The 67667-nt window shown below is 45.8% G+C and overlaps 1 protein-coding gene and 2 long non-coding RNA genes across 10 annotated transcripts; 1 reads left to right on the plus strand and 2 right to left on the minus strand.

Moving 5' to 3' along the window:
* Positions 1–3911: 3911 nt before the first annotated feature.
* On the plus strand, positions 3912–48271 carry HELLS (helicase, lymphoid specific). 7 transcript variants are annotated; one of them, XM_043551078.1, is made up of 22 exons: positions 3912–3932; positions 4947–5068; positions 17287–17409; positions 18750–18809; positions 19399–19435; positions 19557–19621; positions 20159–20200; positions 22210–22434; positions 24774–24956; positions 25137–25280; positions 27455–27651; positions 28304–28400; positions 29514–29675; positions 37924–38066; positions 38320–38458; positions 39420–39503; positions 39617–39736; positions 39965–40081; positions 41042–41201; positions 46017–46113; positions 46336–46412; positions 47689–48271. In XM_043551078.1, the coding sequence occupies exons 2-22, from the start codon at positions 4964–4966 to the stop codon at positions 47784–47786; spliced, it is 2475 nt and encodes an 824-aa protein (XP_043407013.1). In that variant the 5' UTR covers positions 3912–3932; positions 4947–4963; the 3' UTR covers positions 47787–48271. The 7 variants fall into 7 exon arrangements, 5 of the variants coding, with proteins under 5 accessions (XP_043407013.1, XP_027677540.1, XP_043407012.1 ...); XM_027821739.3 differs by having other exon boundaries at positions 3921–4164; XM_043551077.1 differs by lacking the exon at positions 3912–3932 and adding an exon at positions 4012–4030.
* On the minus strand, positions 26793–54878 carry LOC122466552. The gene is made up of 3 exons (XR_006292166.1): positions 54081–54878; positions 53240–53322; positions 26793–26839 (listed from the first exon to the last, which is right to left on the minus strand). It is a non-coding gene; the product is annotated as an uncharacterized LOC122466552 (long non-coding RNA).
* LOC119566764 lies at positions 34166–39621 on the minus strand. Of its 2 annotated transcripts, XR_005226072.2 has the most exons (3): positions 39358–39621; positions 35373–36404; positions 34166–34497 (listed from the first exon to the last, which is right to left on the minus strand). It is a non-coding gene; the product is annotated as an uncharacterized LOC119566764 (long non-coding RNA). The 2 variants fall into 2 exon arrangements; XR_005226071.2 differs by having other exon boundaries at positions 34166–36404.
* Positions 54879–67667: the final 12789 nt, after the last annotated feature.

A 67667-nucleotide genomic window follows, 5' to 3' on the forward strand; every position in this document is an offset into this window, starting at 1 on the left:
GTTCTGCAAAGTTGTTATCATAGTTACCAGCCTTAGAGTTGCTCATGCCAAGCCACTGACCAGGTGGCCTGGACATGAGGAGGGAGCAGGGCCTTGTCAGATGCTCATCTGATGCTCCTGGAAGTTGGTTTGCAGAATCAGACTCCAAAGTTCTCACTTTTTAGAGTCTATTTTTAAAGGAATTTCTTCCTATGCCAGTCTATGGGAATTGCTGCATCATGCTGTTGCTGAATCAATCAGCAGATGGCACATTCCTGACGGCTCCAAGATGTTATCTTGTTCTTTGGTTCTCCCATTCTTGAGGCTGTTGGGTGGATTCCAGTCTGCCCTCTGGGGGTCCTCTGGTTATTTCCACTTGACGCCTTCTTCAGCCGATGGACACTGGATTCTTAGGCTGGCACCTCCCTGATCATTCAGTTATTATCCACACCAAGCATCCATCCACATACATCCTCTATCTCTATTTTAATCACAATTGTTAATACAACAAAAGGGCGGGGAGTCTCTGGGTGCTGTTTCTGTTGTTAGAGTATTGCTTTGAGTCTCTGTGAATTGCTTTGAGAACAGACTCTGTCTTAGAATGTACTAACACAATTAGCAGCTTGCAAGTTTCACACACAGAGGGAGAGAAACAGTACCAAAAACCAAGAGACCTCTTAATTAGTAATACCCTGGAATTTAAACTATGGGGAATCAAACTCATTTGTGATTTTAATACAGAACTTCTTTAATATGATCCAACAGCCCCATCACAAAAATATATATTGGAATTGGAAAATATACAGAAAAGGGCAACAAATATCTCTCCTTATATGGAATGGCTTTCATATGAAGAGAGATTAATAAGACTGGGACTTTTCAGCTTGGAAAAGATGGGACTTTTCAGTTTGGAAAAGAGATGACGAAGGGGGGATATGATAGAGGTCTATAAAATCTTGACTGGTGTGGAGAAAATAAATAAGGAAGTGTTATTTACTCCTTCTCATAATGCAAGAACTAGGGATCAGCAAATGAAATTAATAGGTAGCAGGTTTATAACAAACAAAAGGAAGTTATTTTTCATACAACGCATAATCAACCTGTGGAACTCCTTGCCAGAGGATGTTGTGAAGGCCAGGACTATAACAGGGTTCAAAAGAACTAGATAAATTCGTGGTGCATCAGTGGTTCATCAAGTTCATCAATGGCTATTAGCCAGGATAGATAGGGATGGTGGCCCTAGCCTCTGTTTGCCAGAGGCTGGGAATGGGTGACAGGGGATGGATCACTTGATGATTACCTGTTCATTCCCTCTGGGGCACCTGGCATTAGCCAATGTTGGAAAACAGGATACTGGAATAGATGGACATTTGGTCTGACCCAGTCTGGCCGTTCTTATGGTGGGCCCAGCAGGCAGTGGTGGTGTGGAAGGGATTAATGGGGCAATGCCCCCAGCTGGCAGTGAAGGGGGTGGGGAGGAAGATGTTGTAGAAGGGATTAATGGGGCACTGGTCCTAGCGGGCAGTGGCGGGGGGTAGTGCTAAAGGGGTCAATAGGGCATGGGCCCCGGTGGGCAGTGTGGGGAATGATGTCTTGGAAGTAGTTAATGGGGTGAAGGCCCCAACAGGTGGTGGTGTGGAAGGGGTTAATGGGGTGGTGGCCCTGAAAGGCAGGGTGTGTGTGTGGAGGGGGTTAATGGGACCCGGCAGGCGGTGGGGGTGACGGTGCGGAAGGGGTTAATGGGGCGGAGGTCCCGGCAGGCGGTGGAGGGTGATGGTGTGGAAGGGGTTAATGGGGTGGCGGACCCGGCAGGCAGTGGGGGTGACGGTGCAGAAGGGGTTAATGGGGCGAAGGACCCGGCAGGCGGTGGGGGTGACGGTGCGGAAGGGGTTAATGGGGCGGAGGACCGGGCAGGCGGTGGGGGTGACGGTGCGAAAGGGGTTAATGGGGGGGAGGACGAGGCAGGCGGTGGGGGTGACGGTGCGAAAGGGGTTAATGGGGCGGAGGTCCCGGCAGGCGGTGGGGCTGACGGTGCGGAAGGGGTTAATGGGGCGGAGGTCCCGGCAGGCGGTGGGGGTGACGGTGCGGAAGGGGTTAATCGGGCGGAGGACCCGGCAGGCGGTGGGGGAGACGGTGCGGAAGGGGTTAATGGGGCGGAGGACCCGGCAGGCGGTGGGGCTGACAGTGCGGAAGGGGTTAATGGGGCGGAGAACCCGGCAGGCAGTGACGGTGCGGAAGGGGTTAATGGGGGGGAGGACGAGGCAGGCGGTGGGGGTGACGGTGCGGAAGGGGTTAATGGGGGGGAGGACGAGGCAGGCGGTGGGGGTGACGGTGCAGGAGGGGTTAATGGGGCGGAGGACCTGGCAGGCGGTGGGGCTGACGGTGCGGAAGGGGTTAATGGGGCGGAGGACCCGGCAGGCAGTGGGGGTGACGGTGTGAAAGGGGTTAATGGGGGGGAGGACGAGGCAGGCAGTGGGGGTGACGGTGTGGAAGGGGTTAATGGGGCGGAGGTCCCGGCAGACGGTGGGGGTGACGGTGCGAAAGGGGTTAATGGGGGGGAGGTCCCGGCAGGCGATGGGGGTGACGGTGCGGAAGGGGTTAGTGGGGCGGAGGACAAGGCAGGCGGTGGGGGTGACGGTGCGGAAGGGGTTAATGGGGCGGAGGACCCGGCAGGCGGTGTGGCTGACGGTGCGGAAGGGGTTAATGGGGCGGAGGACCCGGCAGGCGGTGGGGGTGACGGTGCGGAAGGGGTTAATGGGGGGAGGACGAGGCAGGCGGTGGGGGTGACGGTGCGAAAGGGGTTAATGGGGCAGAGGTCCCGGCAGGCGATGGGGGTGACGGTGCGGAAGGGGTTAGTGGGGCGGAGGACCCGGCAGGCGATGGGGGTGACGGTGCGGAAGGGGTTAATGGGGGGGAGGTCCCGGCAGGCGGTGTGGCTGACGGTGCGGAAGGGGTTAATGGGGCGGAGGACCCGGCAGGCGGTGGGGGTGACGGTGCGGAAGGGGTTAATGGGGGGAGGACGAGGCAGGCGGTGGGGGTGACGGTGCGGAAGGGGTTAATGGGGCGGAGGTCCCGACAGGCGGTGGGGGTGACGGTGCGAAAGGGGTTAATGGGGCGGAGGTCCCGGCAGGCGATGGGGGTGACGGTGCGGAAGGGGTTAATGGGGCGGAGGTCCCGGCAGGCGGTGGGGGTGACGGTGCGGAAGGGGTTAATGGGGCGAAGGACCCGGCAGGCGGTGGGGGTGACGGTGCGGAAGGGGTTAATGGGGCGGAGGACCCGGCAGGCGGTGGGGCTGACGGTGCGGAAGGGGTTAATGGGGCGAAGGACCCGGCAGGCGGTGGGGGTGACGGTGCGGAAGGGGTTAATGGGGCGGAGGACCCGGCAGGCGGTGGGGCTGACGGTGCGGAAGGGGTTAATGGGGGGGAGGACAAGGCAGGCGGTGGGGGTGACGGTGCGGAAGGGGTTAATGGGGCGGAGGACCCGGCAGGCGGTGGGGCTGACGGTGCGGAAGGGGTTAATGGGGGGGAGGACAAGGCAGGCGGTGGGGCTGACGGTGCGGAAGGGGTTAATGGGGCGGAGGTCCCGACAGGCGGTGGGGGTGACGGTGCGAAAGGGGTTAATGGGGCAGAGGTCCCGGCAGGCGATGGGGGTGACGGTGCGGAAGGGGTTAATGGGGGGGAGGACAAGGCAGGCGGTGGGGGTGACGGTGCGGAAGGGGTTAATGGGGCAGAGGACCCGGCAGGCGGTGGGGGTGACGGTGCGGAAGGTGTTAATAGGGCGGAGGACCCGGCAGGCGGTGGGAATGATGTCACAGAAGGGGTTAATGGAGCGTTGGACCTGGCCGCCCCTGTGGGGTGATGACGGGAGAGGGGTTGGCGGGGGCGCCTGGGCAGAGCTACCCCTTCCGCGTTCAGTGCCTGGATGTTGAACCTCACTTGCTCGAAGACAGGCGGGTAATCGTGCGTGACTTGACTCCTTAGCGGGAACCAGGATGGTATCGCGATAACACCCGTCTCGCGGTCCTTGGGTAGCGCGCGGTTTTGGTGGCTGGGTGGGTCTCGCGACACTCATAGCTCTCGTGGCGCGCGGTAGGAAGCTTGGCGCGTGAGTTTGTGTGAGTGGAGCGGCCTCCGGAGCTTTCGCGCGAGCCAGCCATGCCGGCCCGCAACACCCCGAGCAGCGGCGGTGAGCGTCGGTCTCTTCCCAGGCGTGCTGGATTCGGAGTGGGAAGGGGACAGAGCGGCGGGGATGTGCCTGGGGCTGGAGGGGAGGTTTTACTGTGTGTGTTTAGGTCTGGAGGGAGCTGGGTGCCGGGGGCTGGAGGGAAGGGGAGAGGGCGGGGCGGGGGGAGTGCCGGGGGCAAGGGGGGAGTGCCGGGGGTTGGAGGGAAGGAGAGGGCGGGGTGGGGGGGAGTGCTGGGGGGAAGGGGAGAGGGCGGGGCGGGGGGGAGCGCCGGGGGCTGGAGGGGGGAAGGAAGGGAGGAGGGCGGGGCGCTGGAGGGGGCGCAGTGCCGGGGGCTGGAGGAGGAAAAGAGGGCACATGGGTTGAGGGAGTACGTGCGAAGCGTAGAGAGGAGGGAGGAGGCAGGCGGGTGTATGTGTCAAAGGGTTCGGAGGTGTGGGTATTGGGCTGAGAAGTGTGGATACAGGTGCAGGAGATTGGACAGTGAGGGAAGGGAACTGCTGCAAAGGGTCTGGATGGGGTTGATAGTGGTAATTGCAGTGGTTAGAGGGGAACCTTCTCCACAATGTATCTCAACATTTCATGTACAGGGTCAGAGAATTGCCACTGAGCTCCAATGAGAACAAGCCTGAGACTGTTGTGCCCATTTGTATGGCACATGCCACTTGATTGCTGAGCCAGTGATGCTTACTGCGGTATTGTGCAGAAAGGAGCATCTGCTACTGTCCTCACTGCAGCCAGGCTGGCGAACTTTGGGCTTATTTATGGTGTTCATGGTATTGTAGGGCACCTGGGGGCAGAGATGGGTGAACAAGCAGAAGCAGCCGTGATTACACCATCCATGCTGGAAGAGGAGGAGCAGCTGGAGGCAGCAGGGATGGAGAAGGAGAGGCAAATGCTGGAAAAGGTAAATTGAAGGGTGTAATCAAAGTTAAAATATTTCTGCCACCTCTACCTATCTGTCACCAGCAAAGCCAAAAATTATGTATTACTTTCTGCCTGTGGGTGCAGATTTTTTGTGTTCACTTAACTGAATCATTGCATACTTGGACCTGATTTGTTGGCACTTGTAAAGTTGGGATAGGCATGCGCTTAATTATCTACAGCTATGCTTTCCAGAGTGGAAATGGTTCAACAGAGTGCACTTCAAGCGAAATCTGTTTCTCAGAAGCTGTGAGAGTTAATATTTTGTTATGGTCAAAGGACAGCATTATTAACATTTTTTTACCTTATCAACAATGGATTTTTAAGGGACACTCAGCTTACAACTTTGTTAAATAAATTTGTTTTTTTTTAAACTATGTTACTAATAACACAAGCTTGATAAAAGCTTTAGAACTTAAAATCCAATATAGCTGTCACCATTTATCTGTGTCATTTCTTGGGCCTAAAAGTACTGAATGTTATACTTTAAAAAATAATTTGGAAAAGGGCAGTAGCTTTATAGTGAATTGGTAGGCAGTTCACAACAGTTTGAATCTCCCATTATGCTCAAATAAATTGGTTAGTCTCTAAGGTGCCACAAGTACTCCTTTTCTTTTTGCGAATACAGACTAACACGGCTGTTACTCTGAAACTAGTCATCTTCTATTATTTGTGTATGGGGTTTTTCTACAGCAGCAGGGAAGAATAAGCTTTTTTTTAAATGGAAACATGAATATAGCACCACAAAAATTGCCTGGACTAGTACCTGAAACTACTTTAAAATCATTTTTTCATTGACTGCATTTCAGTTTGACAGTATCCCTTTAAGCTTGAGTATTTTAAACTGCTATGGCTAGAAACTAGTATTTTATACATCATGTAATTATAGCCTCCAGTTAATAATAACCATAGCTAAAAATTAATACTTATGGTAAGCAGTAGTCATCTCTAAATTTAGCAGTTTCTGAGAATGTCTCCAAAAATTATGTTACACTTAAAGTGGGGGTGAAATGGGATGATCAGAATGTTACGATTTTTTTGAGAGACAAGATGGATGAAGTAATACTTTTTTGGGGACCAGTTTCTTTGGTGAGAGAGACAAGCTTTTGAGCTTACAACAGAGCTGTTCAGGTTCAGGAAACTACCTGGAGTGTCACGGTTAAATTCAAAATGGAACAGATGGTTTAGCATAAGTAGTTAATACATATTTCAAGGGACCATTCAAGGTGAAGTGGCCCGTTAACACTCCTTCAGTCCTAAAAGGATGGGAGGGAAAACAAGGCAGCTTGGTGGTGGTGGGGTCATTAGTGGGTTATAGATTGTTGTAATAAGCTATAAATCCAGTGTGTCTGTTCCAGTTGTTCTCAACCAGGGGTAGGCAGAAGTCTTCCAGAGGGTACTCAGCTCATCTAGATCAGTGTTTCTCAATCTGGGGCTTGCAGCCCCGAGGGTGGTCACGGGATTGGTTTAGGCGGGTTGCAAATGCATGGCTGCATTAGGAGGTGGCAAGCAGAGCAATTGCCTGGGGACCCATGCAAAGCTAACTTACATACTTCAAACCCAGACGGCAGGGCTTGGGCTTAAGACAAGGCTTACAAGTGAAAAACAGGCTCAGTATCACAGTGAAATGTAAGTACAATACTTCTATTCATAGAATCATGGAATAAAATCATAGAATATCAGAGTTGGAAGGGACCTCTGGAGGTCATCTAGTCCAACCCCCTGCTCAAAGCAGGACCAATCCCCAACTAAATCATCCCAGCCAGGGCTTTGTCAAGCCTGACCGTAAAAACTTCTAGGGAAGGAGATTCCACCACCTCCCTAGGTAACGCATTCCAGTGTTTCACCACCCTCCTAGTGAAAAAGTTTTTCCTAATATCCAACCTAAATCTCCCCCACTGCAACTTGAGACCATTACTCCTTGTCCTGTCATCTGCTATCACTGAGAATAGTCTAGATCCATCCTCTTTGGATCCATCTTTCAGGTAGTTAAAGGCAGCTATCAAATCCCCCCTCATTCTTCTCTTCCGTAGACTAAACAATCCCAGTTCCCTCAGCCTCTCCTCAGAAGTCATGTGTTCCAGACCCCTAATCATTTTTGTTGCCCTTCGCTGGACTCTCCAATTTCTCCACATCCTTCTTGTAGTGTGGGGCCCAAAACCGGACACAGTACTCCAGATGAGGCCTCACCAATGTCGAATAGAGAGGAACGATCACGTCCCTCGATCTACTGGCAATGCCCCTACTTATACACCCCAAAATGCCATTGGCCTTCTTGGCAACAAGGGCACACTGTTGACTCATATCCAGCTTCTCGTCCACTGTAACCCCTAGGTCCTTTTCTGCAGAACTGCTGCCAAGCCATTCGGTCCCTAGTCTATAACGGTGCATTGGATTCTTCCGTCCTAAGTGCAGGACTCTGCACTTGTCCTTGTTGAACCTCATCAGATTTCTTTTGGCCCAATCCTCCAATTTGTCTAGGTCCCTCTGTATCCTATCCCTACCCTCCAGCGTATCTACCACTCCTCCCAGTTTAGTGTCATCCGCAAACTTGCTGAGGGTGCAATCCACACCATCCTCCAGATCATTAATGAAGATATTGAACAAAACCGGCCCCAGGACCGACCCTTGGGGGACTCCGCTAGATACCGGCTGCCAACTAGACATGGAGCCATTGATCACTACCCGTTGAGCCCGACAATCTAGCCAGCTTTCTATCCACCTTATAGTGCATTCATCCAGCCCATACTTCTTTAACTTGCTGGCAAGAATACTGTGGGAGACCGTGTCAAAAGCTTTGCTAAAGTCAAGGAATAACACGTCCACTGCTGTCCCTTCATCCACAGAACCATTTATCTCATCATAGAAGGCAATTAGATTAGTCAGGCATGACTTGCCCTTGGTGAATCCATGCTGACTGTTCCTGATCACTTTCCTCTCCTCTAAGTGCTTCAGAATTGATTCCTTGAGGACCTGCTCCATGATTTTTCCAGGGACTGAGGTGAGGCTGACTGGCCTGTAGTTCCCCAGATCCTCCTTCTTCCCTTTTTTAAAGATTGGCACTACATTAGCCTTTTTCCAGTCTTCTGGGACTTTCCCCGATCGCCATGAGTTTTCAAAGATAATGGCCAATGGCTCTGCAATCACATCTGCCCGTTCCTTTAGCACTCTCGGATGCAACGCATCCGGCCCCGTGGACTTGTGCACGTCCAGTTTTTCTAAATAGTTCCGAACCACTTCATTCTCCACAGAGGGCTGGCCACCTCCTCCCCATGCTGTGCTGCCCAGTGCAGTAGTCTGGGAGCTGACCTTGTTTGTGAAGACAGAGGCAAAAAAAAGCATTGAGTAGATTAGCTTTTTCCACATCCTCTGTCACTAAGTTGCCTCCCTCATTCAGTAAGGGGCCCACACTTTCCTTGACTTTCTTCTTGTTGCCAACATACCTGAAGAAACCCTTCTTGTTACTCTTAACATCTCTCGCTAGCTGCAACTCTGGGTGTGATTTAGCCTTCCTGATTTCATTCCTGGGGGTACTCAAGACAAATCAGATTCCTGAAAGGGGTACCATTGTCTGGAAAGGTTGAGAACCACTGGTCTGTTCAGTCCCTGATTTTTAATGTCTAGCAAAGTTATGAATTTAAGCTCCCAGGCCTGTCTTTTGAAAGTGTTGTGCAGATTTCCTTGGAGAATGAGGACTGAGAGGTCAGATATGGAGTTAACATTTTGTGAAAAGCATTTGCCACCAGGTGATGTGGTGTTTTTGTCTTATCGTTTTGCTATGAGTGTTCATTTGAGAGCATAGTGATTATCTGGTTTCAGCCACATAGTTGTTGTTGGGGCATTTAGTGCACCGGATGAGGTACATTGTATGTTGTGATGGACGTGTAGGGCTTATGGATCTTGAAAGGTGTGTTGTGGGGGATGGGGTAGATCATTGTAGCAATAGAGATCTGTATACGGGTTTTGTCTGTTGTTCTGGCAGAGTCCGGTGCCTCTCTGAGTTGATTTGTCCTGATCTGAGGGGAGCTTGCTTCTGATGATGAGCTTGGAGAGGCTGGGGTTTGTTTGAAGGCCAGAAGAGAAGGTTCAGGAAAGATTTCTTTCAGGATGTGGTCCTCATCAAGTATGGATTGTAATTGTTTAATGATACCAGCCCACAATGGAACCCATATGGGGTAAGTGTCAACTAGGGGTGTGCGGTTGGAGGGAATTTTATTTCTGTATTGAAGTAGGTTCTCTAGGGGGTAAATCAGTGGCCCATTCCATGATGCAATCTACTTCTCTGCGGAGTGTCCTTGTTTGATGACAGTGGTTTTGAATGCGTTAAGGCAGTGGTTTTCAAGCTTTTGTACTTGTGACCCCTTTCACATAGGGGAGTGCGACACCCCCCAACCCCCTTATAAATTAAAAACACTTTTTTATATATTTAACACCATTATAAATGTTGGAGGCAAAGTGGGGTTTGGGGTGGAGGCTGACAGCTCGTGACCCCATCAGAGGCCCAACCCCCAGTTTGAGAACCCCTGCTGTAAGGTGTATATCCTGGACGTTCTCGTCAGAGCACATTATGTGGAATCTGAGTGCCTGGCTGTAAATAAGATTTTTTTTGGTGTGTTTGGGGTGGTTACTGCATCTGTGAAGGTAGGTGTGGTGATCTATGGGTTTCTTGTATATAGCTATCTGTAGGATTCCATTGTTGGAGCTGATCGTGGTATCCAGGAAGTTGATGCTACTGTGGCAGTGCTCTAGAGTTTAAATGGATGGATGATGGTAGGATGATGTGGTAGAAATCTATGAGGGAGTTTTGGTTGTCTGTCCAGAGAATGAAAATATTGATGTACCTCAGATATATAATTGGTTTTGTGGTGCATTTGTCCAGAAATTCTTTCTCTGGGTGGTCAGTGAAAAGGTTGGCATTCTGGGGAGCCATCCTAGTACCCATGGCTGTTCCCATGGTTTGGACAAAGTGTTTGAATATAAAATTGGTATGGATGAGTATGAAATGGATGAGTTTGGTGATGTTTGGGGTAGATATCTGGGTGTTGGTGATGTTTGGGGTATGTCTATACATCGCTGCCGGGGCGGAGCTGTACCAGTACGCTGCATCACTGTAATGCACCTGGTGAAGACGCTCTCTGCCGATGGGAGAGAGCTCTACCATCAGCATAAAAAAACCACCTCTGTGAGCTGCATAAGCCATGTGACGGTGTGCACATGAACACTTATGTTTGTGTAACTTACATTGCAGATGGGGGTGGAATATTCACATCCCTGAGCAATATAAGTTTTCCGACATAGGCTGCAGCGTAGATGTAGTCTTGTAGATGTTTGAGGCAGACAGTGATGCTGTCATTGGGTGGGATGTTGGTGTATGGGGAAGTGACATCCATGGTGGCAAGGATGGTGTTCTGAGGGAGGTTTTTAATGTTGCGGAGTTTCTGGAGGAAATGAGTTAAAGCAAAAATTAAAACTTTAACTATAGTCTTGTATTTCCTCATTTCTTACAATCTTCTGTACTGAATTCTCCCTTATTTTTCACATTGTGTTTGAATGTGATCTTATGTTCAGCTTCATGGAAATTTTTGTTTAATAATGCCCAATCAGTTCAAATTTAGTGAATACCAGAACTCTGTACCAATTTTTTACTGTATCTTACAGTTTATGTAAGCTTTGAAATTGGAAACATTCAGGGCCTAACACATCTGGCATCCTTTCTGATACCACTTTCAAGGCAAAGAAAGAATGAATTACCACAGTGGACATTAGGTGCAAAGACTTTGAGAGCATGCATATATTTACAGACTTTTTGGTAATGAGTCTGTGAAGAAAATAACAATATGCCAGTTTTGCTCATTAACTTTTTTTATTGCGTAAGCATTTTGCAAAAATTAGCAAAGCGCACACATTCGTTAACAAGGATTCCAGCTATGATGGGTTTGACATTTTAAATTCAAACCTGCTTTATCTGACCAGCGCTTCAGTATAAATCAAATTTCTTAACTTATAAAAACGGAGATCTCTTGCTCTGATAACTCAGATAACTGAATGGATTTTCTTCAAACTCTCACGTTAGAAGAGAGAAATTTCTGCTGTGGAGTAATAATGAGATTTCAATCCAAAGAGTAACAGTGAAAAAGGGGCTTATAGTTCAAGTGCCTTCCCAACCATTATTATAATATTGCTAGAATGTAATAAGACTGATTTATTTTTAGCAGCCCCCTACAGTTCTTCTCAATCTACAAAGTTCCTTTCTAGCATTGGCAACACTTTATTTTCTTGTATGCCTTCCTCCTTCTCCTACCATCTCCAGTATCTTTCAGGCAGGGGAGGACCATTAGCAGCATGGAGTCCTGCTAGAAACTGCATGTTGAAGAAGGCCTCATTTTTTCTTTTTGTCACTACTTTGCACCCCCTGCTAGGTGATTTGCACAGCAGTTCAACAGAGGAGCCACTTTTCTACTGTGTGTGCTGGAGGCAAAATGCTGCTTTGCAAAACTGCGAGAATACAAAGTCTGATGAAAAGATAGGGGAAACATTCTGTAATAAGGAACCTGATTGAAAAATCCTGCTGGGCAGAGGGAGACTGAATAGGTGGACAAAATGAGAGCCTATTCTGGACAAACTGAGTGAGTCAAAGGTTTTAAATGTTGCATGGCATTTAAAAGGCAGCTTTTGTTGACAAAACAGTGAATGCGTACACACTGCGATGCAACTTTTGGCAGCAAAAATGTCTTGCTTTGGTGACAAAATAATACCACCCCAACAAGAGACATAAGGCTTTTGGCACAAAATTTTTGCCGGCAAAGTGCCAGTGTAAACACCATGCTTGATTTTTATCACTTTAATTGAGCTCAGGAAGGTGTCCCACAATGCCCACCCTACCGCTCTGGTCAGCAGTTTGAACTCCACTGCCCTGCAGCTAGGTAAACAACCCCTCCCCCTTACAAGCCCCAGGAATTTTTGAAATTCCATTTCCCATTGGCTTGGCATGGAGGGGTTTCATCGCATCTTCTCAGGTGACCATGGCAGGTTATCACAGCAAACGCTCTCCCGCTTGGACCACTATGGAGCTGCTGGAACTGTATCAGTATATTGAAGAGGAGGTTGTGCAGTCCCAGCTGCGCTTGAGCTGTAGGAATTTTGATACCTACAGGCAGATTTCTCAAGGCTTATGCAAAAAGGGCTATGATCGGGACATGCCGCACTGCAGAGCGAAGATAAAGGATCTGAGGCAGGTGTACCATAAGGTGAGGGAAGCAAACCATCACTCCGGTGCTGCACCTAAGACCTGCCAGTTCTACAAGGAGCTGGACGGTATCCTCGGTTGTGACCCCACCACCAAGAGCCCCATGGATACTTTGGCGGGCCTGGAGGTGGTGGAAAGAGGACCTAACCCGGAGGACGAAGTCATTGATGAAGAGGTGGAGTTAGATGACGTTGTGGAGCTCCTGGTAGGGTGGGCATCCAGGAATTGTTCAGCACTCCAGAGATGTGTAGCCATTCTCAGCAGTTGCTCTCTGGTGAGCAAGAAGCAGAAGAGATGACGCCTGGTAAGTGGCTGTGGTTTGTGTAGTGTGGAGGTGGGTTCAGGGTATAGAAATGTACAAGGCTAGCTATGTTTCTGTGTGTTGGACGTTCCCCTGTGCAGCTAGTCAGTACAGCAGAACAGGGTATTGATGCATGCCGAGATCTCACAGGAATCCTTCAGAGAGATCTCCAAGAAAGTTTCCTGGAGGTAATTGGCAATCCTCGGCTGAAGGCTCCTTGGCAGAACTGCATCGTTCTTTCCCCCATTGTAGGAAACCTTCCCATGCCATTTGGCAATCACTTGTGCATGGACCAAAGCAGCACACAGGCAAGCAGCATAGGGACCAGGGCTGAAGCCACAAGTGTGTAGTAGATGTGCCTTTGCTTCCCTGCTTACACTCAGAAGTGAGATCAGTTACAATGAACCCCACCTGTGCAAAAGAGTGGGAGAATTTTAGAATTTTTTCTCTACTCGGCTGCAACGCAACCCTTGCAGAATGCTCTTTTCCCCGTGTAGAGCGCCTCCCCAGCCAACACTCACCATGCTTTGGTTGTTTGCCGAGATGCGTACTTTCCAAGGATCAGTGAGAAAGTGATTGTTACCAGAGGTGTATTTTACTGACATGTTTCAATGCTGCGTGTGAATTTTAACAATCATGCTTCTGTGCATTGTTCCTTGTGCTTCGGCAGATGTGGCCTTGTGGAACACCCCATGCACACCATCCAAGCGTCTCCGCCAGATAAGAAAGTGCCCAAGATGGAGCAAAGAAGACATGGTCCAGGAGGTACTACACTTCTCCAATGAGAGAAAAGGGAACACAAGGAGTGGAGGGAAGCCGAAAGGCAGGACAGAAAAGAAAATCGGGAGTTTAAGGATGCTACTGAGCAGATAATTAAAGTAATGGAGGCGCAAACACAGATACTGAAATCCTTAATAATGCTACAGACTGAGCAGATCCGTGCCTGCCTTCCCCTGCAGCACATGCAGAACTCTTTTCCGTGCCCTTCAGCTCGGCCCACAGGTTCCTTTCCACTTTCTGGGGCTTCTCAGTTTCCCCTTCACTCCACCCCTTTGGACAACTTTCAAAATGATAACTGGACCTACACACAGCTTTGAAAGTCTGCCCTTCCCTGGTACCTCCTTACCTACCAAGCATCTGTGTGTGTGGTGTTTCTTGTGCAATAAAAGCAAAGTTTTTGAGTGGTAACTCATCTTTATTTGTTTCCTACAAATTCAGATAGCAGGCACTACCAATACATACACAGGCAGTTTAATCATTTGCTTACTGGAATGTAAGGCCCCAGATTTCATCATTACTTCCTAGGAAAACTACATGTAATCACAAAGATACACATTACTGGTTCTCATTTTCAAAGTGTTGCCTCAAAGCCTCCCTGATTCGAATTGCCCCTGGTATCCGGCTGCTCAAAATCATCAGCCAAGAGATCTGCCTCCACACTTGACCCGTGAGCAAACCTTTCACCCTTAGCATCAAAGAGATTATGCAACGTACAACACACAGCTATGCCCATGGGAATATTATCCTCATTGAGATCTAACCTGCCCTAAAGGCATTGCTAGCACTCCTTTAATCTGTCAAAGGCACATTCAGCTGTCATCCAGCACCTACTCAGCCTATTGCTGAACCGCTCCTTACTGCTGTCGAGGTTTCCCGTGTAAGGTTTCATGAGCCATGGCTGTAAGGGATATGCCAGGTCTTTCAGGATCACTATGGGCATTTCAACTTCCCCACTGTAATCTTCTGGTCTGGAAAGAAAGTCCCTGCTTGTAGCTTTCTATACAGGCCGGTGTTCCTGAAGATGCATGCGTCATGTGCCTTCCCAGGCCTCCCCGTGTTGATGTCAGTGAAATGCCCACGGTGATCTACAAGCGCCTGTGGCACCATGGAGAAGTACCCCTTCCTACTGATGTACTGTGTCAAGGTGGTCCGGTGCCAAAGTTGAAATATGTGTGCCATCTATCAACCCTCCACGGTTAGGGAAACCATCCACTATTTCACGCACTATTTCTGCAAAGCCATCCACTATTTCACACACATTTCCCAGAGTTATGGTCCTTCGTAGCAGGATATGATTAATTGCCCTGCACACTTGCAGTAAAGCAGCCCCAGCGCTCAACTTCCCGACTGCAAATTGTTTCACGACCGACAGGTAGCAGTCTGGAGTCTCCAACTTCCACACAGAGATCGCCATGTGCTTCTCCACCAATAGGGCAGCTCTCATTCTGGTGTTGTTACGCCGCAATGCTGGGGCAAGCTCCGCATACAGTTCCAGGAAGGTGCCTTTCCACATCCGAAAGTTCTGTAGCCACTGCTCGTCATCCTAGACTCGTATGAGGATACGATCCCACCATTCAATGCTTGTTTCCGGAGCCTAAAAGCGACGGTTCACTGTCTGCAGCTGTTCTGTGAATGCCAAAAGCAATCTAAAGTTGTTCCTATCCATATCAGATGCATCTGAAGAACTGGGGTTTTTAACCCACGAAAGCTTATGCCCAAATAAATCTGTTAGCCTTTAAGGTGCCACCGGACTCCTCGTTGTTTTGTGGATACAGACTAACACAGCTACCTCTTTAATTTTTATTATAGCTCTTGTTCAGTGTCGACAAGCTCTGTAGTGTAGACAAGGCCTTGGTCTTTAGGCTTCTTCCCTTGTGTTAGCCTTCCCAGAGTTCATTGTGACACACCTTGATAGAAGGCCTCGCTGTCCATGCTCTGTTAAGAGACCCTCAATGGGGGATTGAGACTCAAAACTCCCTTATTCTTCTTTACCTCTCGTTAGAAGCTGAAAGGTTCTCATCTTTTTAGTTCAGTCTGTGTGAAATTATCCAGCCAATAGTCCACCAGTCAAATCTTGTTTAAAAACAAGATTTTATTAAAGGTGGAGAAAGAAAGGAGTACTTGTGGCACCTTAGAGACTAACAAATTTATTTTATGTAAAGGTGGAGAGAAAATTATAGTAGAATAGCAGAAACAGGGTTTTCGTAACATCTAGGCTTAAAGCTAAAAATAGATAAGGCATTCTCAGTTTAACAATAAAATTAAAAGAATACCGTACATCTCTTAATCGGTCCCCTCACCCTGGCACAGCTTCTCCCTCCTGTGCTTCAAACCCCCTTCTTCATGGATAGCCTGACTGTTGTGGCCTTTTTTTTTTTTTTTTTTTTTTTTGGTAAATCCATCCATCCAGTTCCTCTCCAAGGCTCATCCTATCAGGGCAAAGAGTACATCAGCATTTCCACAAAGTAATGGGTGGTCAGGTACACTGTCTGGAGGAAATGAATGAATCTGTTCCCATATAATGATTATTGCCCCATCATTCTACTAACATGCTTCCATTTAGTTCTGGAAGATTTCCCAGACCTTTCTTTCCCCTCTCCCTCCCCCACTAGAGAGCTTTTCAAAGGTAGTTGCAGAGTTATCCAGGTGAACATGGTTTTTAGATATGCTAATTCACCCTCCTGTCAAATGTTTAGTATTTTGACTGATTAGTGCTAAGCTTTATTCCACTTTTTTGTTTGGGTTTAGAAAAGTAATTCACAAATGTCATGTTTTTTTACTATAACTTTACTCTGTATCAAATGCACTAATGATGATAATTCCAGGTGCATGTGCGACTGACTTGCTCTGCTTGGTAAAGTTAATTTGGGCTCTGTCCACACTGTAAGTTAAGATTTTTTTGGCAAGTATAGAGCAGGCATCATTTAAAGGCTGTTTTGTTTACTGAGTATATGTCTAGAAACCTTATGTTGACAAGCTATTTGAAGGCATCATGTTAAAATCTAAGAAATTACACACTGAAAACTGTGTGGGAGGGTGTGGTCTGTCCAAACCCTCAAAGGATACATCTTTTGGTGATGTGTAGTGTTCATACCCACCTAGCTCACCTTGCATGGGTATAAATAGCAGTATAGCTAGTGAGACACGGCTTAGGTAAGTAAAAACACACCTGAATGCAGTGGGTATGTATGCAAGTATATACCATACATGCTCTCTACTCGGCCAAGCTGTCTTCCTTCTACATTGCTATTTTTAGCCATGTAGTGTCCTGCTGCTGGAGCCTTTCCCCTCTGAAAGAAAAGACTTCCCTAGCAGGGAAAGGCTTTGCTAGCAGGAGACAGCGGAGAAAGGGTTGGGCTGCTCCTCTCTGTGGAGCCTTTCCCTGCCACAGGTAAAGGCCTCCAGCAGTGCCCTGCTGCTGGAGCGCTCTCCCACCAAAAGGAGGGATAGTGGCAGGAGGGAAAGGCTCTGTCACACACCCCCAACCCCCCTTCCTGGCACATTTCCTCTCCACAGAGAAAGCTCTGGCAGGGGAGGCAGCTGGGAAAGGCCCTTGCAACTCTCTGATGCCAGAGCCCTTCTCTGCTGCCTCTCTTGTACCATAACCTTTCACTGAGGTGTAGCTACACGCCACAGTGGTTGCAGTCTGCTTTTCACTGCAGCATGTAGCTGCACATATATGGCATGCATGCATGCGTGGTGGCGGCGTGTAGTGTAGATGTAGCCCAAGTGTATGATGATTGGGAGGGAAGGATCTGTATATGTGTAATACAATTGTAGCCATCTTGTTCAAGATGTACGGAATGGTTTTATTCATTTCTAAAGAGTAAAAGTTGAAATGGCTAAAGATCTGCTTTCCTTCTTTGTTTGCAAGGCTCGCATGTCCTGGGACAGAGACTCCAGTGAAATGCGCTACAAGAGGCTTCAACACTTGCTTGAAAAAAGCAACATATATTCAAAATTCTTGCTGACCAAAATGGAACAGCAGCAACTGGAGGTAAATGTGTTCTAAGTTTAAATGACAGAATTTTGATTTTTTTTCTTTAATTATAGAGCACTGTAAATCCTAATCTGCACTAGGGAATCTTTTAAAAAAAAAAAAAAAAAAAAAAAATCCCTCAGTGGGAACTTCTGATGTCTGTCACCTTGTTAGTTAAACCCAGATAAAAATGCCAGAACTATTACAGCCCTATCTGTATTACAGCTCCTTCTCAAGTTGTTTTTTTTAAGTTCCTAATATAGTGTCAGCCTATGGGTGCCACAGTCCTTTGCATAACATTGATATCATTTTAAAAATAATCTGAAGCCACCCCCAAAGAGTTTATATCCTAACTAAGGTCTGTGATAACAATAAATCAGCAGAATTCTTATTAATGGCATCAGTCTGGGGGGATGTGGAAGAGGAGGAGAGGTCTCTTTACAACAAATTGAGAGGATATTTCAAATAAAAGACCACATTAAAGAAGGTGGGAAACCAGGCACGAGAGGATGATGATGGAGCAAAGATGTAAGGTAGAACAAGGAGCAAGAGGTGAAGTAAGAGTTTTGCAGAATATTGAAAGTTAAGAAATAAGCTTAAACTTGGTATAAAAGGAAAGAGGAAGACAGTGAAGAGATTCAAGGGGATAGATGTGGTCAGCAGTGAGACAGAGCATTGATTTTGGTAGACTACAAGGGCGTCTTTTCCCAAATAGTGGAGTCTTCAGTCTTTTTTTTTTTTTTTTTTTAATCTGATTAGAGCAATCTGCAGTTATTACACCTGTATAAATGCATACTCGGAAAGGGTATTTTGCTTAACATGTTCCTATTTTAAAACTCCATGCTTTTATTTATTGCTCCATGTTACATGTACCAAAGAGATCTGTGAGGTTTCTAAGAATTCCTGACTGAAAAGTGAGAATTTTAACAGTATTTAATTAGAAATCCTAATTTCTTCAACGTAATCAGAAGACTACTTCCTTTAAAGACACCGTAGTCCAGTTAAATTGTCACTTTTGCTGTATTAGGAACAATGCAATGTGTAAAACTGAAAGTGCAGCTGCATGTCATGCAAAAATAGATTGCAGGGAAGGCATTACATTTAAGCCATTGGTTTTATGTAAAATATACAGCAAAAAGCAGTACAAAATAATTCTACTTACCCACTGCCAAGCAATTTCAGCTACTTATCAGCTTTCATCTTGGCACCATTTTAAAATATATGACTACGAAAGCAAAACCAGTCCCCAGTTTCCATTGTTAATATGGAGCTGTGTGTACTTGGTGTATATTAGTATTTTTATAATGGGTAGATTTATTGCAGCTGTTCAATACAAGTAAGAACTTCGTGTTTTTTAGGAGCAGAAAAGGAAAGAGAAATTAGAAAAAAAGAAAGAAATGTTATTAAAAGCGGCAACGGTAAGATGTGTTGGCTGTTTTATACAAATTGCTTCTCTGGGATCAGCATGACAAATTCCCTAAAATCGATACAGCAATATGGGTTTCAGAGTAGGCTGTATGTAACCTTTCCTTGATTGGTAAAGGTTAAAAATAAGTTAGTAGAAAAAAAGTTTTTTTTTCCAGTCTTTGGCTTTACTTTTGCATGTACATACACTATCATAAAGCCTTTTCCATGTATGTCCATGTCACACAACTGTCCTCTTAAGCAAAGCCATACTTAAACCTTTTTTGAACAGTTGTATCTAGAAGGGCTTGATTCTCCAAGGTGGGCCTGACTTTTTGAAAAAACAGTTTTTAGCCCAAACTTTATTCACGACTACCTGATGGTATATTTTGAGCATGTTATGTTGAACCTTGTTCTAACATAGCTAGATGCTATTTTTAGAAACATATTTACAATGTTTGGGAGTAACAATTTTCAAAAATTATGTCAAACATAGTTACAACTATGTAAACATGTCAATGCTGATTATATCTTTCTCTTATCTATCCAAGAGATATTAGAGAATATTTAAGTTGATAACGCTTTTAAATATTCACTTTCTAGAGTCAGAATCTAACTGATGAAAAAGAGGAGAAATCTGGTAGGTTTATCTATCGTTAGGTTTTGCTTTTTGTCTATATTTTAGTACTCAGTTTTCTTAATTTTTGATGTGGCTTACCAGTATTTTGAGCTTTTAAGAGCTCTGTGATATTTTCTTGTAGTTGTGAAGAAAAAAAGAGGAAGAGAAGATGAAACCTATTACATTTCAGAAGTCATGTCCAAAGAGGTAAGAGTGCATTTTATGTAATTTGCAGCAAATAGAAAAGTATTTTCTACACATTAGCATTCACTTGTGATGTAGCTTCCAGATACTGCTGTCTTATGGTACTGTAGCATATTTTAAACATACGTAGAATTCATTGATGTGCCATTTCAGAGAGGTTATTGACTGAAATGTGATGGTATGTGATTTCTGCAGCTTATATTATCGTCTCTTGAGCATAATTACACACACCTTTGTTAACAAAATGAGGAATTTAAGCAGACTTCCAGAAGGTGTACCCATTTTTTCTCTCCCCAACGTGTGTGCGTGTAAAAATGTGAACTTTATTTTGTATTCCCATCTGTGTGACCTTGAGCAAGGTACTTAATTTATCTATGCATGTTTTCTTTATCAGCAAATGAGGATAATACTTTGTTGAGGTTCACTTAAAGCACTTTCAGATCCTGGGATTAAAGAGTTTACAAAAATAGATGTTGCTATACTAGTTTTTCAAGTTGCTATAAAGCATATTTTACGCTAGCATTTTCTTTTTATTTCTAGGAAATCTTGTCAGTGGCCAAAAAAAGCAAAGTAGAAAATCAGGTATGTCCTTTCATATTGTTCCGATTTAAGTGTACACTGTAAAACCAGTTTAAATGTCTGTAATTTCAAAATTCCTCATTGTATTTTAGATCGTCTTTACCTCATTTCCTGCCCCCATATTTTAATTGTTGTTTATTACTGAAAACCTACTTTTTTAACTATCTATATTTGTTAATCTAAGTTACACATACCAACATGGAATAAGTGATTTTAAAATCAAAGTATCTGAAAATAAAATTCTTTATCTTGAAATTTTTTTATTGGATTATGCCTCCAAACATCTTGCTAAAGAGAGAGGTATGAAATACAGTTTTGCTGCTGCTTGTTCTCTGTATTAAACGGGGAGGAAATGTCTAAGATATATTAGCTCAATTTCTCTCTTCATTCTAACTGATAAAAAACCAAATATGCATCTTTTACATTTATATAGAATAAATACAATTTTAGGAAAAATAAGCACTGGGAACCCTATATAAGATATATGATTTTTGTCTAACTTGATTTTATTCATGACAAAGTGGTGGTTTTACTTATACATTATGAATGACTTTATGTGGTATATTTTTAAACTTGTTCTGTAAATAAATGCCTAGCTGCTATAGCATTAGGTGCTCTACTAGAAGTTTTAAAAGTAAGGGGTTTAATTAGAGGTGGGCAAACTAGGGCCGGCAGGCCACATCCGGCCTACAGGGCCATCCTGCCAGCCCTTGAGCTCCTGGCTGGGGAGGCTAGCCCCCAGCTCCTCCCCTGCTGTCCCCCCTTCCACGCCGGCGCGCAGGCAGCGCAGCTGGCTCCATCCGGGCGGCAGGGCTGCGAGCTCCTGCTGCTCTGAGCGGCATGGTTGGGGGAGTTAGGGGACTGGGAGAAGGGGGTGGTTGGATGGGGTGGAGGTTCTGGGGGGGCAGTCAGGAGATGGGGAACGGGGGGGTTGGATAGGGCGTGGGAATCCCGGGGGGCTAGTCAGGGGGTGAGGGTGTGGATAGGGGTCGGGGCAGTCTGGGGACAGGGAGCAGGGGGGGTTGGATATGGGATGGGGTCCCGGGGGCGTGGTTAGGGACAGGAGACCCCAGGAGGGGGCGGTCAGGGGACAAGGAGCAGGGAGGGTTGGATGGGTCGGGGGTTCTGAGGGCTGCAGTCAGGAGGCGGGAAGTGGGAGGGGGTGGGGGACAGGCTGTTTGGGGAGGCACAGCCTTCTCTACCTGGCCTTCCATACAGTTTCGCACCCCAGTGTGGCCCTCGGGCCAAAAACTTTGCCCACCCCTGGGTTTAATGGTGCACTGATTTAGTATTAAGCTCAAGCCTCCAGAAGTTGGAGCCTAAATTTTGTCTTGTGTTAAATGTGAATTTTTTGATAGTGTAGTGTGGAGCACAAGGGAAACATCTTTGCCTCTCGAAGTATAAGTCATATGCTAAGGAAAAACCGAGTGCTGGAATATCAGATCAGGCTTGCAATGTACACATGATAAAGTGTTCTAGTTCTGAGAATTAATAAGGTGCGGGGGGAGGAGGCGGGTTGGCTGTTAGTTTTCTGCTCTGTTCGTCTAGGGAATTGAGTGTGAGGGGGGAGCCAACTTTTAGTGGTCACTAGAATTCCCTTAAAGGGAAACCGTTCCACGTGAAATATGCTGTCCTTTGTGTGTCAAGTTTTGAGATCGGTTCACTTTTATGGATAGCAACTTGGTGTTCAACATTATCATTTTATTTAGTAAATATTATTGCTTTTAAACTACAAAGAGTTGAAGGATACATTGCCATTTAGCAGTTGAATGTTTTAAATATTAATTGGCTAAGTGGCAATATCATCACTGGAAATTTTGTGCTTGAGTTATTGTGTGTGGTCAGCCACACTTTGATTAAATCTGCCTTTATCATTGCAGCTGGATGCTGTTTTTCCTAACTGTAGCAATAACATTGACTTGGAGATTTGCCAGAAGTCTCAGCAGCTTGCTCAGTATGTTAACTAAGCTTTGCAATGTTTGTGCTTAAATTCTCTGAACTTCCTTCTGTAGGATGAAAGCTCTTCTAACAAACTGTGTGCAGAAGACCTACAGAAAAATGGCGATTCTAATAGCGTCATTAAAGATAGGTTGTCACAAGCTGTACGACATAATGCCAAGCACTTCCTTGATCCAGTACGGAAATTTAACGGGCAGCCAATACCCTTTCAACAGCCAAAGCTTTTTTCAGGAGGTGTTATGAGGTGGTACCAAGTTGAAGGCATGGAATGGCTCAGGGTATGAATCTATATGTTAGCCTAAATCTTATGTTTCTACTTATTTCAACAGAAGATGATATTGCTCATGTTTCAAAGTCTTCCAGATTAAGTATATTGGGGGAACAGTGTTTCTTTTGGGTTTGGCACAAAAGCTGTGCAGAGCTGTATTTTTGTTTTAAGGAACTCTTGGTCCATGTTAGCTTTGGCCTTTCCAGCCCTGTGTGGTTGACTGAACAGCAGAAATTACATACACGTTCCTTTAAAAGAAGGGAATATGTATGGGGGCATTGCCACGTAATGTCCGGGTGGAAATTTTCAAGGAAGACAGCTTAAAGCCACTCTCCTAATAGGAGTAAAAAATGCATGTGGGAGACTGTACTCCATTTCCCCTGTTACAACATACTGATATTTCAGGCAGGATGTTCCTTACCTGACTTCGGATTAGCTCTATCCCAAGTGTCAAAATTCAGTGCTTCCATCTTTGTTTTGGAATTACAAGTGGCCTGTAAAGGATTTCTAAAACACAAAATTGGGCTCGTGCACCTATTGTTTCTTTATGATGTATAAAAGAGGCGTGGATATTTTAAAAAAATTTTCTTGATTTTTCACTTTAGAAATATCAGGAGCGTTAAGTCTAGTCTTCCCTGTTCAAACTAGAGAATGTCTTGGGGATCTGATGTGTGTTGTGAGCTCTTGCAACCTATTTGGAGAGTTGGTATTTTGAATTTTTAACAAAGACTTTATATTGGGCATTGGAGTCAAATGTATTAGAAGATTTAAATATTCTGACTAAAAGTCTTTCCTCTTTCAACTTCTCATGATTACAGGGCTAACTGCACCTGTTCCATGTCTGGTCTCTCTGAGTGCACCTCTTCAGGTGGTAGGCCTCTTGCCTGTACCCGTCCCAGGGTGGAATCTTGTGCCATTTTCCCACTCTTAGACAGGAACCTGAGTATACCAACAGCAGGTCCAACCCAGCTTCAGGCATGTGTTTCCTCCTTATGGGAATTTGTGACCAATGATATTGACCCAAGAGCCTTCTAAAAGGTGTTTTAAAATCCATTTCTCTCTTGAATCTTTGTTCCAATTGCTAAATAAAAGTAGCCTACATGCACATTCAGTTTCACCTAAATTGTACACTTCACTACATACTGAAAAGGAAAGCCTGACTTAGCAACAAGAACAGAATAGACCCAATTAAGTCTTCTGCATTCATCACAGGGCATACCTACACTACAGATTTCTGCTGGCACTGTTATGTTGGTCAAGGGTGTGAAGAAGTGTGCCAGCAAATGGCCCCTACTGTAGCCACAGGTACACTCGCAAAACTGTGCTTTTTCATGTTATAGCTTATTTCTCTCGGGGTAGGGAGTTGGAATAAGCTTTACTGGAAAAAGTGCAGTTTTGCTGGTATATGTTGTGTCCGCACTAGGAGCACACTTTGTCTGTATAGTATACTGGTATATCTATACTACCAAAGCGCTCCTAGTATAGATGTGGCCATAGTGTCTTTCCGGGTAGACAAGACCTAACTTTCTAATGTTTAAAAAACAAACAAACACAAACCCTTCTCCCAGTTTTTCTTTAAATTGCCTTTTATCCACCAAAGAAGTTTAAAAGGATACAAGTGCAAGTTTTTTCCTCTGATTGTTTTTGGCTCAAACTTAAAGGTAACAATGTGCTGATTTTTAGAAAGCAGATGATAAAGGCTAGTTGGCTAAAATATCAGTGTAACTATGTAGGGAGATTCCTATTTCTGTGCAGAAGCATGACAGTACAATTATGCAGCTGGTTTTTTGTTAGCTATGTCTCTGTATTTGTTTAACTTGTAAAGCATATTTATTCATGGAGCAAGCGTTAACTTTTAAAATTTATTTTTATACTAAACATTAAAGTGTCTGAATATGAAATACTGTATCTATATTCTGCTTTGATCACTCAAAAATGACCGAACAGAATTTTTACCAAACTTTATTAAAAAAAAAAAAATTACCTTTTAGTTTAGAAACAAGCATGAAAATGTCTGCAGAAAATTTCCAGCGAAGTTACCATGTCAGTTAAGGATAAGCTTTCTGTTAAGGGCATGCAGATACCTGATATGTGTCCAAGTTCTTGCACTTTCACAAAGCCAGTTGGCCACATAACTGGTCACATGTATGCATAAATATTTGACTGGCACATGCACATAGATCCTTTATATTTTAAGTTAGGCAAGTAGAAATTTTATTCATCTGACTCTGAAAATATGCATATGGGAAAAGATTGATAGCAGGAGGCAAATGGTGAATGCAGTCAGGTGTTTATATTCATCTGGATGCCTGGTGCTTATTAGGCATGTGTATCTTTCTATGTATGCAGATGCTTTGGGAAAATGGCATTAATGGCATTTTGGCAGATGAAATGGGACTGGGAAAGACAATCCAATGTATTGCTACAATAGCACTGATGGTAGAGAGAGGAGTCCCTGGACCATTCTTAGTATGTGGTCCCTTGTCTACTCTTCCTAACTGGATATCCGAGTTCAAGAGATTCACTCCAGAGGTAAAAAGTATTTACTTTTTAGTGTTTAGAAGAGCAAATTATTTCATTCTCATAACTGTTTTGGTTTGGAACTTCTTCTATATGTATTGTAACCACAGTGGTAGTTCTTAGTGTGATTACTTTAAAATGTGTGGGTTCTTGATTGCTTCTTATTAATGGAAGTATAAAAACTCCTTTTAGATTCCCATAATGCTGTACCATGGAGCCCAGCAGGAACGTCGTAAATTGGTTCAAAAAATTCACAGGCGAGAAGGTTCACTGCAAATTCATCCTGTGGTCATTACTTCGTTTGAAATAGCCATGAGAGACAGAAATGCCTTGCAGGTACACAAGTGCACCCTGACAGGTGGAATGCCTCATTATCCCTAATATAGCTTAAACAGTGCTTTCTACTGCAGTAGAAACTTCAAACATTCTGTCTGCCCGGTGGCAGTGTCACACTGTAACAGTTATAGCTGCTTTTATCAGTTTCCAAGTGCACTGTTCCCTCCATGTCTAGAGTCCTGGATTGGCATATTTAGTAACATTATGAAAAAGGTAGAATGCACTACCCAAAAGGGGTTGTGGACAATGGTAGGGAAATTACAATAAGAAGGCAAGCATAATCCATAGCCTGATGCAAACTTGTCCTAAGTGATCTCTCAACAGATGGACAAAAATTGGTTGTTTAAAGGGGAGGTGATTATGACTGGTTCCCCCGGGGTGCCACCTGGAACTGGGGTACCACTGAGCGCTCTGACATACCAGCCTGGGCTCCCTCTTTCACTGTGCTGCTGTGATAAGCTGCAGACCCACTCCCAGTCCTACACTTCCACCAGCATTCACACACATAGGGACACATCCAGCTGCAGTGACATACAGGCTTTATGACCAGCCACTGCATGAAGCACCAGTAGAAAGTCTGCATCCAAAGTGACTCTCCGCTCCACAGGCACACACCCCCTCTGGAGCATAAACCCAAAATTATACCATCTTGCACTGCACAGTGATTTGTACAGTATAAGCTCATAGTGTTCCCTTCCCGCCTCTTCCCCTCCCCCCCCCCCCGCCCCATGTGGAGAGGAATATGCAAAAGCCTTTGCCCCTTGAACTACAATTTCCCATGCATTTCACTCAAACTCACTAGTTTAGATAAAGCAAAAACAAGTTTAACAACTACAAAAGATAGATTTTAAGTGATTATAAGGGACCGGAAACAGATCAGAGCAGATTACCTAGCAAATAAACAAAACACAAACTAAGCAATGCTCTCCTGCTGACAAAGCTAACGCCGCTCACGGGGCTGGACAGAGAGCGTTTACACACAGACTTTTAAGTTCACACACACTGCGTAGTGTATACACACCCTGAGTCATAGCAGCCATTAATTATGCGTGGAACCTTCACAGGAAGATTAAGTTCTTCCAGGGTCCATTGTCTTTGTCAATGGGCCATTGGCACCGTCTGGCTTCAGTGTTGTACCTGAAAGGCTGGCTATGGGTGTTTTCCAGAGTAAGCCCATTTGAAATACAGATCCCTAGTCAGTATTCATAACTTCAGATACAAATATGTTACATGCATACAAATGGTATAATTATGTTAGTCAAATCATAACATTTTCAATGACACTCCACGTGATTTATCTTGTACAAAACACATCATAATTATGCCATAATCATATCCTAGTAATATTACTATGAAGAATATGGGGTGCATTGTCACAGTGGGTTTTGGAGTAGAATTTGTATTCAGTACAGTACATTGGAGTGGTCACTTAAGACGGGAGGTTGCTTAATAATGGTCATCTCTTTCGCTGTAGAGTCAAAGAAGGAGCATTCCTGATGCAGCACATTTTTCGATATCCAGCGTAATAACATTTCAGTTCTACATCAGTTTGTGCACTCCTGAATAATATACTGAATAAAATATTACACAAACTACATTAAAAACATTAAGGTTGCAAAGTAACAGTTAGGAAGTGCCAGAATTAAGGTTGCCCGTTGCTCAAGCATGGTCTTCACTGAGTGTGTACAAACTGAGACTTTTCCACAGCTTTATAACATGGCCAAATTTCGGGTGGGTTTTTATGAATATTTAGAAAGACACTTTCCTGACACACAGGTCAGTCCTTGCCGATTTTAACTCCCTGCTCCACTGGAGCCCAGATAAAGTCACATGAATTTAAGATATTTTTGTTAGCCTTGTTCTTGGAAACAACTTGGGCTGTTGTGGGTGAAATTCTCCCTCCCCTTCCCCTGCCCCTATCTCCCTCCCCCCCCTCCCCCCCCCAAAAAAAAAAACAAAAAACTTCCAGCCTGAGGTAGATTCCAGGCATGGGAAATTTTTGCCTAAACAGTTGAAGTTTGGCAAAGTTATAAGAAAATGACAATAGGGTCTTATGATGGGAAGTGTTGGGCAGCCATAATAGGCAGTTCTACTGGTGCTGTCTGTAATATATATTTTGATGTGGCAAAGATCACATTTCTTGAAATGCTAGGTGACTTCTTTTCTTTCTGTAGCATTGCTTCTGGAAGTATCTGATAGTGGATGAAGGACATAGGATTAAGAACATGAACTGTCGTCTTATCAGGGAATTAAAACGGTTTAATGCTGACAATAAACTTCTGTTAACTGGTACTCCCTTGCAAAACAACTTGGCAGAACTCTGGTCACTACTTAACTTCCTGCTGCCAGATGTATTTGATGACTTGAAAAGGTAGGACATGGTCTATTGGCCCAGACTGTTTGTGTGTGTTCTGCATGGACTGCTCGGAACTAATGCCCTGCATCGTTACAACTATCCATCTGTTCATTTGAGTTGGATAAATTGATAACATATCACACAATGATTGGATTCATCTTTGTTCAGTGATGGAAGGGCTTGAATGGTTTCTCCCTTCCTCAGGTGACTTTTTTTTTTTTTTTTTTTTTTCATTTCTGAAGTTGCTTCTACAGAGAAGGAAACAATTTTCATATCTTAGCCAGTGAGCAAAAATTAAAACCCTCTGAGCCAAGCAGGAAGCATTAAGTTTTCCTTCATGACTACCTGTCACATCGCAGTGCCAAAAAACAACTTTGAATTCAGTGCTAAGCTGGAAAGAGATTGCAAAGGTCTAGTTCTACAGCAGAAATAATGTTATTTTGTATAACAAATTGCACTGTGCTTTCCAGCTAACATTTCTATTTGTTATAATTCAGTTTTACAATTGTCTGGCCTTAGATAAAAGGAAATGCTTGTTTTAATTCTAACCGTTGTACATCTTTCATACATAATGTGCTTAGAAACTTATTTGGAGTTTGACACACATTCAAATAACAATGAATAATGCATATGAAATAACTTGAATTTGTTTTGTCTCTGTCTTTAGCTTTGAGTCCTGGTTTGACATTACAAGCATTACAGAAATTGCTGAAGATATTGTTGCTAAAGAAAGGGAGCAGAACATCTTACACATGTTGCACCAGGTCTGGGATCTTGATGATTTTGCTGTTCTTGTTTTAAAGTTTTATTGCACCTTTAATCCCGAGCATATTATTAGAACAGATTTCTTCTTTGGAGTTGATCATAACACAACTTAGAGGTCTGGTGTTGTATCTTTGGCATTGTTGGCACTTTCTGCATTTATTTTGTATTGGACCTTCTCAACATTAGAAGATTAAAAGAATGGCATAAGTCTTTGATTTTGGTTTTGGAATGAAATTGAGAATTCTGAAGACTAAAGCTAACTGCAACTTTTGTTTCTGCGCTTTTTTAGCACTTGATGTTTCACCAGCAGATTAAACTGGTACCCTGCACTATCATTAGCATTAAGTTGAGTTGTGTGTGTCATTGTAAATAACTTCAACAGTTTGTCTTTTATGGAATGTGACCCAAACATATTTTTATCTCAGATCATTTTGTTGGCAGGGGCATAGCTTTGTGGGCAGGGATCACTTCTTACTCTCCAAGTTTGTAATGGGGTTTTATTACCCTATTCAAAGGCAAAACCAAACTATTGTTAGGTGGTCACTATTTTTTTTTTTTAAGTCAACACTTGCCAACAGTCTCCACTGTTTTCCTATTCTAGCTCTACGGAAAAACTTGTCTCCCAGATATGCTATGTGGTAACTGTTGACAAATGCTGACTCTTCACTGACAACCCCTGTAATCCAGTAGGGGCACTACTTCATTGTTGTGTCAGGATCACATAAATGTTTAAGTCCATAGAGTTCCTAGAGAATGTAACTTTCAAAATTTTTATATAGCCACTTTTCAAAGCTATGGCATGTAGACAATAATTGCATTACCATTATAAGGATTTCTCAGTATTTTAGTATGAACCCCTCAGCCCCAATCCAGAACGCACATCCCCTCCCAAACCCCAACCCCCAGCCTGCTGAAAGTGAGTGAGGGTGGGAGAGTGTGCAATGGAGGGGGGGGGAGTGGAGTGGGCAGGGCCTCGGGCAAGGGGCAAGGTAGATCCTGGGTTGCCCTTAAATTCAAAGTGATCTTGAGCATAAAACGGTTGGAGACCACTGCACTAGAGAGCTTGGCCCCACGTGTTTAATGGTTGTGATATGTATTTGTTTACATTTTAGATTTTGACGCCTTTCTTATTGAGAAGACTGAAATCTGATGTAGCTCTTGAGGTTCCTCCTAAACGAGAAGTTGTGGTCTATGCACCACTGGCAAAGAAACAAGAAACCTTCTATACTGCTATTGTAAATCGGACCATTAAAAAGCTGCTCGGAAACAATGAGGTACCTACTGCTGTGGACTTCAGAAATGTATAAAAACAATTATGGTTCACAAATGAAAATACCATAGCATTGGTTACACTAGTAGTGACTTCTAAAACACTTTTTTTTTACCAGTTTTGTTTTGTGTACAGATGTATAGCTCATTAGTTATATTAGAATTCTATACATTGACGTTGAATAGAAACATTCTACCTTATCAATTTTGGTGTCAAATTTTTTTTGTTACAGGTCTCTAAAATATTTTCCTGATTTGAGATTTTTGACTTTTGTCTATTATTTCATTGCCTCTCAGCTCAAAATTGGCTTATTACCCTGTCAAAGTTTCCATATACTTAAGTCTTTTTAAACTTCAGCATTGACTATTATTGAAGAAAATAATAAAATTGAGCAAAAGCTTTTTGTTGTGAATAGTTCTGGGCCTAATCCTTCTGCCACTTATTTCAATTGGAATTCATTGCTGTTGACATCAGTGGGTATAGAATTTAGAGCATGTTGCTCCTTGGCTAGTTTTAGCTTAGAAAGGACATAATGGTATTTCTGTAGTTCACAGCTAAGAGACCTTCCTCTTGCTCAAGTGACAGTTAAGGTTGTTGTGATAGTCCACAAAAGCAATGAGTCCCCGTGCACCTCTTAGAAAATGAGGCTTTCAGTATCTAAAGTTGTGTACTGAGAATTGAAGCCACTTTTTTAAAAAATTAGAATTTATGTTTAGTTAAGTAGTAAACCACTGGACATCTTCAGTAGTCATACTTCAGTTATTGTCACAACATAACTTTTTTAGGTAGGACAAGAGGGTGACATTCGAGTCATTTTCTTATCAAATGCAGAGCTTGCCAAACCAATTTGTGGCAGCCTCCTCTACAAAGTGTAGAGACCTCAGACCGCCATCAAATCTTGTCAGAGGGCAGTCATCAATAATGTGTGACATTGTCTCTTTGGCCGTAACTGGATGTGCCCCAGGTGTGCAGGCTGGCTGCACATTGACCCTGGCCCACTTGAAAAGGTATCAGAAGGACCCTGACTGGCATGATAAATCAAAGCCAGGTACACACATGGTAGGGTCAGATATAAGAGCCTGGTTCTTCAAGTCCATTCCATATTAGGTGTGTGTGCTTGTCACATGCACCAGTGCTGGAAGTTTTTCTCTCAGCAGTATCTGTAGGGGACTGGCTCTGGTGCCCTCTGGAGTGGTGCGCACATGCTGCAGTATAAGGGGCACCCCCGGTTCTCCCCACCCTCAGTTCCTTCTTGCCACCAGTGACGGTGCTGGGGCATCTGCTGCTTTGACTAGCATTGTTTTGTTCTCTGTTCTTGAGAACTTTACAAACCCTGTAATATCGTAGAATATCAGGGTTGGAAGGGACCTCAGGAGGTCATCTAGTCCAACCCCCTGCTGAAAGCAGGACCTAATCCCCAGCTAAATCATCCCAGCCAGGGCTTTGTCAAGCCTGACCTTAAACTCCTAAGGAAGGAGATTCCACCACCTCCCTAGGTAACGCATTCCAGTGCTTCACCACCCTCCTAGTGAAAAAGTTTTTCCTAATATCCAACCTAAACCTCCCCCACTGCAATTTGAGACCATTACTCCTCGTTCTGTCATCTGCTACCACTGAGAACAGTCTAGATCCATCCTCTTTGGAACCCCCTTTCAGGTAGTTGAAAGCAGCTATCAAATCCCCCTTCATTCTTCTCTTCCTCAGACTAAACAATCCCAGTTCCCCCAGCCTCTCCTCATAAGTCATGTGCTCCAGCCCCCTCATCATTTTTGTTGCCCTCCGCTGGACTCTTCCACATCCTTCTTGTAGTGTGGGGCCCAAAACTGGACACAGTACTCCAGATGAGGCCTCACCAATGCCGAATAAAGGGGAATGATCACATCCCTCGATCTGCCGGCAATGCTCCTACTTACACAGCCCAAAATGCCATTAGCCTTCTTGGCGACAAGGGCACACTGTTGACTCATATCCAGTTTCTCGTCCACTGTAACCCCTAGGTCTTTTTCTGCAGAAATTCTGCCTAGTCATTCAGTCCCTAGTCTGTAGCGGTGCATGGGATTCTTCCATCCTAAGTGCAGGAGTCTGCACTTGTCCTTGTTGAATCTCATCAGATTTCTTTTGGCCCAATCCTCTAATTTGTCTACGTCCCTCTGTATCCTATCCCTACCCTCCAGCGTATCCTACCACTCCTCCCAGTTTAGTGTCATCTGTAAACTTGCTGAGGGTGCAGGACTGACCCTTGGGGCACTCCGCTTGATACCGCTGCCAGCTAGACATGGAGCCATTGATCACTACCCGTTGAGCCCGACAATCTAGCCAGCTTTCTGTCCACCTAATAGTCCATTCATCGAGCCCATACTTCCTTAACTTGCTGGCAAGAATACTGTGGAAATATAGTTGTATATAGTTTGTAGTCGAATTAGTTACCCTTGGTAGTAGTTCTTAAAGTCTTCTTTAATCCCGAACGGGACTCAGCCTGGGGATGGGGCATGCTTTTAAGCCCTGCAATCGTTGCAAACAGGCTATGACCATCAGCGATCCCCATAGTAGCTGCCTTAGGTGCTTGGGTGAAGGGCACATAAGTAACAAGTGTCGTATTTGTAAGTCTTTCAAACCCAGGATGAAGAAGGAGCGGTACAACCGTCTTAAAGTGTTCCTGATGGAGTCGGCACTCGCTCCGGCACCAGAGCGACGATCCAACTTGGCACCAAGCACCAGAGCGTTGGTGCGCAGTGCTCTGCCGGCACTACCACGAGCCAGCACCGATCCCCCTCCATGGATCATAGAATCATAGAATATCAGGGTTGGAAGGGACCTCAGGAGGTCATCTAGTCCAATCAATCAGGACCAATCTCCAATTTTTGCCCCAGATCCCTAAATGGCCCCCTCAAGGATTGAACTCACAACCCTGGGTTTAGCAGGCCAATGCCCAAACCACTGAGCTGTCCCTCCCTGCCAGCCAGGAAGCTGAAGAAGACAGTGAGGGGAAGATCTCCTGCTTCCCACAAGGGAAAGGAGAGGGCTTGGGGCAAGCCAAGACCCACGCCGGCAGCTCAACACTTCCTTCAGAAATTTGGGCCCCAGCTCAAGTTGAGTGGTGCAGCCCATCCCATACCTTGTCTGCAACTCTGGATAGCAGTGGAGGCCTCTGTCAGCTTCAGGTGCCATTGACACCTGAAGCCCTACAGCTATCTCAGGAGATCCTGACGCTTCCGGTGCTGCCCACTCCGGCAGTACCCTGGTCTCAGGGTAAACCCGCCTTGGGACCTCTACGTATGTTCCTGCCTCAGTGGCACCATTCCCCATCGAAAGGGACACCCCCCCCACCACTTGCCTACTGAAAGCCTTCCGCCTCAGAGATAGAGAAGCAGGCTCAACGGAGCCCTTTTCCTGTCTCCCGACTTTGGGCACTGACAGCAGGATTCAAGGCATACCTCGCCAGTAGCCTGGCACAGACCCACCAAGGCATGTGCCCCCTGGCAGGAGCACTAAGACCAACCCCTCGCGTCTCCAAGGGCTCGGTACAGATCACGGACTGATCAGGGGGCCGAAGGCAGTGATCACTAGCCCATCGTCATCTGTCTCCAAGATGGAGATTGTCGTATTTGAGACGATCCTCCTGGCAATTGGCTTGTGGTCCCACTTAACTTCCCAGTACCAGTTGAGTCACGTCAGGCATAGATTGCCGGATTTCCGACACTGATCTGCTGAACGCAGTAGGTCCCCGAGGCTCCGACCAAGGCATTTGGCTCACTCAGACAGGTCTACCTTGAGGCGCAGCGACTAACACCAGTCAGACAAGAGCCACTGCCCCATCTGATCTTGGTCTCCTGGTACCGACTGCACCGGTTATAGCTCCAGCATGGAGCAGGGTCCCCTGACTGCAGGACTAGCTCCGGTGCCATCTACATCATCTGCACCGAAATCCATCCTGTGGCCCCAAGCACATTGGCCAGTGCCATGCTATCCATGGAACCCTTGTGGGGTCACCCAGGCTGCCCACTGAATGCCGGCCCCCTCCAGTGCTTGAGGCTTCGGTGGGGGAAAGACCCCACAGGTCCAGGAGCTGTTGGACCACCAATGGGCATTTAGGATCCTGCGCCCTGGCATCATCCTTGTCACCAGACGAGGCTATCATGGGGCCTTCTCACCCAGTTCCTCAGGATGATGCTAAGACCACCAGAAACTATTCAAGAGGGTCACATCTAACCTGGGGCTTCAGGCAGAGGAATTGGAGGAGCCTTCGGACTCCCTGTTTGACATCCTCTGCTCCTCCTATGTGGCTTTACCCCTTCATGAGGGGGTATCCAAGATTACTAATGCCCTGTGGCAGTCTCCATCCCCCCCCATCTCCAAAAGGGCAAGCGCAAGTACTTTTGTGCCAGCTAAGGGACGTGAGTACTTATTCCCACCCGGCCCCCAATTCCCTTGTGGTTGAGGCAGTTAACCACAGGGAAAGGCAAGGACAACAATGACTCAAGGATACTGGATCTCTTTGAACGTAAAGTTTATTCATCTTCCAGCCTTCAGTTAAGAGTGGCCAAACACCAGGCTCTCCTTGGTCGATATGACTTTAACATGTAGCAAGCCATGGCCAAGTTCGAGTGTTTGCTTCCTGAGGGGTCCAGGATGGAATTCCAAGCGGTTATTGACGAAGGTATGACCGCGGCCAGGGCGGCCCTCCAGGCAGCGTCAGATGCAGCAGATCCTGCTGCTCACACCATGGCTCCGCCATCTCCATGTGGCAAGCCTCCTGGTTGCTCCTCTCTAGCTTGTCTGCCAAGGCTCAGCAGTCTATGCAGGACCTTCCCTTCAACAGCTGGGCCCTATTGGCAAAGCAAACAGACAGCAAGCTGCATGGTTTAAAGGACTACCATACCACCCTCAAAACTCTGGGCCTTTACATCCCAGGCCTGGCGCATACGTGGTTCAAACCACAACAGCCTCAGGGCCGGCGAGTCTGCCTCAGCAGGACCTGCCTCACAAGAAAGCCCAGGGCTACAAATGTCATCCGAGCCACCCGCTTCCACCCTCTGCGCAGTCGAGCTCAACCTGAAACAAGCAGGGGGCCAACTGATCAGTTTGAGGGTGCACTCAAGGGTGAACTACCAGACTATTCCCTGGATCCATCTTCCCCAGTTTTTTCCAACCACCTTTCCTTTTTCCTTCCTGCATGGACCGCTATAACTTCAGATCGCTAGGTCCTCAACACTGGCACAGGGTTATACCCTCCAGTTTCTTTCTGCCCCCCTTTTTCACCCACTTTCCCTGTCCCTCTTCAGAGACCCTTACGAGAGTCTCCTTGCGCAGGAGATAAAAGGGTTACTGCAGCTGGGTGTGGTGGAGGAGATTCCTCTCGAGTACAGAAACAAGGAGTTCTGTGCCCAGTACTTTTTAATCCAAAAGGCCAAGAGCGGTCTATGGCCCATCCTAGACCTGCGAGACCTCAAGAAGTACCTAAAGAAGCTGAGGCTCCATGTGGTCTCCCTGGCCTCTATCATCCCTTCCCTGGATCTGGGAGACTGGTATGCCGCCTTCGACTTGAAGGACACATACTTCCACATAGCGATCTTTCAAGGACACAGACGCTTCCTCCAATTTATGGTGGGGACCTGACCAGTACCAGTTTGCAGTCCTCCTGTTTGGCCTGGCAACAGCACTGAGGGTGTTTACCAAGTGCATATCGGTGGTGGCTGCTTACCTCAGGCATCGGGGTATCCAGATCTACCTGTACCTTAACGACTGGCTAGTCAAAGGCAGCTCCAGGTCTCAGGTCCAAAAGGATGTTGCAGCGCTGCAAGCCACGTGCCTCTCCCTGGGACTACTGGTGAATGACAAAAAGTCTATGCTAGTTCCGGTGCAGCGGATAGAGTTCATTGGAGCGGTGCTTGACTCGACCTGTGCCAGAGCATTTCTGCCACTAGAAAGGTTCCAGACATTGGCAGACCTCATCGCGGAAGTCTCCACATTCCCCCTGACTATGGCCAGGGTTTGCCTGCGTCTTGGGGTCCACATGGCTGGCAACGGTCTATTCCCAGTCCAGGGATCACCTGGAAAAGATCCTTACCAACCCCCAACAATCTTACCTAGCTGTGATGGTGGATCGATCGCAGGACAGTCCTAGAGGGAGTTCCATTCGACACCCCCCCTCACTCCATCGAGTTAGTTTCTGACACCTTGGCTGAGGTGCGCACCTCAGCACTCTCCACACCCAGGGTATGTGGTCCCAACAGGAGAGGATGTGTCACATAAACATCAAAGAACTCAGAGCGGTCCACTTGGCATGCAGATGGTTCCTACCTCACCTGTTGGGCAACGTGGTGAGAGTCCTGATGGACAACACAGTCTTGATTTTCTACATCAACAGGCAAGGGTGAGCGCTCTCGTCGGCTCTCAGCCAAGAGGCAATCCATCTCTAGGACTTCTGCATCAGCCATGAAATCCACTTGGAAGCATGTCACCTCCCTGGTGTCAAGAACACGCTCGTGGATCACCTCAGCAGAGACTTACCCTCTCACTACGAGTGGTCATTCCACCCAGAGGTAGCCTGCATGATTTTCCAGAGGTGGGGAACTCCCCATGTGGGCCTGTTTGCCACCAGGCAAAACCGGGAATGTCATCGGTTTTGTTCTCAGCGGGTCTGGGCAAGGACTTCCTCTCCGATGCCTTCCTCCTGTCCTGGTCAGGGAGCCTGATGTATGCGTTCCCTCCGATTCCACTCATCAGCAAGGTCCTGGCAAAGATAAAGAGAGATAAGGCACAGGTTATCATGATCTCCCCAGCATGGCATCGCCAGCAGTGGCTCGGCACCCTCATGAACCTGGCAGCAGCCCCTCCTTGGCCCCTGCTTAACCAGCTGGACTTGCTGTCACAGGACCACGGTCAGCTATTACACTCCAACCTCACGTCCCTCCACCTCTCGGTGTGGATGCTGCGTGGCTGAACCCAGAGGAGCGGACCTGCTCGGATGAGATCCAACAGGTCCTCCCAGGGAGTACGAAGCCCACAACCAGACTGAGTTACTTGGACAAGGTTTTCCCGCTGGGCGTCCGAGTGTGGCATCTCTCCCTCACATTCTTCCATACGGTCTATTTTAGACTACCTGCTTCATCTGAGGAACCAGGTCCTGGCGCACTCTTCCATTAGAGTACATCTTGCAGCCATCTCTGCTTTTCACCCACCAATCCAGGGCCAGATGGTGTTTTCTCATGACATCATGGTCAGATGCTTGAGAGGCCTCAAGAGACTCTTCCCACAGGTACGGACCCCTGTCCCACAGTGGGATTTTGGTTCTTTGAGCTGCTGGTCTCCTGCTGCCTTTCCCACCTGTCATGGAAGGTCGCTTTCCTGGTGGTGGTGACATCGGCAAGACGAGTCTCTGAGATTAAAGCTTTGGCCTCAGAACTGCCGTACATGGTGGTCTTCAAAGACAGGGTTCAGCTGCGGCCCCATCCAGCCTTCCTGCCGAAGGTGGTATCTATCTTTCATATGAACCAGAACATCTCCCTCCCCCCCCCCAGTGTTCTGTCCCAACCGTCTTCACGTGCTGGACATCCGTTGGGCCTTGGCTTTTTACCTACAGCGTACCAAGCCTTTCCGTAAATTAACACAGCTCTTCATCACCACAGCGGATAGGATGAAGGGCTTTCCAGTGTCCTCACAGAGGATTTCCAACTGGATCACCTCTTGCATACGGACATGTTACGAACTGGCGGGGGGTCTCGCCGATCGTCGAAGCCCACTCGACTAGAGCTCAGGCATCCTCGGCAGCCTTCCTAGTGCACATCCCTATCCAGGACATCTGCAGAGCTGTGACTTGGTCATCTGTCCACACATTCACAGTGCATGCTGGGTTTGGCAGAGTTGTGTGGCAATCTATTAACTCCTACCTGTCTCCATTGTTACTGCTTGGGAGACGCCTAATATGGAATGGACATGAGCAACACATCTCAAAGAACACCAGTTACAGAAAAAGATAACTGTCTATTTCTGATGTCAGCTGCAGACCAGTCTTCACTACATCAATGTCAGAGAAATCTGGGCAGTATAAAATATTTTCCCAATAATGTACCTTCAATAATAAATATTGGGAAATGTGTACTCTTAGTGAAGAGACTCTTTAAGCAGCAGATATGTTGAGAATCACTGGGACACCAAGGTGTTGGGTCACATCTAGCTGCCCTCTCCCCTTTCCCCCTAATGACACATGAGAAACGTCGTCTGACTGTCATAATTTATATCACTTGCTACAGGAAGAAGTAGTGGAGTTGAGTCCTACAGGACGACCAAAGCGTCGGAGTCGAAAAGTGGTTGATTACCGTGAACGAGATGGTGATACGCCTGATGAGCTGGAAAAACTGATCAGCAAAATGCAAGAAGAAGTAGAAAAAGAGAGGTGCATATCTCGAAGAAAAAAATCCCTGTTTTAAAAATATCTTTAACTTAGAAGATCCCTTTTAATACACTATGAAATATTACATAAAATTGAAACTAAATTTTGAATCAAGATAAATGAAAAGCTGCATTATCCTTTTTTCTAATTCTGAAAATCTAGTTCACAGGAGGTCTTCCAGACATTTGTTAGGTTGTACTGCACTTGAAATGCATTGACATTTTGCTGTACTAATAACATTATGTGTCTTTGCAAGGCCAGTGATAGAAATGACTATTCCTACGGATTCAGAAATCAACCTTAAACTGCAGAATATTATGATGTTACTGAGGAAATGTTGTAACCATCCATATCTCATTGAATATCCACTGGACCCTGCCACACAGCAATTTAAGGTACATATCCTGAAGCATTCAAAGCAGTGTTTTTTGAAAATTACTGTAGGTAATGTAATGCCGGTGAACAGCTTTAGATTTGTATAGTATGTTTCTCCACAAAACCCTACCAATGTGATTCAGTCTTGTTTTGAAATTTCCTACAGCAGATATGGGAGAGAGTAAGTTCAGTGTCTGGTCCCAACCAGTGTGGGGGGCAGGCAGTGCCTGCGGGTGAGCTGCGCGGAGCTGCTTGCGTGCCTCTGCCTAGGAGCCAGACCTGCTGCTGGCTGCTTCCGGGGTGCAATGCAGACAGCGGTGCCAGGATAGGTGGGAAGCCTGCCTCTACACCCTGGCTGCGCCGCTGACCGGGAGCCGCCGGAGATAAGCCTGCACCCCAATCCCCTGCCCCAGCCCTGAGCCTCCTCCAAACCCGGAGCCCTCTCCTGCACCCCAAACCCCTTACCCCTGGCCTCACCCCAAAGCCCCCTCCCACACCCTGAACCCCACATTCCAAGCCCGCACCCCAACCCTCTGTCCCAGCCCTATAATGAATATATATAAAGATCATCTTAATAGCTTTTCTATACTACATAAACCCTCTTACTAAATTGAAAAGGGGAAAAGAATTTGGATGATGTGTGTATGGTAGCTTTAACCCTCTAACATTTTTACTAACCCTTAATAAGCCATTAATGAAAACCAAAGGATCTCCTTCTAAATATAGTCTTGCAAATTAACATGAGCATGACTGCCAGCTAGTTGAATCCACTGTCATTCAGAGGAACAACTTAGAGGCTGTCAGGAACTTTGAGCCACAACTCATGGTTGACACAATCAAATGATCTAGGCTGAAAAAGGATGGGATAGGATTAGCCACGCAGGTTGAAGCCTAGTGCATTAACTGTCATCCCTAGTACCTGAATGTTGATGCATCTGAGAGATTGTAAATCTTGACTTCTCCTTTTTACTCTTTTTTAAGGTTGATGAAGATCTAGTGAAGAATTCAGGCAAATTTCTACTTTTGGACCGGATGCTGCCAGAACTGAAAAAGAGAGGACACAAGGTATTTTTGTTTATGAATATGGATCATAACTGATCAGTTGCCTTGTTGTGTGTTTTTGGTGTTTGGTTTTATTTTTTAAAATAGGGATACTGAGGAATCTTAACTACTTGTAGGTGTTGCTGTTCTCACAAATGACACTGATGTTGGACATTTTGATGGATTATTGCTATCTGCGGAATTACAAATTTAGTCGTTTGGATGGATCTATGTCCTATACAGAGAGAGAAGAAAATGTAAGTAATAGCTTAAATGCTTAGGTGCATGTATCCAACTCAACTAATTGCAACAAATTCAACCTCTGTTGGTAAGCTTTATATGTAATGCCTTGTAGAAAGACAAAGCAAATAATATATTTTTAATCATCATCTGATTTAATTTAAAACATGGGTTAAAAAAAAAAACCCACTGACCATATCCTTTTATTCTGTATGCTATTTCATGTTAGATGTATTCTTTTCCAGATGCATAAATTTAATACAGATCCTGAAGTTTTCATATTTTTAGTGAGTACACGGGCTGGAGGTCTGGGCATTAATTTGACTGCAGCAGACACAGTCATCATCTATGATAGTGACTGGGTAAGATGACATACTGTTTCTCAAATGTTACATCATACAATTTTCTACTGTAACCCTAGATACTCACTTAGCATCTTGTGGTATGGGATGCTCTACCAGATAGTCTATGAAAGTAATGTATGTGAAAATTATAGTAAAATATATATATTCAGATTAAATATAGGGTAATAAGTAAAAATGTGCTGGCCTATTCAAAACACGTAAGATCACAACTAAGATTGCTTTGTAGGCAACTGGCTGGTCCCCTGAATTTCCTTAAAAACAGGCTTTTCTGCTAGTTGAAAAGAATGCATACTGCTTGAGTATTGATGATTATTAAAATGCCTACCTTGGAGAGAAGAAGTTTAAAGCTCTTAAAGAGGTTTGAGACCTCTTGGGCAGACAACTTTTGCAAACTTCCCTATTTCAACAGCTGCCTTGTTGGTCTCTGGTGCCCAAAATTTCCCCAGTCAACTGACATCCCAAAGCTCCAGCCAGCTACAGCCCCACTACCTCCTGTGAGCCTCAGGAGGATGGTTGAAGAGCTGTTAGGAGGCTGAAGATGTACAAGTCCATAGGGATTAACTTTTTCAGTATACAGCTACATAGGCTGCACAAGCATACTTAGCATATCTCTTCCCATTTCAGGAACTATGAAGAGCTCCAAATAAACAAATTGAGAATTCTGGTGCAAAAGTATTTCCCAGTGAGGGCTAATTCCATCATCCATTTCAATTGTAGAACTGGTTTAATTAAGTTACAACTTTTTTAGTAAAGGGATAAATATCTCTCACTCATTCTCCAGAACATCTGAATCGTTTTTTCTCAGTCTTTCCCTCTTCCCACCATACAAAACCCCCTGTGGTAGATTTTTCATCCTGAAAAGTGATAGCTTGGAAAGCTGAGTGATGGAAAATGGAATTCACTGTGCATCTTTTAACAATTAAGCTAATTTGATTTCTTTAATCTCGTTCATTTTAGAACCCCCAGTCTGACCTTCAGGCCCAAGATAGGTGTCACAGAATTGGTCAGACAAAGCCAGTTGTTGTTTATCGCCTCGTGACAGCAAATACTGTTGACCAGAAGATTGTGGAGAGAGCTGCTGCCAAAAGGAAGCTAGAGAAGTTGATTATTCATAAAAGTTAGTAAATTCATTCTTCGGAACTTGTAAAACTTTTTTGTTCCATTAACTGTGGGGAATTCTTGCTGTAATTCAAGATTATTTCTAGTTGTTCTTGTTAACAGAGAATTTCTCTATATGTAAGTAGTTCGTCTCCTTTTTCTAAATATGCCTGTTTCTCTTAGCCCTTCTAATCAGCACTCCATGCATTCTTTAGCATCTAGGCTGAATTCTGTGACATGATGCTGAATTTGGCTGCAAATTACTCTTTTCATGCATTTCAGACTGCTGCCTCATTAGTTTGCCACTAAAATTTTTTTATGGGCCCTTGATGTGGAACTTGGGGTCAGTGTGTACTATACCTCCTCCTGGCTGCTGGGGAGAGTGAGGAGCAAGGACAGTGTGTGCTGGCCAGGGAGAGAAACAGGAATGAAACCAGACAGTAAGGAGCGAGAGTGGTCAGGATGACTGTTGGGGACATGAGACAGCTGTCGGCAATATAAGCTTCTAGGTTTACAGTTATCTACCTTCAGGGAGGAAAATATCTGACAGACAAGATTCAGAACTCTGTCTTTAATTTGGTCTGAAGCTTTGGGAAAGGGGCTTTCTAGCAGCACAGGCAAACTTGTCTAGCTTTGGATCACATCCACTGAAATCAGCTGAAATGGGGAGGCAGAGGAAGGCAGGGAGAACAATATGTTGTGTGACAATGTTCAAATTAGCAGAATTTGCATCTCTCTCTCTTATATATATATACACATATATACATACAGTCCTACTGGGGTTTTCTGTAGCATCTGGTCCAGATGGCCAGTCTTGCAGTCCTAGAATCATGGCATTCGCAGGACCCTTCCCGCAAAAACTATCCAAAAATTACTATCTAAAGTAATTTCTGTAATAAAATAACCCAGGTAAAATAGTTTTTAGGGCACTGTGTTATGAAATCATGTCTCATTTTGTATGCAACACAATCCAATAATTTACTTGCTGCTATTTTGTCTTCTTAGTTGGTAATCTCTGCACAACCCAAGTAACAAATGGTTGGGTGGAACTATTTCCCTCTAATCGTTACTGGTGAAGGAATATTGATTGGGCACTGTGATAAATCTTTGCTATAATTATTCTGTTGATGAAATTTTAACAGTTCTGCACTCTGGCCTTTTTCATAAGCACTGAATCCACTGATTTTTTAATAATCTGGTGGGCCTCTGACAGTAGCCTGTACTTTAAACTTCAGAGGAAGGTAAGGACTTCCCATAATACACCAAAAGCTGTATGTTTGGGTGGGGACAGGGAGAATGAGAGAATTAAATTTCTTGGTGTGATGTTTTTCAAAGTGTAGATCATAGGCTACTACTAGTTTTTGGGTGATATTTGCCAGTCTTGAATTAATGATGTTGATGAGGTTCAACAAGGACAAGTGCAGAGTCCTGCACGTAGGACAGAAGAATCCCAGGCAAGAATTCCAGTTCTGCAGAAAAGGACCTGGGGATTACAGTGGATGAGAAGCTGGATATGAGTCAACAGTGTGCCCTTGTTGCCACCTAACAGCATATTGGGCTGTATTAGTAGGAGCATTGCCAGCAGATTGAGGAAAGTGATTATTCCCTTCTATTCGGCATTGGTGAGGCCACATCTCGAGTATTGCGTCCAGTTTTGGGCCCCCACTACAGAAGGGATGTGGACAAATTGGAGAGTGTCTAGCGGAGGGCAAGGAAAATGATTAGGGGGCTGGGGCACATGACTTATGAAGAGAGGCTGAGAGAACTGTGATTATTTAGTCTGCAGAAGAGAAGAATGAGGGGGGGATTGGATAGCAGCTTTCAACTACCTAAAGGGGGGTTCCAAAGAGGATGGAGCTCAGCTGTTCTCAGTTGATGACAGATGACAGAATAAGGAGCAATGGTCTCAAGTTGCAGTGGGGGAGGTCTAGGTTGTATATTAGTAAAGACTGTTTCAATAGGAGGGTGGTGAAGCACTGGAATGGGTAACTTAGGGAGGTGGTGGAACCTCCATCCTTAGAGGTTTTTAAGGCCGGGCTTGACAAAACCCTGTCTGGGATGATTTAGTTGGGGTTGGTCCTACTTTGAGCAGGGGGTTGGACTAGGTGACCTCCTGAGGTCTCTTCCAACCCTAATCTTCTATGATTCTATGCTTCCTCTTTTAGCCTACTCTGATTTTTATACTCCACTTACATCATGGTGATATGGGCCATAAACAGAGTAGGGCAGCCGCCCAGGTAGAAAAATGGGGTGGCATGGGAGGAGGGGGATGGTATGTGGGGGCATATGGCCCCCCCAGATTTCTGACTTCCATTTAACACAGAGGTTTTCAAACTATGGAGAGAACCCCCCACAGTTTGAAAACGGTTGCCTTCTGGTTGCTTGGAAACTGGTAGAAGCCACCCGGCCTGCTCTTGTTTCTCCCTCGAAGGAGTCCAACCCCTGTCCGCAGAGCCCAGCTGCCATGGGATGCTCCCAGAGGCACTTGCGTGCTACTGCTCTTGCGCTCCTCTAGGCTGGGCAGTGGCGGGGCGAGTGCATCAGGGAGCATCTCATGGCAGCTGGGCTCTGGAGACAGGGGCTGGACTCCTTCGGGGGAGAGGCTAGAGCGGGTCGGATGGCTCCCACTAGCTTCCAAGCAACCAGAAGGCAACCGTTTTCAAATGTGAGGGGCATTCTTCATAGTGACCCCACATCCCCCACCCACGCTGCCCCATATTTCTGCCCCCGCAGTTTTGCGTCTGGGCGGCTACCTCTCTCAACCCACCCTGGTTACTGCTCTAGCATCTGCCAGCAAATTTCTTGGCTTTTATGACCTATTAAAATAGGAGAAAAAGCATATCTCTCAGGAATTTCTTTGGTATAAATGCAACTGATCCAATTTGCAGATACACTACCCCTCCCATTTTAGTTTAAACAAAGGAAAAACTGTAAAATGACCTACAAAGATAAGAGACATGAGGGCTTCAGGCAGCAAGGGTGAGGGAGGGATTGGGACTAATAAATGTAAAGTCCTGTACTAAAGGAGAGGAGACAGATGGCATGGAATGTGTTAACTGAGTAGGCTGACCTATTGCATTAATGCAAATATTTTTCTTCTCATTAATTTGCTAAACTTTGCTCTTCCCTGTAACTAAGTACTAGATTTTAAGCAGTGGTCTCTTCAAAGTGACTTTTGACCTAAGGGGTCCTGGAAGTTGTTACAGAGGGCTGATGTAAAGCTTGCAACAAGGAGTTTCACTTAGATGCACTGGAGCAGGTGCAAATTACAAGGTTTGCAGCTCAGTACAGGGGAAACTGGGTGACATTCTATAGCCTGTTTTACACGAGGTCAGACTATAGATCTAATGGTCCCTTCTAGCCTTTTTTAAAAAAAAAAAAAAAATCTATGAAAAGCACCTAAAGTTTGCAGAAGAGGGACTCTCTTGTGAACCTTGTCATGTGCATGGGACCAGTGCTTTGATGGTATTTGAGGGGTAAAATAGAAGTAGCTCCAGATTTGGAACTGGTTACAAATCAGCAGAGCTTTCAGATCTTGATGCATTTTGTTTTATCTATATAATAAAAAACCCATAAGAAACATCACTTTAAAAAAGCTGCATTAAGAGAAGATTATGGTTAAGATCTCAAGTCAGGAAATCTCAAAGTAAAGTTATACATGTAAACTTACTTCTGCACACTGTATATACATTGATTGTGTCTCTTTAAAATGGTTACATACTGTTTCTCAGTATTTCATGCAACTTTTTCTACATCTGAGAAGTACATTGTTAACCTGTAGCATATGTTAAGTACTAAAGCACTACAGGGAGAATTAACAAAAACTTTGTGGGGTGCCGTGGTGGGATTTGAAAGCAAGATCTTAGAAGTGACTGAGGAAAGAAAGAAGTGCATAATGCGGGAGACAAGGATGGACAGATGCTTCAGTAAAAATGTAACAAAAGTTCAGGCAAGGTTGGGTGAGTCCAATGGTAACAGAAAGCTACAAAGCCTTCTGGGCATGTGTTGTGTTGTCCTTGGCTTTGACCTCATTCAACTATAGCCAATTAGAACTAATCTTATACCATTTCTTGATAGACGTGATAGCTGATCCAAATGACCCCTCTTTCATTAAACCTTCCAGGTCTCATCTTCAGTCATACTTTGATTGAACCTATCTCTCTTGTTTTTACAACACCAGTACCGTCTGTTGTCTGGAAGACTTCTCTTCTGTTCCCACAGTCAGATCTGAACTGGAAAACATCCAGATTTGGGTACAAAAAGGTGTCTGGATGTTCTCGTCTGAAGAAATGTTTTTGTTTTAAAAATGTTAATCAAAACAGTTATAGCTAATTCGCTGAGCGAAATACACCCCAATAAAATGGACAGGATATCTTTCATTTATTCTCTATCTTGTAGTGATAATACTCCTCACTTTGTTTCAATCAGCAACATTGCAAACGGAACACACTTCGGCATCCACCATCTAACTTTATTTGCAATGTTTTTACTGTAAGTAGAACTAATAGCTTTTCCACTGTGTGTGTGCATGTCAAATCAATGTGTTGCAACCTTTTTTTTAATTTTTTTTTTTTTTTTTTTTTTTGCGTGCCACGATTAGAAAGTAAAGGCCTACATGAAAACCTTTTATGCAGCTCTGACTTTCACTATTTAATTTAGTCGTCACAATTTAGGGCATGTTTGGTATATGTTTAGGCAACAAATCCAAGTATATCCAAGAATAGTTCTTTCTCTCTTTCTGTGTTGGGTTAACAGCATACATTAGATGTCAGTTTATAGAATTCATTGGTAATTTGGCAGCCTTTATATTCAAGAAAGGTTTCTCTTTTTATAGATCAGTTTAAAGGTGGTAAATCTGGGTTAATCCAAACAAAGGGTTGCTTGGATCCTAAGGAATTAATGGAATTACTGAAATCCAGGGACTATGAAAGGTATGTTAACTTCCACATTTTGTTAGACCTGGGAGATGCAAATAAGCGTCTGAGGATCTCAACTACCCTGCTCTTCCGATATTGCTAAATGGGATGTGGGTCTCTGTTATATGGGAGGGGAGGTCCTGGGGGATTCTGGTATGGCAAGGCGGTGGGGGGATGTCTTTATGTGGAAAAATGTTGAGAACTAGTGTTTAGACTAAGATACTCTTATTTCTATAGAGAGGTTAAAGGATCCAAAGAGAAAGTAATCAGTGACAAAGATCTAGAGTTACTGCTGGATAGAAGTGACCTTATTGGTAAGTAAAACTAATTTGGTCCTCTTTTCCTATTTGACAGTAAAATATATAGAATTTTTCCCTTATATTTTATGTGTAAAAGCAGAGGAGAATTGCCAATGCCTTTATTTGTCCAAGAGCATGGTCCCCACAGAAATTTCTAATAAAATTTTATGTCCGTGTTCTGTTCAAACAAAATGGATGTATGTGAAGTACCATTGTCTACCACTACATTGACAACTAGAGCTGGTCAGGAAGTCTTAACAACTTTTTTCGGTCAGAAAATTCCAATTCATCAAAACTGAAATTGTTCCTGGGAAATGAGGGGTTGTTTTGATGAATTTCCTGTTTCGAAAATCTTTAAAATTGTAAGAACAGGACATTTTTAAAACATGGGGGGGGGGGAGGCTTGAAACAGCTTTTTGTTTTGAAACACATGCTAATTATAGTTTGTTTTTTTTAATGACTGTTAAATGAAACATTTTGAAATTGTTGAAATGAAATGTTTCAATTGACCTCAACCAAAAAAGTCTCAGATTTTTTTAGTTTTCCTCCTGATTTGGGATGGGGTAACCATTTCCTGCCCAACTCTATTGACAACTGAGGGCATGGCTACACTTGCAGATGTAGAGCACTGGGAGTTAAACCAGCCTTCAGAGACTGCAGCAGGGAAAACGCTGCCTTGTGTTTACACTGTCAGCTGCAAACGCACACATTAGCAGTCCTTGCAATGCCACAAAGAGCAGTGCATTGTGGTAGCTATCCCAGTGTGCAAGTGGCTGCAAAGTGCTTTTCAAATGGGGCGGGGGTGGAGTGTGACAGGGAGTGTGTTGTGTGTAGGTGTTTTGGGGTGTGCAGAGAGTGTGTTAGCATGCTGTCTTGTAAGTTCAGGCAGCAGCCCTCCTCCCCCTCCCAGCGCGCCCCCCCCCCCCCCCCCCCCAACCGCAAGCAGCATTCCACAGTAATGGTTGCGTTGTCCAAGAGCAGATAAGCATGCCAGCTGTCAGAAACAGAGCTTTGAAAGGGGATATCTGCATTCCTGGAGCGCTCCAGCTGCAGAGTCCAGGCGCTCTACGTGCCTTGCCAGTATGGACACATCGGGAGTTAGGATGCCCGGGACTGTTTTAATGCGCTCTAACTTGCAAGTGTAGCCAAGACCTAATACTCAGCATGCTGTGTATTTCATTCAGCATCTGCTAGTAGGAAGCACAAGCTTCTTTCTCTGCACTGTTCTACTTCCAATGTAAGACACTACACAATTCTGTTTAACCTTCACTTTTGTTTGTTTTTCTCTTAGACCAAATGAAAAAGTCTGAATCAGTTGAAAAAGAAAAAGTGGGAGTGTTCAAGGTCCTAGAAGATTCTGAAGACTCCAATTCAGAATGTGTATTTTGAAGTGTGATTGGCTTCTAAAAGTGCAGCCCAAATGTCTCGTGACTAACAGCTGATCTCGTAAGGCCATCATTTACATATAGTGACACTTGATTATGCTGATTTTTTTTTCTCAAAGCCTGGTTCAAAATCTCTTTTTTCTTTTCAGTGAGTTCTAACATGTCAGGTAGCATACTTCATGATGTAGCATACCTAAAAATTTCATACTTGGGAACCTCACATGAACAATTAAGAAAATGAACATGTTTCAGGTGTTTTGGGAGCATGTGTGATCCAGTGACAAACACTGCCAGGTTGTACAAAATCTTCCTGTGGAAGTCTTGCAAAAACAATTTTTTTTCTCTCTAATTTGACCTAATGTGTCAATTATGATTTTATTGGGAATGGGAAGACTGTCTAGTACATCTGTTTAGAACCAATTGTGTAACTTCAGTTTTAAATTTTGCAAAATATTTTGCTAATAAATTTTGTCCATTTTGTCATGTGAATTTATTGGGGGTGAGGCAGCTTTCAGTGTAAGAACATTTTGTCTAATCATGCCTCTTTGTGATCTGTGAAAGGGCCCTTGCAGGTAAAACTAGGGAAAGTGACCAAAGTTAAATACTTTTCAGATAATATGCAACTTCCATGCGTAACTTTTGCATATTCTTAAGGTAATGGGCTAAAGCAGTCACCTGAGACTGCATGCCCTAAGCATGGAATTTGCCAGACTGGTATTTCAAGATCTATGCCTTTTTAAAAAAAAAAAACAAAAAAAAAAACAAACCTCTTTCCTTGAGAATACCAAAGAAATCTTAATTTAGGCCATGTAAACTGGCACAATGTTATCACCTTCAGTCTGTAGTCAGGTTAGTATGCCCTAAGAGGTATGAATTGGGATATGCATTTCAGTGGCCAGTTAGCTTTTAAATACAATGTGCAAATATTATATTACTAGTCAAAAGCTCTCTCCCATCGTGTAATAACACGTTTTCAGTACAAATACACAGCATTTTCAAACGATAGGCATTTTAAACTGGTATATTCAAGTGCTACCAAAGCCGGAAGAACTATGGCAGAAGCTAGCAATACTTTGACTGTAGTAGTGTAGTTGAGCTACTTACAGCAGAATTTAAGTTTACAGCTTTTTTTACAGTGGAAAGTAAAGTACTGTATATCCTGAATGGCTCAAGTGAGTTAAGAACTAATGAAGTGTTATAACAGAGACTGACTGACTGAGTTTCAAAAGCACCTAGTGGTACTGATTTCCTAAATCCCCTGTCAAACCAGTGGTATTTAAGGGTTTTCACCAGTTTGAATTAAGTTGATTAAAGCACTGCACTCTTCTGTTATAGACAGGACCTTGAACTGTGGTTTCAGGGGATAGTTTCAAAAGTACCCAATAGATAAAGGAAAAAGAGTCCTCCTAAAGGTTAATAGCACTGGTTCTTTCTAAAAAATCTCTTATGTATATTAAAACTGCATGGCATTAAGGAATATTAAGCCTCATGCTCTGCGGCTTTAAGCCAGTCTTTGAAATGTGGGAATTATCCCACATGAGATCTAAACCTAGTACCTACCTTCAGCACGTTTACACCTTCCTTAGAAGCAGCTCCTACTGGCCACAGTTAACCAGAGCTGGATAGCAGCCCTTAGAATGAATTGCTATTCTGCAGCAGAACCCTTATATAGGAAACTGATTTTTAAAGCCACTGCACCGGTGCTGGCAGTAGCTTTCATTTATGATGTGGTAAGAAAGAAGTAACTTTTTCCAAGAAAAGACGATAGCTGGAAAGCCCCAATTATGCAGGCAAGAAAAGAATTTGAAGAGTAGCTTGTTTTTTTAGTACATGAGAAGCAGGCAGCCTGCCAAACAGTGGGACCGTTGGATGATTGAGGTGCTAAAGAAGCACTCAAAGAAGATAAGGCTACTCCAGAGAAGCTAAATGAATTCTTTGCATTGGTCTTCACTGCAGAGGATGGGAGGGAGATTCCAATATCTGAGATTCTTTTTAGGTGACACATCTAGGGAACTATTCCAAATAGAGGTGGTTTTGGAACAAAATTACTGATAAGTTACCAGGTCCAGCTGATCTTCACCTGAGAGTTTGGAAGGAACTCAGATATGAAATTACAGAGCTACTAACTTTGGTATGTAACCTATCACTTACAGCAGGAGCTGTCACAGTGGTGGCTAGATACTATAATACTGATTTAAAAAAAAAAAAGGCTCCAAAAGTAATCCTGGCAAAAGCAAACAATGTTAGCAACCATGAGGAAAAGAATAGTTAAGATCATATGTATCATATTGCCACTATATAACTCCATGGTATGCCAACACTTTGCATATTGGGTGCAGTTCTTGTCACCCTGTCACAAGAAAAGATATATAAGAATTGGAAAAGGTACAGAGAAGGGCAACAAGAACGATGAGTATGGAAGCGCTTCCGTAAGGGGAGAGTTTGATGGACTGTTCAGCTTAGGAAAGAGATGACTAAGGGGAATAGGCTAAAGGTTTATAAACTCATGAATAGTGTGGCAGAAGCGTTATTTGTCCCTTCATGTAATGTAAGAACCAGTGGTAACCCAGTTAAATTAGTGGACAGCAGGTTTAAAATGAACATAAGGACTTCCTTGTCATCCCATGGAGCTCGTTGTGCTGTTGTGAAGGCCAAAAGTAGCACTTGATTCAAAAAAGAATAAGATGAGGATAAGTACATCAGTCACGGTGTCCCTAAATCTCTGTTTACCAGAAGTTGGGACTGGCCAATGGGATAGATCACTTCATAATTGCCCTGTTCTGGTCATTCGCTCTGAAGTATCTGGTACTGGCCCCTTTGAAAGACGGGCTGCAGGGGGGTAGTCATTCCCAAGCGTTGCTAGAACAGAGAGCAAGGAGGTCAAGCCCTTCTCTACTGCCAAAAGTCTGTTTCCTCTTAGGTTTTTGAAACCCAAGTAGTCTATTACACTTCCCACCATCCAGTGAACAAGGCATGTCTTTTAACTACACTGCCCAATTGGAGCAGAATCTAACAAACCCCCACAATTAATTGCAAATTCTTTTACAAGTTGCATAGAGCTACATCTACCCCCAGCAAAGCTTTGATCTCTGCAGCCACTGTCACCACAGTTTGTAAAGAGCCATACACCAGTTTCCCACCTCTTCCCCCAGTGCTGAAATTCTGAGTCGAGACAAGGCGTCCTAGAAGGACTTTAGCTATGTAAACAGATGCTCTAAGCTACTGATGTAGCTGTGGCTATGCGGGGGGGCTTTGGCAGCATAGCTTGGTAGAGCAGGTGTGAGTTTGTTCACATCTCTGCTGCCAAAATGTAAATTATAGACCAAACATCCATTATCTCCCACCAAGCTGTCCCTTCAGACAACTCCAACAATATTGTCATCCAGGCAAAAATGTGCAGCACATTGAACCTGGGAGGGTTATGGGGGGCATAAAATAAATGGAAACACCTTTCGGGGTCTTGAATTTACCAGCCAAACAAAAGGAGCCAAGAGTGCAGCTCTTGGCCCACAGGCTGCAGCACCCCCACCTTGCCTGCACCACTGCCCAATGACCACTTGGTGCAGCTGTGGCTAAATCAGCACAAGCTGAGCTCCCACATTCTAGCCAGCAAGTCCTTTGGGGATGGGGACACCATTCCTCCCCTGCTAGTGCTTTCACGAGCACCCCTTTGGCTTTCTGGGGTGGGCGCCCACACATAGCAGTGCCCCTGTGCTGACAGCAAGGCGAGAGACGAGGTGTCAGGGACTGGGGTGGTGTCACATTAGCTAAAAGGCTGTCATCCTCCAGCTACCGGGGGGGGGGGCAGCAACTGGCGGAGGCATTACTCTAGATCGCGGGTGTCATCCCTCGGTTATGGAGGGAATCTCTCTGATGGGTGAGCAGGGACTGGTGGAGGGGGGGGTCATTCGCAGATCAGCGGGGACATCACCCTCTGATAAGAGGGTCCATGGGAGGGCAGGGAGAAAGCATCTTCCCCCAACAATGGGAAGCCGGGGGGGTGAGGGGGGGAGTCAGGGAAGGGCTCTCCCAGCTCTGTCCCACCTCCCTACTGCCTGGCAGGGGGGAATTCCCATCATGGGGCAGGCAGGTGGGAGTGGGAAGTCCTGCCCCTTTCCTGGTGGCCAAAGTGGGGTTTGCCAGGTTTGTGGGGGGCGGGGGTGAGCTGTTGGTCCCTCCTTTGGTCAGGGGGTGTGGAATCATGGGGGGGGGGTCCCCTGCAGGGTGTGGGTCTGTCAATTCCACCCCCCCTCCCCCAGGGCAAGGGTTGTGGGATCATGGGGATGGTTCCTTATGGAGGGCACTGGATGGTCCCTCTGGGGAAATGGGGCTCTGCCACTCCCACCCCAGGACAGGGGGTCTGGGAGATTCCCTGTGTGGGGATGCAGAAAGGGTGTCCCCAGGGGGCTGTGGGGGCCATCAGTCCCTTCCCAGGGCAGGGGGTACAAGAACAAGGGGGATTCCATATGGGGGTGGGTCCCCAGGAGGTGTGTGGTCTTTTGGTCCCTCCCCAGAAGGGAGGGTGGGGGGGGTAGGGTAGAATTTTTTGCTATTGACCATGTATGGTTGAATTATTCATTACACAGCCTGATCCTTGTATGATTATTAGTTCACCAGCTCACACAATGGTTGAATATTTAGCAAATACTTTATTCAGTGAAATTTCACCAGTTGCCTGTAACAGAGCTGAGGCACGAGCCAGCAAGCACTCATGGTCAGGTCTGCAGTGGAGTTTGGATCAGTGGGGAAATGCAAAACATTTTAACTTGCATGCTAAGCCTGTTTGTAAAACTGGGCACTACTTTCCTCTAAGGAATCAGAGTTGCCTTTAGAAAGCTTTAAAGACAGTATTGCTTTAAGACAGCGTTCCCCAAGAAAATTACAGGATTTGATTAATAATCCCTTGCCATCTGCTTTCCTATTGATTTGTATATCAGCATAATTGCTCTCAGGGATTTGGCCTTTTATAGACATTCTAGACAGACCCCTGAAGTGCTGAGTTCAGATGAAACGTGAGACCGATTTTGCACCTTCAGATCTGTGCTGTTCCCCCCACACATAGCACTACAGTTGCCATCTGCCTTTGCATAAAGCTTTGCAGATTCAACCCTCTCCTTCCATTTGTGCTAGTGAAATCTCTTCGAGCTATCAGCACTAGCAAAAACAATGAGCAGTCCTTGTGGCACCTTAGAGACTAACTCCACACCCCTAGCAGAATCTTTTGCTAAACTCCAGGGCAGATCCAATTTAATCCAGCAGAGGGCAGAAGCCGTGGACAACACCCACTATATGAGAAAATTCTCCAAGGGGGGAAGCAAAACTAGTCATTTATTTGTTAAATGCACACAGTGCACTCACTGCTGTGCTATGCAGGACACAAAGGCCGTCCCTGTTTTGAGCTTTGCAGAGAGCTGCTGCTGGCTCTTTCCAAAGAGTAACTTTTTACCCAGTACTTACATTATTTTTAACTTTCAAAGTGGGATGCTTTCAGATCGGATCAGACATATTTTGTTGACAAGCTCCAGATGCCAGTTGCTACACTTAGGAGGAATTTGGAAAATCAGACTAGAGTGAATACAACTTCCAAAAATATGTTGTACTGCATCATAAAATCCAGTGCATTCCTTCCCAGCAATATTGGATACCCTGTTCCCATAGTGATACATTTCTTCACTATGTAACTCAGTGGTTTTCAAACTACAGGTCACGACCCCGTACTGGGTCGCAGTGGCTCTAGTTGGAGCTGGCACCACACTCCCACTGGCCGGTTCCCATCTGCCTTAGCACGCCTGCTGCGCCCACACCCCAACCCCATTCCCCAACCCCAGATCCCCCTCCTGCACCCCAAACCCCTCATCCCCAGCCCAACGCAGACTCTGCACCGCCAGCCGGAACCCTCACCCCCTCCCACATCCCAAGCCCCTGCCCCAGCCTGGAGGCCCTTCCCACACTCCAAACCCCTCGGCCCCCTGACCCCCTTCCCCAGCCAGAGCTCTCACCCCCACACACCTCAATCCTCTGTCCCAGCCTGGTGAAAATGAGCGAGTGAGGGTGGGGGAAGAGTGAGCAATGGAGGGAGGGGGAAATGGCGTGAGCAGGGGGCAGGGCCTCAGAGAAGGGGCAGGGCAGGGATGTGCCTTGGGAAAGGAACGGGCCAGGGCAAGGGTGTTCAGTGGGGTGACCAGATGTCCCCTTTTTAAAGGGACAGTTCCGTATTTAAGCCCTCCTGCAGGTGTCCCAACTTTTTCTTAAAAATGGACAAATTGTCCCGTATTTTCTGTCTCCCCCACATCAGTACCGGCGGGTCCTGCTGCTGGCTGGATCACTGCTCACAGCCGCCTGACCATCAGCGGAGAGTGGGGCGGGGAGAGGGTCCAGTAACCAACAATGGGGGTGGGTATGCAAGGCTGGTGGCAGAGTGAAGATGCAGCGCGCAGGGCCAGCCATTCCCCCTGCTGGTCCTTCAGCTCGGCCCCCACCTCCCCCTCCCTGTCCCATGTCCAGCTGGCACTTGGGAAAGCCCAAGACCCTCCAACCCAGGGCACTGGCCAGAAGGAGCCAAGCCCTGCATATTCCAAAGAGCCACACAGTGCTGGCACAGGGAAGCCTCTCCACCCCTCAGCTAAACTCTGGAGTTGGGCGGGGGGGGAGCAATTTCCAGGCTGTTCACACCCCAAACCTGCAGAATTCACAGCAGCTCCCGGGACAGGAGTTTAGCATCCTCTTCACCCGCCTCCCCTGCCCTGCGTCCTGCCCCCAAGGAACACGGGACTGCTCCATCCCGTAGGCACCCTCCCCTCCTGTGCCACCTCTCTGGCCGCGTTCACTGAAGCCCCTGCAGTCAGGTTCCCTGGGCTCTGGTGCACCATGCACCCTTAGTAGAGTTGCCAATTTTGGTTGGATGTATTCCTGGAAGTTTCATCACATGACGTTAATCTTTAATTCCTGGAGACTTCAGGGCAATCTTTGAGGGTTGGCAACCCTAATCTTTAGGGTTTAACCCCTTCCTGCCTGTGCTGCAGCTGGGTTATGGCGGTGGCCAGTAGCAGCCTTTCAAAACTGTGCAAGCAGAAAGGGACAAGCTTCTTCCAGCAGTGGGGGAGAGGTAAGAGTAGGGGGAGAAGAGATGAGCTTTGCAAAGACACAGGCCAAGTCATCCCTCTCCCCTCGCCTCCTCCTCCCCTGCAGCTGGAAGCAGCTCCCATCCCTTCCCTCCCCCACATTGCTGAAAGGCTGCTACTGGTCACATTCTGGTGTGAACCCTGGCAGAAATCTGGGGAGCAGGGGCAGGGCATATGACCTTGCATGCCCCCACACGGTGCTTTGGGACGATGCAACGCCACGTACCAGGAGAGTGGGGCCGTCCCGGGGCCCCAGCCAGACATGGAGGGCAGAGAGCACCAGGCAGAGAGGGGCGGGTCGGTCGGCCACATACACCCTGTGTGAGACAGGGGAATGGGGTGTGTCACGTGCCTACCCTCCCTCCCAATGTGAGCCTTAAAGATAAGAAGGTAAATAAAAAGAATCCAACTATGCAGTATTTCTTTTTAACAGGGGCTCAGTGAACTAGATGTTAATTTGAATGTTTGTACTGCATAGTTCTGATTGATTGCCCTTGAACTAGCTTATATATGAGTAATTTAACCAAGTATCCTGTATTCTGCATAGAGAACTTCGGTCACCCTAGTGTTAGGTTTTCTGCAATCAGAAAGTTGGCAACCCTCGCTTCCGAGCCACATAGAGCTCTGCTTCAAATGCTCCTGTGGCAGTGAGGAAGGGTTAGCCAACCTCCCCTTCTGAAGCAGAGCAGGAAGGTTGGGATCTCCAGGGAATTCCTCCTTTTATTGCTCAAGGATTTGATGTACCCCTCTTCCTTGTCTGTAGGAGAGCCAGAGAAAAGGCAGAGAGCTGTATTTCTGGGAGGTTTCCCTCCTTCACCATTATTCAGACTCCACTCGACTTTGGGAATTTGCAGCCAATACTTTAGCACCAAGATACTTGGCTACAGAAAGCCTCAGGAGATACACTGCTGGCATAAAGGCTGTGACTGCAGCACCACTGCAGTCAATGGCATTGCACCCACTCATGACAATGGTGGATTTGGCCCATAGAGGCCAACATTTATTTAATCCAAAATACATTAGTTCACATTATTGTCTAGATTCAGGCTGGTGCTGTCACTCTCCACACTGCAGGACCAGGAGTTTCCTCCTGAAAATGCTCAGCACACGAGTGAGAGGTTTTCCTTTAGCCTATATAATAGAATAATCCAAAATGACTGACTTTCATTCAAAATACTGCCAAAGGGATTTCCCAACTCACACACAAGATTTCAAAGAGGTGCTGAGCATCCTCAATGCCTATTGAGCTCAGCTGGAAATGTGAGTGCTGAGTACCTAGGAAAATCAGATTAACAGAGAGAGTGTGAGAGAGAGAGAGACCCCCACGTTAATACCAGTGTGGGTCTTTGTCCCTCTCTAGCAGGTGGACCATGTTTTATGGAGTCAGGCAGCGAGGTTCATGCTTTTAGATCCAGAGACCCTGAGTTCCACTACCATAGATGACCCACCAGTTGGGGGTGTGGATGTGGATGGGAGTGTGTATTCTGTCAAGGAAATAAGGATTTAATTTCTCACCTGTTAGTTGTTGGAAGACTATTGGTAGTTTCATCCTGAAAAAGAAAAAAGTTATTCCAAGTTGGAAGTAGTAATGTTTACGCAGGCGCACACATGATCAACTTGGGAATGGATGCCCTTCCAAACATGCTGGTGGACTCCTCACTTGAATTCATCCCCTCTCTGCATGGCCAACACTTACTGCAGTGAAACACAGATAAAACCATCAGAATCCTGCAAGAACACCCATACAGAGATGCACATTGTATGGCCCCTTTTCAACCCTAACCATCCATTCTAGGACACAAGACGTGGCAGGAGCCTCACTGCCTGCATACAGCATTGAAAACTTGCTCTATTGATCCATTTACATTGAGAGGATATGGGAACAAAACCAATGCTAGCTAGCATTAATCCTTGCCAAGAAGCTCATTCCGATATTCATATCTAGCTGCATGCTCGCCCAACTACCACTGAGCTGCTTATCTCCAGCAGCTTGCTGAGGAATCAGTGCTTGCACCATTCAAGGTATACTCCCCATTTGACAGTGCTGGGGGCCTGGGGAGAGGAGACACCAAATGCAGCAGTAACAGAAGGTGCTGTAAATGCCAGGGATGAAAATCACGCAAAACAACACAAACCATGATGAGTTAAGTTTTAGTAGTTTTACAAAGATTGGCTGTAGCAAACCCATGAAAACTATCTCTCTCTTCAAAAGAGCAGGATGAATAATTCAAAAAGCATTTCACCAGTATTTTTATAAACAAGCATGTAAGCTCATTTGTCATTCATGCTATTCATTTCTCATGAGGATTCAGATCAACTGGTTTATTCATGAAAATGTTTGTTAATCCCTGGAGTTCCATTAGTAAAAACCACAAATCACGCTGGATGCCATTCATTAGTCTCCTGTTTAAAGTGTCTCATTCAATCAGAAATCAGAAACAATGGCATGAGACTTCAGTGATCAATCACATGCCACAAATGATGGTGGGTCATCTGTAGTAGTTGAACCCAGGGTGTCTGGATCTAAAAGCATGAACAAATGACAGCAAATTAATGGACAAAGTAAAAACAAATAGCTTGCACATAATCCATAGGCTGACATTTCTTAAATTTTTCACTTGAGTGGTCTTGTGAATATCAAATATATTGAAAGAGGCTTGGGATCAAGTTGTCAGTAGACAAAATACGCAATGTTCATCAGGGCCCCATGCAAAGGACAGCAACTTGTGCAAGGCCCCCGGACTTGCACAAATGAGCTGCTTCCAAACCAAGTGGATCCTGTATGCTCTGGTGACAGATTTCAGAGTAGCAGCCATGTTAGTTAGCAGCTCTGGTGAGTTTGCTTTCCCAGATGTCTGTCACTAACTTGAATCCACTTCCTTCCCTCCTCACCCCGGCCTTCCTTTCCTCTCATTATATTCCAGGATAAACACTTCCTGATTATAAGCAGATCTTGAGTTACTGGAGAAGGAGCTGGCAGACCTTGTTTCCCTTTGTTCTGTTTTCCCTTTGTTCTGTTCCTTTTCAAGAGTTCACTGAGCAGCACATTTTAAGATGGTCAAAGAAAAGTACCTTACCTGTCATACCATGGTTATCAGAGCACAGTAGAGATTGCTACACTTCTAGCTTATGGGAGCCCAGCCAAGTACCTTATGGATGCTGTAAGCAAGGGAACCTTTGAGTTGTCTGAATCAAGAGGATTATAGTGGCTGTATTGTAAACAAGGTGAGGGCATTCGAGCCAATGCAGTGATAAAGAATGACTGAGGACCAAGATAGGATATTTGGCAGACATTTCAAAACAGTTCCTTCTTTCCGTCCACTCCAACAGTGGGGACAGAGGGCAGTTCATGGAAGGGACAGGAGCAACACATCTCGAAGAACACCAGTTGTGGAAGGTAGAAAACTGTTCTTGCTTTGAGTGCTTGCTCATGTCAATTCCACATTAGGTCATTCACAAGCAGTATTGTTGGAGGTGGCCTCAGCATTCATGGTTTTTCAGCTTGCAACACCGGTCTACTGAAGCTGACATCATCAGAGGCCTGCTGGGTAATGAAGAAATGGAATGCAAAGGTGTCAAGGTTCCTTCCCCACTCTAACCTCTAGGGTACAGATGTGGGGACCTGCATGAAAAAAACCCCTAAGCTTATTTTTACCAGCTTAGGTTAAAACTTCCCCAAGGTACAAACTATTTTACTTTTTGCCCTTGGACTTTATTGCTGCCACCAACAAGCATCTAACAAGTATATAACAGGGAAAGAGCCGGCTTGGAAACATCTCCCCCCGCCCCAAATCCTCCCAAACCCTACACCCCCTTTCCTGGGGAAGGCTTGATAAAAATCCTCACCAATTTGCATCGGTGAACACAGACCCAAACCCTTGGATCTTAAGAACAATGAAAAAGCAATGAGGTTCTTAAAAGAAGAATTTTAATTGAAGAAAAAGTAAAAGAATCACCTCTGTAAAATCAGGATGGTAAATACCTTACAGGGTAATCAGATTCAAAACATAGAGAATCCCTCTAGGCAAAACCTTAAGTTACAAAAAGACACAAAAACAGAATATACATTCCATTCAGCACAGCTTATTTGATCAGCCATTTAAACAAAACAGACTCTAACGCATTTCTAGCTAGATTACTTTTAAGTTCTAAGACTCCATTCCTTTTCTGTTCCCGGCAAAAGCATCACAAAGACAGAGAGAACATTTGTTTCTCCCCCACCTCCAGCTTTGAAAGTATCTTGTCTCCTCGTTGGTCATTTTGGTCAGGTGCCAGCGAGGTTATCCTAGCCTCTTAACCCTTTACAGGTGAAAGGGTTTTTCCTCTGGCCAGGAGGGATTTAAAGGTGGTTACCCTTCCCTTTATATTTATGACAAAAGGTGTGGACCGAAGACCAGGTCGAGGCTTTGCAGATGTCCTGCACTGGTACCAGAGCGAGGAAAGCTGCTGCTGAATCTTGCATTCTGGTGGAATGGGCAGTCATGATAACTGGTGGTGACACCCCTACTTGCCCATAGCAGAACATAATGCAAGCAGATATACACAAGGAGATTCTCTGGCTGGAACTGGCAGGCCTTTCATCCTGTCCGCCACTGTGACAAAGAGCTATGTCGACTTACAAAAGGGCTTTGTTCTCTCTAGGTAGAAGGCCAGCGCCCTTCTAACATCCAGGGTGTGTAGCTTGCATTCCTCACTGGATTTATGAGGCTTTGGATAGAATACCATCAGGAATGTATCCTGATTATCGTGGAACAGTGACACATGACCTTCCATGGGTGCCGACTTTCCAGTGTGCTGGGGGGTGCTCGACTCTGGCTCCACCCCTTCCCCCAAGGCCCCACCCTGTTCTACCTCTTCCCATTCCTGCTCCACCCTGCCTCTTCCCACACTGTTCCAGCCCCTCCCCGAGCATGCCCTTGCTCCTCCCCCTTCCCCCCCCCCAAGCCTCCTGCACACCACAGATCGCTGTGGGCGGGAGACATGGGGAGAGAGGGGGAAGTGCTGATCCACCGGCAGGCAGGAGGCACTGAGGGAAATAGGGGAGCTGACAGTGGGGTTAGGGGAGCTGCCGGTGGGTGCTCAGCACCCACCACTTTTTCCCCATGAATGCTCCAGCCCTGGATCACTCACAGAGTCGGCACCTACGCCACCTTTGGCAAGAAGGCTGGGTGGGGCCACAGCTGGACCTTATCCTTGTAGAAAACTGTATAGGTTGGTTCTGATGCGAGTGCGCTAATCCTTACCTTCCATGAGAGGCACAGCAGGGAACATGGAGCTAATGGCTCGAAGGGTGGCCAGTGAGCCTTGACAGCACTAGGTTCAGATCCCAAAGCAGGATAGGGTCACGAACTTGAGGATAAAGTCTCTCCAGACCTTTCAGAAATCTGACCATGAAAAGCTGAGATGGCCGCACAGTGAACCCTGACTGCTGAAAGAGTCAGACCTTGATGCTTTAGATGCAACAAGTAGTCTAGGATGGATTATAGGGAGGTCTGGTCTGCAGGAAGGTTTTTGCCCAAAGCCCAACATGAAAAATGTTTCCATTTGGCCAGATAGCCTGCACCAGGACTACCTTTCTGCTCATCAAGATCTGTTGGACTTGGGCCAAGCATGCCTGCTCCTCCACATTCAGCCACGCAGGAAGCATGCCATCAGGTGGAAGGATGCTAGATTCAGGTGTCGGAAATGACTGTGGTTCTGAGACAGCAAGTCCGGCCAGAGTGGGAGCTCTAATGGAGCTGCTATTGAGAACTCTAAAAGCGTACCAAACCAGTGCTGGCACGGCCATGCCGGAGCTATCAGGATGACTTTTACCCTGTTCCGCTTGATTTTCAGGAACTTTCTGTGCACCAGTGGTATCGGAGGGAAGACATACATCAGAGACCCTGACCATGGGAACAAGAGGGCGTCTGATAGGAAGCCTCTTTCAAGCCCACGGACAGAGCAGAGCCAGTGACACTTCCTGTTCTGTCTGGATGCAAACAGGTCCACCTGGGGAGTCCCCCACTTTTAGAAGATGTGGTTGGCCACCTCTGGGTGGAGAGACCACTCATGGTGAGATGAGAAAGAGCCACTGAGGAGACCTGCCAACGCACTCTTGATGCCTGGCAGATGCAAGGCCACAAGATGAATGGTGTGCTGGATGCAGAAGTCCCACAGTTGGAGAGCCTCTTGGCACAGGCCTGACAAGCAGGTTCTGCCCTGATTGTTGATGTAGAACATTGCCATGGTATTGTCTGCTAGGATTCGGACCACCTTGCCCTCCAGAAAGGGGAGGAAAGCTTGGCAGGCCAGCTGAATCGCCTTGAGCTCCGTGATGTTTATATGCAGGGAACGATCTTCCTGTGACCTGACACCTTGCGTACTGATGTTGCCAAGCTGGGCTTCACATCCCAGGCCTGATGCATCGGAGACCAAGGGCGCTGCAGTATACGGGTCCAAGAAGCACCCTGGAGCACCCACGGAAAAAAATTAGCACCAGCAGCTGACTCCCTCCTTCCCCGCAGCATCTCCTGTCTGCTGGTGGCCATGCTGTTCAATTACCCCTCCCTCCCAGCACCTCCTGCCCACCACGATCACCTGTTCTGCAGCATACAGGAGGTGCTGGGGGAGGAGTGGGGATGGGCACACTCAGGGCAGAACTGGGTGGGAAGAGGTGGAGTGGGGGTGAATCAGGAGCAAGAAGTCAGGGCGGGGGTGGGGGCTTAGGGGAAGGGATAGGTGGGGATGGGTGAAAGCAGGGGCTGGGGCAGAGCGGGAGGTAGAGCACCCCTGGGGCCCGGAGGAAGCTGGCGCCTGTGCTGTTTTGGGCCACCTGATTGGTGCACAGAGCCAGATTGGGTGGCTGAGGAGGACAGAGAGGGACAACAGTGTTTGAAGCCCTTGTCTCTGGCCCTTCTCCTATAGGAGCCTTGCCTCGCGGGGCCAGAGAACCTTGGTGGCAGTGGAGGAGGCAGGAATGACTTCCTAGAGGCCTGTGGCATGTAAAGCACGAGGGAACGGAGCATGGCATGGAAGTCTTTCAGGCAGTGCAGCCTGGCATCCGTTTGCTCCAAAAATAGAGCATTACTCTCAAATGGGAGGACCTGAACAGACTGTTGGACCTCCAGGGAGAGGCCAGAGGACTGCAGCCACTAACTCCGCCACATCAAGACAGCCACAGCCACGGTCCTGGCTGCCAAGTCAGCTACAAACACCACAATCCGGAGAGAAGCTCTGGCTACAGACCTGCCTTCCTCCAGAATAGACCCAAACTCCTGGCCCAGGTCTTGTGGCAGGGAATCTTTAAAATTCCTAGAGATCTTCATGGATTCCTGGGCCATCCCTGTGCACATAAAGTCTTTTTTGGAGAGCATTCTCTGAGTAGCTAGAGTGGCCACCAATACTCACTACACCTTTTTTGTTCAAATTAAACATAAAATATAATGGCACGTAACTCCTACAGTTTGACTGGAAATGTGTACTCACCAGAGATGCCTTCCCCAGCATCATGCTCCACCGCTAACTGGCCCTGTGAAAGGATGGGCTCCAGCATTAAAAACAGTTCTTGGCTGTCAGGGAGAATGGATCCTCTGCTTGCCTGCCTCACATTCTCCTCCTTATCAACAATGTCCTCCTTGTTGTTGCTCAAGGTCACCCGGGGTTCCTGGCAGGTATCCATGGAGTGTTTTGAGGTAGTGATGGGGTCGCCACCGAGAATCACATGCAGCTCCTCATAAATGCGGTATGTCTGGGGCAGAACCAGAAAAACTGTTTGCCTCCCTTGTCTTCTGGTACGCTTGCCGAAGCTCCTTTATTTTCATACGGCAGTGCTGCATGTCTCTGATATGGCCCTTTTCCCCCGTGCCCTGTGCAATCTTGGCATAGATGTCAGCATTTCTTCTGTTGGATAGGAGCTCTGCCTGCACAGACTCTTCTCCCACACAGCAATAAGATCCACCACCTCCTGTGTACTCCATGCTGGAGCGCATTTGCGGCCTTGGGTCTCCATGATCAACTGTGCTGGTGAGCTCTCCATGCTGATCAAACAGGAAATGAAAATTCAAAAGTTCCCAGGGCTTTAACAGGAGCGCAGCTGTTTCCTGTGTACCTGGCTGATATGCAGTGGAGCTGAAAGTGCTCTCTAGAGCGGTCACACGGAGCACTGTTGGACACCTCCCAGAGGCCAATTCATTCAAATTACACAACACAGTGTCGACCTGTGGATGTCGAATCAAGTGTGACTCCTCTCACGGAGATGGAGTACAGAAGTTGACTTTACAGACCACTTAGGTAGTGTAGACACTTTATTAGATTGACTTAACGCGGTTTATATCGACCTTCGTTTGTAGTGTAGACCAGGCCTCAGATACCGAAGCGGTTTGAAGAGACCACTGTCACACTTGCTGAGCAAGAGTGAGAGAGGCATTCCAGTGACCGTCATGGGTGGTAAGAAGGAACTGAGAGGGCTCAGGGCCAGCGATGCTTCATATACCGGTGCATGAGCGCGGCACTCCAGAGGGTGCCAGAGCCAGTCCTACAGATATCACGAAGGCAAAAATTCTCTGGCAACTGTGCACATGGGCACTCACACACCTAGCATGGAATGGACATGAGCAAGCACTCAAAGAACCACCACTATCACTTGTGCGTGAACACTTTTCACAAAGCGATCACTCTGTATCTGACCTCTCAATCTTCATCCTCAAAGGAAACCTGCACAACACTTTCAAAAGAGGACACTGGGAGCTTAAACTGAAAACTTTGCTAGACATAGACTTATAGGAGATTTGGGTTGGAAGAGACCTCAGGAGGACACCTAGTCCAACCCCCTGATCAAAGCAGGATCAGCCCCAACTAAATCATCCTAGACAGGGCTTTCTCAAGCTGGGCCTTAAAAACCTCTGAGGATGGAGATTCCATCACCTCCCTAGGTAACCCATTCCAGTGCTTCACCACCCTCCTAGTGAAATAGTTTTTCTTAATATCCAACCTAGACCTCCCCCACTGCAACTCGAGACCATTGCTCCTTGTTCTGTCATCTGCCACCACTGAGAACAGCCGAGCTCCCCTTTCAGGTAATTGAACCCCCTTTCAGGTAATTGAAGGCTGCTATCAAATCCTCCCTCACTCTTCTCTTCTGCAGACTAAATAAGCCCAGTTCCTTCAGTCTCTCTTCATAAGTCATGTGCCCCAGCCCCCTAGTCATTTCTGTTGCCCTCCGCTGCACTCTCTCTAATTTGTTCATGTGCTTTCTGTAGTGGGGGGCCTAAAACTGGAAGCAATACTCCAGGTGTTGCCTCAACCAGTGCTGAATAGAGGGGAATAATCACTTCCCTCAATCTGCTGGCAGTGCTCCTACTAATGCAGCCCAATATGCCGTTAGCCTTCTTGGCAACAAGGGCACACTGTTGATTCATATCCAGCTTCTCATCCACTGTAATCCTTTTCTGCAGAACTGCCGCTTAGCCAGTCGGTCCCCAGCCTGTAGCAGTGTATGGGATTCTTTCGTCCTAAGTGCGGGACTCTGCACATGTCCTTGTTGAACCTCATCAGATTTCTTTTGGCCCAATCCTCCAATTTGTCTAGGTCACTCTGGACCCTACCTCTCCCCCCAGTTTAGCGTCATCCGCGAACTTGCTGAGGGTGCAATCCGTCCCATCATCCAGATTATTAAATGAAGATGTTGAACAAAACTGGCCCCAGAACAGACCCCTAGGGCACTCTGCTTGATTCCGGCTGCCAACTACACATCGAACCGTTGATCACTACCTGTTGAGCCCAATGATCTAGCCAGTTTTCTATTCACCTTCTAGTCCATTTATCCAATCCATACTTTTTTAACTTGCTGGCAAGAATACTGTGGGAGACCATATCAAAAGCTTTGCTTAAGTCAAGATACATCACATCCAGCACTTTCCCCATATCCACAGAGCCAGTTATCTCATCATAGAAGGCACCTCAGATTGGTCAGGTGTGACAAGCCCTTCGTGAATCCATGTCGACTGTGTCTGATCACCTTCCTCTCCTCCAAGTGCTTCAGAATGGATTCCTTGAGGACCTGCTCCATGATGTTTCCAGGGACTGAGGTGAGGCTGACTGGTTTGTAGTTTCCCCCCAATTCTCCTTCCCTTTTTTAAAGATGGGCACTATATTTGCTTTTTTCCAATCGTCTGGGACCTCCCCCAATCGCCACGAGTTTTCAAATATAATGGCCAATGGCTCTGCAATCACATCAGCCAACTCCCTCAGCACCCTCAGATGCATTAGATCCAGCCCCGTGGACTTGTGCATGTACAGCTTTTCTAAACAGTCCTTAACCTGTTTTCACCACTGAGGGCTGCTCACGTCCCCCCTATACTGTGCTGTCTAGTGCAGCAGTCTGGGAGCTGACCTTGTCTGTGAAGACTGAGGCAAAAAAAGCATCAAGTACTTCAGCTTTTTCCACATCATCTGTCACTAGGTTGCCTCCCCCATTCAGAAAGGGTCCCACACTTTCCCTGTAGAAACCCTTCTTGTTCCCTTGCTAGCTGCACCTCCAAATGTGCTTTGGCCTTCCTGATTACATGCTCGAGCATGATTTTTGTATTCCTCCCTAGTCATCTGTCCAAGTTTCCACTTCTTGTAAGCTTCCTTTTGGTGTTTAAGCTCACCGAAGATTTCTCTGTTAAGCCAAGCTGGTGGCCTGCCATATTTGCTAATCTTTCTGCACACTAAAGGCTTGTCTTCAAGTACAGTGCTAGAACGGTGCAGCTGTGCCAATATAGTGAAGAAGCTCCTACGCTGATGGGAGAACTTTTCACATCAGCGTCCAAAGAGCGGAGTGGGACTTTTTGATTTCCTTGGGAAAGGATATCCCCTGAAAGGTTATTGGTACTCTGAACAGGTTAATTATTCTGCAGCTCAATTAGTGGCAGAGACAGGACCGGGAAGGCTCGGATGTCTTCATCAGTCTCCTTCATGGCATTCTCAGCAGTGAGGCCAAATCGAGGCCCACTTGGCCATTGAGACTAAACTCCCTCCAGGGCAGGGAGAGGGCAGCAGGAATGCATGCACTGGAGCTGCACATCCAGGGCGTAGACAAAGAGCTTATTCTCATGGGCTGTTGGGCATATACAATATGTTTTATGGGGAGCTAGAACCAAAGTCCGGTACTTGAACACCCAGGAACTTAAAGGGAGTTTGAATCTGGAGACAAACTGGAATTCAGTCTCCTGAGAGGAACCTTTCCCTGTAGCTAAGCCAGAAACCAGTCCATCCTCTCAATTTAGATGTGGCCGGCCACTGCCTGACCACACAGCACCAGAGATTCCTTGGCTTACAGGACACATCAGCTGTTTCTCACTGCAATATGCTGGGGCCTGTATGGTACAGAGAGTCTAAGCTGACTGGTTCCTAGGTGTTTCAGTGACTCTGTCCTTAGGACACTGTGCTGGGGAGTCAAAGGGGTACAGCATAGGGGAGCAAAGCAGGCTCCACTGGGCTGCCGATCTGCCAAGGAACGGACTGAGTGCTAGGTGTGATCACTGGTACCCCCCACATTAGCCAGAAGAGCAGCAAGTAACCAGGAACTAGCCCGGATCAGCAATGGAGCGAAGGTATGCCGGGAGGGTATTTTGACTCAGGGTCTTACCTCCCTGCCTGTAGTGCCTCTGGGCTGGTGCAACTACGCCCCATTCCTTACTCCATGCACATCATGATATCCAAGGACAAAAACAGGACAAATGCTTCCTCTCATCTGGTCAGAGGCTTGGAACAGTTGATTTTTACCAGTAGATGTCAGTAAATGTCTATTTCACTGTACACCCAAAAACCCTCTCAAAAATATTTCCATTGATAATGACAGAAATTCACAGCTAGGCAAAGTAAGAAAAGTGCAGCTGGATAACTTACTAACATGTGGCTGAAGGATATTTACTTGGTATGTTTTGACGTGATGTTGGCTTTTTTTTTTTTTAAAAAACAGTTACAAAGAATTTTATTGTAAAAATTTTATTTTTAAAAATTACAAAGAACAGTTTTGAATTTCAGTGTCTACTGTCCCTAAATACTTATTGTTGAACCAGTCCCATAATTTCATGCAACTGTGAAAATCTGAATCAATAAAAATTAGGGCTGTCAAGTGATTAAAAAATTAATCATGATTAATCACTGTTGATTGCGCTGTTAAATAATAATAAAATACCATTTATTTAAAATATTTTTGATGTTTTCTACATTTTCAAATATATTGATTTCAATTATAACAGAATACAAAGTATACAGTGCTCACTTTATATTTATTTTTTATTACAAACATTTACACTGCAAGAAAACAAAAGAAATAGTATTTTTCAGTTCACTTAATACAAGTACTGTAGGGCAATCTCTTTATCATGAAAGTTGAACTTACAAATGTGGAATTATGTACAAAAATAACTGCATTCAAAAACAAAAACGTAGGCTCTAAAGTTTTACAAGTCCACTTAGTCCTACTTCTTGTTCAGCCAATTGCTGAGACAAACAAGTTTGTTTACATTTGCAGGAGATAATGCGGCACACTTCTTGTTTACAATGTCACCTAAAAGTCAGAACAGGCGTTCGCATGGCAATGCTGTAGCCGGCGTCGCAAGATATTTACATGCAAGATGCACTAAAGATTCATATTTCCCTTCATGCTTCAACCACCATTCCAGAGGACGTGCGTCCGTGCTGATGAAGAGTTCTGCTCGATAACGATCCAAAGCAGTGGGGCCCGACGAATGTTCATTTTCATTATCTGAGTCAGATGCTGCCAGCAGAAGGTT

The sequence above is a fragment of the Chelonia mydas genome, chromosome 7 (genome assembly GCF_015237465.2).
Source record: "Chelonia mydas isolate rCheMyd1 chromosome 7, rCheMyd1.pri.v2, whole genome shotgun sequence".
Taxonomy (NCBI): Eukaryota; Metazoa; Chordata; order Testudines; family Cheloniidae; genus Chelonia; species Chelonia mydas.

Excerpts from the sequence above, each read along its gene's own strand:
- HELLS (XM_027821739.3), top strand. The coding sequence starts at position 4,134 with ATGCCGGCCCGCAACACCCCGAGCAGCGGCG. Across the intron at positions 29,676-37,923 it reads AGCTGCTCGGAAACAATGAG|GAAGAAGTAGTGGAGTTGAG; the intron begins GTACCTACTGCT and ends CACTTGCTACAG. Across the intron at positions 38,067-38,319 it reads GAAGAAGTAGAAAAAGAGAG|GCCAGTGATAGAAATGACTA; the intron begins GTGCATATCTCG and ends TGTCTTTGCAAG.